The 55,160-nt window shown below is 42.2% G+C and overlaps 4 protein-coding genes across 5 annotated transcripts; 3 read left to right on the top strand and 1 right to left on the bottom strand.

Annotated features, from left to right (window-relative positions):
* The first annotated feature begins 7,440 nt into the window (after window positions 1-7,440).
* Window positions 7,441-25,698, top strand: LOC139641944 (transcription factor 7-like 1-B). Of its 2 annotated transcripts, XM_071516618.1 has the most exons (15): window positions 7,441-8,380; window positions 8,539-8,608; window positions 8,792-8,937; window positions 19,597-19,680; window positions 21,062-21,179; window positions 21,290-21,383; window positions 21,530-21,616; window positions 21,732-21,848; window positions 22,235-22,400; window positions 23,179-23,286; window positions 23,464-23,518; window positions 24,601-24,774; window positions 24,871-24,916; window positions 24,962-25,023; window positions 25,096-25,698. In XM_071516618.1, exons 1-15 carry the CDS (start codon window positions 8,195-8,197, stop codon window positions 25,242-25,244), a joined length of 1,662 nt encoding a protein of 553 aa, XP_071372719.1. In that variant the 5' UTR covers window positions 7,441-8,194; the 3' UTR covers window positions 25,245-25,698. The 2 variants fall into 2 exon arrangements, with proteins under 2 accessions (XP_071372719.1, XP_071372718.1); XM_071516617.1 differs by having other exon boundaries at window positions 24,589-25,698.
* Window positions 25,699-28,521: 2,823 nt separating this feature from the next.
* Window positions 28,522-33,019, bottom strand: casp17 (caspase 17, apoptosis-related cysteine peptidase). Its single transcript, XM_071516625.1, has 4 exons — window positions 32,556-33,019; window positions 30,789-30,952; window positions 29,589-29,733; window positions 28,522-29,488 (listed from the first exon to the last, which is right to left on the bottom strand). Exons 1-4 carry the CDS (start codon window positions 32,770-32,772, stop codon window positions 29,178-29,180), a joined length of 837 nt encoding a protein of 278 aa, XP_071372726.1. The 5' UTR covers window positions 32,773-33,019; the 3' UTR covers window positions 28,522-29,177.
* A 3,125-nt stretch (window positions 33,020-36,144) lies between these two features.
* Window positions 36,145-42,935, top strand: dusp11 (dual specificity phosphatase 11 (RNA/RNP complex 1-interacting)). Its single transcript, XM_071516624.1, has 9 exons — window positions 36,145-36,482; window positions 37,428-37,503; window positions 37,611-37,742; window positions 37,847-37,970; window positions 38,234-38,294; window positions 38,378-38,424; window positions 38,985-39,060; window positions 39,224-39,355; window positions 41,114-42,935. The coding sequence occupies exons 1-9, from the start codon at window positions 36,445-36,447 to the stop codon at window positions 41,541-41,543; spliced, it is 1,116 nt and encodes a 371-aa protein (XP_071372725.1). The 5' UTR covers window positions 36,145-36,444; the 3' UTR covers window positions 41,544-42,935.
* Window positions 42,936-45,228: 2,293 nt separating this feature from the next.
* Window positions 45,229-54,593, top strand: atp6v1b2 (ATPase H+ transporting V1 subunit B2). The gene is made up of 14 exons (XM_071516619.1): window positions 45,229-45,379; window positions 47,346-47,401; window positions 49,348-49,446; window positions 49,959-50,052; window positions 50,284-50,361; window positions 50,467-50,606; window positions 50,997-51,098; window positions 51,340-51,437; window positions 51,582-51,705; window positions 52,551-52,701; window positions 52,790-52,872; window positions 53,977-54,081; window positions 54,172-54,301; window positions 54,457-54,593. Exons 1-14 carry the CDS (start codon window positions 45,229-45,231, stop codon window positions 54,591-54,593), a joined length of 1,548 nt encoding a protein of 515 aa, XP_071372720.1.
* Window positions 54,594-55,160: the final 567 nt, after the last annotated feature.

Raw genomic sequence — 55,160 nt, 5'->3', positions numbered from 1 at the left:
TTTTACTGAATGATATGTGCATAGCGACACATTTCTTTTTATTAAGGAGCATGTTTTTTTGGGCAGACCAGATATTTAGCTCATTGAGCTGATTCTGCATGGAAGACGGGTGCTGCCACTGTCTAGACTCCAGCAAACTGATGTCATCGACGTACTTCCACACTGGGTCGGGGGCACCAAGGGCAGAGTCGTCAATCAGGGCAAGGAAGAGGATGGGTCCAAGGAGAGTTCCTTTGGCCACCCCACATGTGAGGTACTCCCATTCCAATAAGGCACCACGATAGCGTACCCTTTGTCTCCGATTGGAGATAAAGTTACAAATCCAAGGGACTAGTTCAAGTGTCACTCCCATGGGATCTTGGAAGGATCTTGTTGATTATAATGTTATGGTTAACCCGGTCAAAGGCCTTACTAAAATCAGTAGCTACCAGTGAACAGACAGATCCAGGTTTGTCTGTGTTTTTAAACAGACAGTCAACTAGGCTGACAAGGGCATGGGTGTTGATTTTCCCTTCAAACTCCCGAACTGTCTGGGGTCGAATGAGATGTCCTTGAGAACCCAAACAAACTGGGAGGTCAGAAAAATAGGTCTTAACTGCTCTAACAGTGCGGGGGAAGCTTTGAGGATGGGGATAACCACCGCCTCTTTCCACTGTTTAGGGACGCAGCCTTCCTTAAAGGAGGAGTTCAGAACATGACAAAGAGGGACACTGATCTCACGAGCAAACTCCTTCCAGGTGCTTTGCTGACTTTGACAGCCTGGAGGCTTTTGTAGACATCCCATACTGGGATGGTGGGCAGCTGGTGAGGAGAGGTGGAGAAAGGATGGTAGCTGGGTGGTACTGAGTACTGGCAAAGCACATGATGTCTCAGCAAACTGTTTGTTTATAATATCTGCAGTTGTTTCAGTGTCCTCAGTAAGACAACTCCAAACAAACAGATATATTTGCTGAGATATCATGTGCTTATCTGGTGATTATCTCATGTATCTCGCAGCATCTGCACAGCTTTTTTCATCTTCATCTGTTTCAGCTTCAGCGACAATCTTCATATTTTTTTTAGCCATTTTTTTTAAACTTATTTTATTTAGTATCAGAATAATACATTGATCACATACAGTCACATACAATCTTGAACATTCCTTGGCAGCCAAGCTCATCCAACATTTTCAGTTACCAATCAGAGTTTTTAAGAGGGAAAAGACATTGTTTCAAGAGAATATCACAAGTAAAATAAATAAATAAAAAAGAGAAATAGGTATATGAATATACAGTATATTTTGTTAAGTATTCTTCTATTCAGCCATATACAGAATTACAGGTGTCCATCTCCGCACAAAAATATCCTTTTTCATTTGCAATTGTGCAGTCATTTCTTCCATTATGTACACCTGTCTCAGTCTCTTAGTCCATTGTATTGATTTTGCAACCAGGAAATAGTTATCATTTTCCTTGCAATTAACAATAATACCCTTAAGATATACAAATTATCCCCATAGAGTATACTTCTCGGTATACATCCCAGAATACAATACAGTGGATTCAAAGGTAAATCAACATCTAAAATGACTGTTATCTCACTTTTGATATTCTCCCAAAATTTCTGCAGTCTTGGACAATCCCAGATAACATGTGTGTTTATGTGTGTTTTTTTGTCGCCATATTGAGTTTGTTTTTCTCATTCATGAGCAGGGCGAGTGACGGGTCAGCCTGCGGCCTGTGTGTTTGACAGATGTGACTTAGAAACAGGAGCAGCCACCTACTGATACAATAGCAGTAACAGAGATCATCCCCGGGTCAGTGTAATAGCGCCTAGAGGGCTGTCAGTGATAGTTCTGTGTGCGTGTGTGTGTGTATGTGTGTGTGTGTGTGGTTGTGCTCTCCGATAAACAGTTCAGACAGAGGTGCCCCGCCCTACCTCTGGGCTGCATTGTTTGTGTATGAGTGTGTGCTGTGGTGTGTGTGTGTATGAGTGTGTGTGTGTGTGTGTGTGTGTGTGGGCGTGGGTTTGTATATATATGTGAGAAAAACACTCTTCTAGACACTAGTACTACATTGTCCTCTCTATCTTCCATACTCCCCTCATCATAATCCCATTTGCCAGTGCTATGCTATTTTGTTGACATTAATTCAATTACACAGCTTCTCCCATATACAACACACACACACACACACACACACACACACACACACACACACACACACACACATAAACAAGTGTGAGGGGGCTGCTAGATGATCCTGTTAGTAAATGAATGGGTGATTGATGGACTGCAGCTCAAGAGCAAATTGCCCCCCGGGGCTAAGCTCTCTCCCCTCCGTCTCCCCCCCTCCCTCCTCCTTCTCTCCTTCCTCCGTTTCCCTCCGTTTCCCTCCCTGAACCCCCCCCCCCCCAACCCCCACCCGCAACCCGCACCCACCCTCTCTTCTCACCTTCACCTTCTCACTTTACCTCCGCCCCCACTGTCTTTTTTCCCTTATCTGCTCCGGCCGTCATAGGTACCATTAACATTCTCCTTCACACATCTCCCCCTCTTCAGCTTTAGGATTAGATTTGATAGAGGGGTGTGTGTGGATTCCCCCCCCCCCCCGCTACCCCTATACAAACACAGACACCCACACACACCCACTTGTGCTAAATCCATCTCCATTTACACTCCTATAAATCCATACAGCCTGCAACAAAAACAAAACTTTCCATTCTATGCGATAAGCCAATATTTCTATTTTTTTTTTTTATGATGAGCTCCAGGTGCAGAGAGGAACCCCCTAAAAGCAGCTGTCCTGCAGCCATAACCTTTCACTCCAGCTGTCCCACAGAGATGACCTCAGCGCTGAATCATTTCATTAAACATACATTCACGTTTTCTTCTGTTAAATCCATCAGTACCGAGTAAAAGTCACAAAAAGAAATATAACAAAGTACAACGAAGCTCCCGTATCCCAAGACTGACTGGTGCGTTCAAGAAACACGGGAACTTATGAAGCTGATATTTTCTCATTTGCAGGCTAAATGAATTGCAGTTCTCACCGGGGGTGGGGGGGTGGGGGGCTGGAAGAAGCAGGAGGGGGTTACTGCATCTGTAAGTGTGTTTGCGTGAGGGACGGAGTGTGTGTTTTAACGGTGAGAGTTGGCTTTTATAGTGCCTCATTTCCTCTCTGTTGCTGTGGTGTAATGAGCTTTGAGCTGCTGGGGAGAGGGGTGGTAAACACACACACACACACACACACACACACACAGACACACACACACACACACACACGCCACTGATATATATTAGACATAGATGCAGCCTCTGTTGTTCGTTCTCTGAGCGCGGCCCGGAGCTAAATTTCATCACTCTTTCCTGAGCTCTAGCAGCCATTCTACCCGAGCTTGTTTCTGACACATTGGTGGCATTTTATCTACGCGAGTCAACAGCCTGGAGTCATTTCTGCCAATCAAAAGTAACGCAACACTGGTGTTAATGTAGCTGGCTCCACCTATCAGAAGTTAGGTAAAAGCACAAAAAACAATTCTGGTTCAACTGGCTTGGTCACAGTGATTCTCAACCTTTTTTCATATCAAGGACCACAGACCCCCATTTGATGAGATTTTGTCTCTCCGACCCAAATCTGAGAATATTTTAATTGTCAGATATGATTTTGTCCAGAATTCCATCACTATCTGTACTGTAGGTAGAGAGATAACAGAGACACTATGATCAAAGCAGTCATTCCTCTACATTCTCTAATTGTGTTCACTTCTTGTGAATGAAACAACACTGAAGTTTAAGAATAACATCAATTTGCTGGGGACCCCTTGGAACCCCCTCGAGGACCCCTGGTGGTCCCCGGACCGCACGTTGAGAACCACTGTAAAAGCAGTGGAAACTAGTGAACGATGGTCTATTGCTTGATTTTGAGCCATTAAATTCATTGAGATCATGAAACAAAAAACCCAAGTGGGACTCCCTGACACACACACACACACACACACACACACATTACTGCTCACACTCCCAACTCAATTGTGGGTCCCCTATGGTGAGCAACCTGGTGCCAATTAGAATCCCCCTGCCTCCTAACCCGCCCTCCGTCTCCCTGTCTATCTCTCTTTCTCTTTCTCTACAGCTCACTACAGTTGTCAGATTTAGTGGGGGCACACAGTCATCCTTCCTCTTGTACCGTCTTTGGGTTTCCTCCCTTAACACACACACACACACACACGCACGCACACACACACACACACACACACACACGCACACACACACAAAACATACACTTCGCTTCCTTGGAAACAAAAGAGGGATTTCCTCCCCACTGACAGGCTCTCAAACCTAAACACCCACCCACAAACCCACGCACACACACACACACACACACACACTCCTGAACGGCAAACATTAGGGTGCACATCCCGGGGAGCGGGAGTTGGGTGGGGTGGGGGGGTGGGGGCTCCATCCCTCCCTCCCCTACTCCTGCATAGCTGTGGAGGATCTTCACTAACTGGCCCTGTGCCAAAGACTGAACCCCTCTCTGTAATCCCCTCTCACAGATACACACAGCTGCCGGTGTGTGTGTGTGTGTGTGTGTGTGTGTGTGTGTGTGTGTGTGTGTGTGTGTGTGTGTGTGTCAATGCTATAGCTAACAAAAGGCGGTTTCAGCGTCTATATAGCAGAGTTTTGTGTTTTTTCACCATAACCCCCCCCTCCCCCCTCCAGCGGACCAGTCATACTTCAGTCTGCCTGACAGGGTTGAGGAGGCCTGTCATCGCTGTGATGGATTTCGGCTCCAGAGCAGAACATAGGAAACGTTACAGGCCAGACCCGAACCCCCGAGTAACAGAAAATCAGGGCCTGAACACTCGCAGGTTTTCAGGTCCCTCACCCCTTTTTCCTGCGAGTTATGGTGGAAATGAAACCGGAGACCCAAGGCGTATTCCAGACTCCAGATGTGGTAATGCTCTGTCTCTCATACCCAGCCCCCCCTCCACCCCCTCTCCCTCTCTCTCACTCTATTCATCCCTTTTGCTGACTCAAGCACAAACAAAGAACTGTATGCTTTAACAGAGGGAAAGAGCGCTGAAATATCCCGTTCAAGTGCTGTTACGGTGCTGAAAGAAGTAAAATCATCACTCTCATTTCATCAGAGTTTCTCAAATGTGAACAAAAGTAACTCAAAAGTTACTTAAAAAAACCCCACACACACACATTGTTATAGAATATGACTTTGCACATGTTATAGACTATGTTGAGTGTTGTAAAAATAGGATTTTGAGGTTCATGTCATTTGATTTATGATTTTAAAAAAATGGAAAGGACCATCCCCATTATTCAATAACATACCACATACATCTGAAAATATGTTGTAGTTAACTTTTTTTATAGTACAATACTTCTTTCAAAACAAACTGAAGTAACAGCAAAATTACTGATTCCAAAAAAAATACTCAAAAAATACTAACACGCAAAAACGCTACTCAATTACAGTAATGCGAGTAAATGCAATTTGTTACTTCCACACTTGAATACAATGAATAGATCTCTTTGGTGTTGTTGAGGACGACTGTCTGGTTAATCTGTGTAGCCAAATGTGAACTAAAGGGAGCAAATTGCTTCACAGTCCAAGGACAAATTGTTGAGAGGCGCTCTCAACAAAATTTCCATTTTTGTGTCTTTTTGTATCAGTTTTCCTTTTTATGTAATTTTGTTACTTTAAGTTAGTTTTAGTCATTTTGCATATACATGAATACACACACACACAAACACACACACTTCTCAGATACATTTTCTCAGATAAATTGAAGCAACAGGATTAGCTATTACAGAGATTTTAAATTATGTTTTGTGTGATGACTTCATATTTTTGTGTTTGAAATGTTCATTTCTGTCATGCCCTGTTGGTCTTATTTTAAAATGCACTGCAAAAGGTTTACGAATTATTACAGGAGCCAACAAGACTTTTTTTTTTTAACTCCATGGGCTGGTTGCATGGATTAAGCCTAACCCTAGACTAACAACTTTACACCAGTGGAGATCTCCATTGAAAATTAAATATTATTGTACTGGGCTTAATCCATGTCTCAGCAGCCAGCCCCATATGTGATTAAAATCACTAGGTGGCCTTTATAACTCTTCATTATAGCAGCCCTATGTTGAATAATATTCCTAACACAACTATATTTCCTGCCAGTAAGCACAGATTTGGCTGTTGCTTAGCAACAACATTTAGTCCCAGGAAGTAACAACAGGATTACTGGAGGCTTAAAAAGTTTTCTAAACCCCAAAATGCCACAGCTCTTTTAGGCAATCCTCAGTACGCCATGCATAAGTAATATTTATGCCATGAATCGCTGACACATATGTGGAGGGGGAGGGAGAGAGAGAGAGAGAGAGAGAGAGAGAGAGAGAGAGAGAGATCATCAATCTCAGTCAAGGCCACAGCGCTGGACATTAATTTATATATCATCTTTAATCTAAAAACGAATGATGACTAATGATTTCCCTCTCCTCCCTCTCCTCTAATTTTCTCTGTCTTATTGTTTTAACCTATTCTTAACATTGCACATTTAGTCCATTGTTGCATGTTGTCTTTTCTGCAGTCCAGTGGGTTCTGTTTTATGTGTAAAGGCACACAGTCATATTGATGGACATAACACATGTTTTCCCTCCATGGTTATTACAGCTGGTAATGGCTGTGATCTCTGTCTGACCCTTCATTGTGCTCTATGGCCAGAAGATGGCAGCTACATGTGAGCAGCACTCTGACCATCTATAATAATTACACTATCAGTTTAAATATGACTATAAGTTGAATCTAAGTGAGTCCCAAATTTGATCTTGTAGTTTTTATCGTAATGGAGAGCAAATATATCTCAAAAATTACCAGAAATCTAACGAAGCCACATCTAAAAAATGTCAGTGAGCATTCAGGACCAGTCTAATGCTTTGTCACACTGACCAAACAATAACATCTTGTCAGTTATCACTTGTTGCTCTACTGTGTCCTCAGAGATTTAGTGGAGTTTAGTGGTTTTAAATAAGTTTTGGTGACAAATTATATTAAATGCAGGGGGTTTTTACATACCCATGGCTTTGGTGAATTGACTCCCCTGGAAAACACCCTGGCCCTTGCCTTGGGACTTGGGCCTGGACTCTTTTCCTTAGGTCATGAGGTCAGAAAAAAAACAACGAATGAAGCTGTTCCTTTAAGGTCTAAAAAGGGTCGTTTTTCCATCCAAACTCCTCCCTCCCTCCTCCCCCTCTATCTCTCTTTCGCGAAGACGTGGGATCAACTTGTTGTGCCTGGTCGAGAATCAGTTCAGCCGCTGGTTGAATGTGTAAAAAAACCCCTCCGTGTTCGCGCGCTAAACTGATCCTGGGTCGGTGAAGAGCCCCACTCCTCCCCCCAGTGTACTCCGAACGGCCCTGGCTTTTCCTTCCACTCCACTTCAGGAACACCAACCGGCCCTCCGTTTCCCACGCCTCCGCACCGCAAGCAACGAGAAAACTTCTTGAATCAGCAAAGACCTTAATATGCGGAAACGACCACTTTAAAACGCAGTCAATGGATATTATGCATCGTACAAATTGGATTAACGACGGGGGAAATAAGTAAATAAGTAAATAGGGCCTTTACTTTTTGCTCCGGACACATTGCACTAGGGGGGGGGGGACCCAAACTTTTTTCCGTTGGTGGGTGCGAACGGACCTATGGTTTCGCTCGGTTTTATTGTTGTCATTTTCCTTTCAGTTTGATTATATTTCGTGACTGAATTGCTACAGAACAAACAAGACAACAACTACAACGTGTGGATTTTACTGCCTGGATTTGTATTTTTCATGTTCTGTGTTACATCGACCGTTTTCTCCGTGCAGAGCCGCTCCAAGGAGGACTTTCTGCTGCCCGACCTCAGGAATTCAGAGCCACAAAATGAGCCGTCACTGAGCGCTGTGTAACGTTAGTTAGCTAGCTAGCTGGCTAGCTAGTTTAGGCAGTGTTGTTTTGGGTAACATCAACAATTAACGTTAGCTAACGTAGCTAGCTGTGATGCGTTGGACTCTTTCGGTAGACCGCTAGTTAAACATTTTTCCAAGGCTTTACGGTCTTGCTGGATGTGTAGAAAGTGGTAGTCTGCCACTACGTCTTGGTCTAGCTTAACACAACAGTGTAGCTGTTATAGCTAACGTTAGCTAAATTTTGGAAGTCCCAACATGCCGCAGCTGAACGGGGGTGGGGGAGATGACTTGGGAGCAAACGACGAACTCATTTCTTTCAAAGACGAAGGGGAGCAGGAGGAGAAGATTTCGGAAAATGTGTCCGCTGAGCGGGATCTGGACGATGTCAAGTCCTCTCTGGTCAACGAGTCGGAGAACAACAGCAGCTCGTCTGACTCCGAGGTAAGTTAAGTGGACCGCGTATCAACTTTTCTCCACCTGCTAACGCCTCTATAACACGATATCCCCGGTAAAGGTGACACGGCACACTTTTTCCTGTGTGTGTTTTCACTATCTATGGTCTGACTGTTTATGTTTGTGTGTGTGTGGTTTATGTGCAGGCAGACAGACGCCCTCAGCCCAGACCAGATTTGGAGAGCTATGCCAGGCAGAGAGAGCTCTTTGTAGAAGGTAATGATCACTCAACAGTTAATCACTTTGGAACTATTGGGAATCCTAGCCCTGCTTCTCTTTTTCTAATGTAGTCTCTCTCTCAATCACCTCTCATGGTCTTTTACAACAAGTAAATGCAACATTTCCTTTGAGAGTAAAGGGGCACACAGGCAAATGTAATACTTTTTTTCTTTTCCGTAGCGTTGAGGAGACAGCAGGATGGAGGGCTCTTCAAACCCTCTCCATATGCCGGCTATCCCTTCCTCATGATCCCAGACCTTGCTAACCTCAGTAACCTTGGTAACCCCTACCTCGCCAATGGAGCGCTCACACCAAGTGCCAGGACGGTAAGAGACACACACACACACACACACACACAGAGGTTAACTGATGATAGGTCTCAGCCTCAAAGACAAACACCTACAGCTTGTGTTTCTGTGTTAGTGAAGTGTGTGGCCTATTGTGTGCATCCGCGCATTGGGAATGTAACACAGCACCCTCTTTTGTGTCGAGGTTAGCTCCTCACATGTTTGCGCTTCGCTTTCTAGCAGAGCTTTGCAGCGAGCCTCCGATTTCATGTGCAGAGGTGTGGCTGCTTGGCTTCTGGAGCTGTGCTGTGGCTGAGGCAGAAGTTTATGAGACACCGAGGCTGACGTCAAGCACATTCGTTTGTTCACGGTGGCAAACACTGGGCCGGCCCAATAGACAGCAACAGGTTCTAGCTGGCTGCTTTACATTGCGGGGATATTGTTTTGCAAATTGAGACCTGGATGCCACTCACACACACCATTGTCTTGCACACGGTCTGTGTTTTGTGCGCTTTGTGGTGTTGAATTTGATTAGGGGTGTGTGTGCGTGTGCGAATGTGTCTGTGTGTGTGTGTGAGCTGCCAGCAGCCTGTTATGATAAGGCTGTGTGTGATGGTACAGGGCTAGACAGGCCTGGACACAGTCCCCTGTTGAAGCTGCCTGCCTGCAGCAGGAATGTGGCTGACTAGTACCTCTCTCATCATGGCTGGGACTGTGTTACACTGTAACTTAGTGAGCAGCAGATTAGCTGCCTTAGCTGGGAGTTAGACGGTGGGATTGGCAGTGTGTTGCCCAAGTCTACAGTCCTAAAGCCTTGGATTGTAGGGCTGTTGAGTGATGACTTAAAGACATACAATGACATTTATGGCTACTAATTAAAAAAAAATGTTGCTTGTGAGCACAGTAGGGAAGAACCGATCGAGATTATTTAAAGTAAAAAGGTTTTTGCAGCACACACTTGAGAATGCATGAGCATACTACAAGCACAGAGGTGTACTGAGGCTATATAAGCAGTACGCATTCAGGCTTTTTGGAGTGGTCTATACTTGGTAGGCAATTGTCCAACTGGATACTTCCATGGAGTAAAACATAACAGAGAGGCTGAAGGTTTGATCCCTGCAACAGCCAACGTGTGTCTATCTACAGCCACATATCTTGTCAAGGTGGCCATTAGCTTGACATTGAACTGTACTTGCTCACTTACTGTTAGGTGCTCTGAATAAGCTAAATAAGTAAATTGTAATTCAAATGAGGGGTCGTTTTTAACTTTTTGTTTGGTTTGTGAGGGGAAACTATTGTATTCAGTGCCACGGCAAAGATGACTGTGAATGGACTCTGAATAGGTCTTTTGGGGGCAAGAAATGTATTCAGCTCATAGATTAAATGACAATACTCCCAATCTCCATATGGGTGAAAATTAGAATGTGAACATATCAATGCCGCACTTGGCTAATTTTTGGAGTTTTCAGGCCTACTGATTGCCCAGTGACACAGAGATTGGAGATTTCTCTCTGATTTGTTTTGAAAGTCTTTCCATTGTGGACTTAGCCTAGAGACACATGTAGGCTAAACACACACTCACACAAACACCTGCATTCTTCAGCTTTGTAATGCCCTCCCCATGTGTTAATGGGTCATTGTTGTCATTAGGCGGCTCTGAATGGCTCTAATGCATGGCTCCACAGGGGGATCGTTACAGCTCATTATACTAACACACTGCCCACAGCATCCCCAGACATATGCAACACACGCACAGACACACACACACACACACACACACACACACACACACTTACTGGAAGACTTGTAGTCTTCCAGTAAGTATGTGTCTGACTTGTACATATTTTTGTGTTCAGTTTCTGCTGAGCCACTAAAGGGCCAATGCAGTGCTCAGACTGCATACTGTCTGGAGTCAACATAGTGGTTCTTACTCTTCCCTCTCCAGCAGCAGCCCTCTCTACCCTTCCTCCCTCACATTTCTCTTAGCACAATAGGGACTTTGTGTACTTTTCAGCCTCCTCAGTAAGAGTGTTAGGTGTGTGTGTGTGTGTGTGAGAGAGAAAGAGCGAGAGAGTGCAGGAGATGCGCCTGCCAGTCTGAAGGAGAGGTAAACAAACTATCGTTAGCTGGACGCTAGCTGAACCATAACACAGGGTGTTTACTGTACTCATCTACCCAGTGCAGGAAGCAGAAGGCAGGCAGGCCAGACGGCATGTAGAGACAACCTGTCTGGTTCATTTTTAGTGGTGACTTTGTGGAGGTGTTTTGTGGTAATCTGTAAACAAAATAAAAAAATTAAATGAATCCACAAAGTAAACTAAATCTTCAATTCAGTCATGGTACCATCACAGATTGAGTCTTAAAAAGTTGGTTTTCTTTTTTTAGTTTTGGAAGACAATCTTTGATATTGGTAGATTACGTGAACTGTTAAAATCATTGGAATAATTTAGCGGTATTCTGTTTTTTTAGTAGATTTTTTCCTTATGAGGTTCCTTAGAGACAATAATATTTTGGTTCTAGTTGTGCTCATTTAAAACCTCTTTTTATTGGCTTTCTGGTTAACCGATGTGGTGAACCTGCCTTTTTTTCTATGCGCAGTTGGGTCATCAACGCTAAAGGAGAGTGGTGGTCTGGTCGTGAGGCATGTTTAAAGAACAACAAACGTGCCTCAGAAGTCTGCTGACTTTTCACTTTGCTCATGCACACACACACACACACACACACACACACACACATACAGACAGACACACATACCAGTGTCACCCCTGAGCAGCAGTGAATGGCAGGAGGGGAGCTGAGGAGAGATAAGTTATCTGGTATGTGTATGCGCAGTGTTGATCATGCTGGAGATGGTGGGCCTCTCTCTCTTTATTTTCTCTTCCTCTCTTGTTAAAAAGGTTTATGTTGACAAGGCTGACCATCTGTGTGTATGTTCACGCGTGTGTGTCTCTGTGTGTGTGTGTGTAAAGGTGGCCGTGTTTGTTTAAGTTAGCCCCTTTTCAGCAAGGCAGGACAATCCCAGAATTCCTCTGTTTACTCGACATTGTTTCCAAGGTCTTAAAATACCAGGAGAATGACCTGTCAAAAACAACCTTAATACACACTCAGGCACAGACTCTTACTTCACAACAAAGCTTACATTCTGAAAATGAATACACAGGACGCACAGCGAGTTTAGGCTGGGAAATGAAACGCACATGCTGCGTATTCAACAACCTGAGCACACTGGCATAACAGACGAGGAACTCACACTAACCTTGTGTCTGTGGTTGTCCCTATGATAATGCCCTGAGTATCCTCTGTAGGTCTTAGACTCAAAGGTTACATTCAGTCACAACCACTGACGAGCTCTTCTGCTAACTCAGTCATAAGACACCAGCTATTTCCTTGTTATCCTTCGCTAAATTGACATTATTTGGTCTTTGTGGCTTATGCTGAATATTTGCCCTACGACTTCTTGGGTGCATTGAATAGCGTAATCTTGAGTTTTATCTAAACCAAACACCTCCAGAAGTCAAAAAAACAGAGTAGAGGAAGAGTTTATTTCTCAGGATTTCAGGTTTTACAGTCTAAGATCTCAAAAGATGTCTGTTTCCCCTGGTTTTTCCACCTTCTTGCCCTTTTTCTGTATTGCCCCGCTCCCTTCCCCAGCCCTTTGTCTTGGATATGACGTTTATGTGTGCGCTGTGCTGAGTGTTTTGTAAACAGCAGTAGGCCCAATAACTTTTGCCTCTAGTCACACAGTGACTTCATACTTCCCTCAGTAATAAACCCTGATTGTGCAGGGGTGTGTGTGTGTGTGTGTGTGTGTGTGTGTGTGCATTGATTTTTCTGGTATTTCTAACAGCTGGTTTCAGTTAGCACTCACAGCCAGAGCTTCCTAGGGCCTCGGAATGGGGGACGGGTTGAGGGTGGGTTGCGGGGGTTTGCTGTGTGTATGTGTGTGTGTATTTCTGCGAGACGGGATTTTGTGTGCATGTGTGTGGCCTTATGTGCACATACTGGTGTGTTGCATGTGTGTGTGCGTCTGTGTGTGTTTGACTAGGCAGGGGGTAGCATATGTCAAGGAGTTTTATGCAGTGGTAGGGGGAGGTGTGCACATGTGTGTATGCATGCTTGGCTGTAGCAGAGCAGTAAGAGGAGCTGGAGATAGTATAATTTCATGTATAGGACATATAGAGTAACTGGACAGGGTAACAGTATGAGGCTACAAGACTGAATAGACCTCTGATCCTGTAGGTGTGTGTGTATGTGTGTGTGTGTCTCGAGTGTGCAAAAATATTAGAGTAAAGCCAAAAGACAGTAACTCGTGGGTGGAGTTGCAACCGTATCCTTATTAATGCTGTACCGCAGTATGAGGAGGCTGAAAACGGGGTAGGGAAAGTTACTGACACAGCAGCTGTTTTTTTCCCTTTCTTTCTTTTTTTTTCTTCTTTTTCTGTTGGAATGTAGCTGCTAGCATACAGGCTAAATTGTCATTAAAACGGTAATATTGATTAATGATGTTATTACAATGTTGTTACTGCCATGACTGACCCAAACCGGTTTGTTTGTTCAAAGATTACAAAATTTTTTGATGAGGTATGGAACTTCAACATCACTTTGTGTCACTTGTGCAATACTGCCTGCTTGCTGCGGTTGTTAGGTTTAACAGAGAGATAAAGTGGAGGATTGTCAGCATAGCAATGAAAGGAGATGGTAAGCTGACATATTATTTGACTAAGGACTAATGAATTTAAGTTAGGTTTTGGCCTCAGAACTGAACCCTGAGGCACACTACACATAATCACTGAAGCATCAGATCCATAATTACCTAATAGAGACTAAACATTTTCATGGAAGAAGAGAACCAATCCAGGGAAGTCCAAGAGCTAAAAACTCAATCTATCAATTAGAATAGTATTATTATAGAGATGTTATTCATCAGATCATGAGTAACCATTTTTCAGTACTATGTATACAAAAGTTAGGCTGAAATTTAAAAGGACATAAGAAAGTACATAAGAAACATAAAACTATTCACAATAGAGAGCAAGCAAAGACTTATGGCCTCTCTGTGTGTAACAATAGCTATAGGGACTGGAGGATGATGCTGTGTCCCAAAGGTGCTGTGGCGAAATTTGCAAAAAGAAATCCAGACCGGGGCAAGGTAAATCGGCACCAGAAGTAAGAGCCGTGGTGTTAGATCTGTTATCATGTTCCTAACAAAAAAAAGATTAAACTTTTTTACTTGGATATCGGTGATGCTTCTTACTACTAAATCTCAGTTGTGTTGATTAGCATAAAGCCTAAGCAATGTGTTTTTACTGAGATTAATAAGGAGGAGATTTTTAAGCGGGTTGGTCATTAAATTTGCAAGAGTGCACAGTGTACTTAAGCGTCTGCCTTGAAAATTGCATGAAAAATAAACCATTGGAGGTCGGAGACAAAAAGATTCTCCCATTGAGTTTTCGGTTATAGATAGGTACACATAACAGATTAATTACATTATTTCATATTACATAGGAGCATTGAGCTTGTGGTAACATTTAGCTGCAAAACACCGCTTTTATGGTAAGGTGGTGACTTTCCCATCCCTATGATAAGCCTCCAAATATTGCTTTATGTTAATGCTGCAGTCGTCTTATTGTTACTATAGCCTAGTCATTTGGAGGAGATTAGAACAGCATGATTATGAATGGATACACTCATACACACACTTTCACTTGGCAGTCAGTGAGGAGGCGGAGGGCGGGAGCAAGGAGGCATAGGAGAGGAGAGGTGAGGAGACATCGGAGGATACGCCCCTGTCCCTCTCCTCTCCTCTCCTCTCCTCTCCTCTCGCTTGAGGTCAGAGGTGAGAGTTGTGAGTCTGTTGACGTCACTCACAGTTGAGTGAGCACCAAAGGCCTCCTTTTTCTCCGGGCTTTCTAAATGGGGGGCTCTGTGTGTGTGTGTGTGTGTGTGTGTGTGTGTGTGTGTCTGTGTCTGGGAGAGGGTTCCCCATTTCAGACAGCTTGGTCAACAGTGGGACCCCAGTGGTTTGGGGGCTGGTAGGGTGTGTATGCGTGAGGAATGGGGGTTGGGCGTAGGCATACTTTTTGGACTCTGTCCTTTGTCTCTCTCACTCACGACTTAAAGCACGCACGCACACACACACACACACACGCACGCACACACACACACACACGCTGAGCAAGCAAACAGAATCTCTCCGATCTTAATTTGTTCCTGCAGTGCTCGTTATGATTTTCATTTGACCTACTACACAATAGGGCCCTTGTCCATGACTTCTCCTGCTCCTGTGTGTGCATGCTCATGTACTCGTGTAAGTGTCCGCGTGTGTGTGTCTGTGTTGCTGGGAAGTACCCCCCCCCCTCCCGCCCAACCCCCACCCCCTCAAGAGTGTCCTGTTCTTCTTGTTGCGAGACCACTGCCTTTTCAGTCTGAACAACAGCAAGAATGTAAACATGGAGGAAGTGAACAACATTTAACTGGTAGCTTACCTGTTATCTAAGACTGTGATGTCCTGTTTAGGGCTGCAGCAATAACCACACTACCCACACACTGCGGTATTTTCAGGTTAACCACAGGGTTGGGTTCCTGTCATGATTATTGTTCAATGAACCCCACAGAGCACTGTAATTACACTGCATTACATTACATTACAAAGCCACAAGTTGCAGTTTCATGTAATACTAGGCCTATCTTCTAGTAGTCATTGATAATGAATTACTACTGTAAATCAGATCAATTCTTAGGAAATGTTTGCTTTAGTCTTTGTGTCAGTAGTAATAAACCCTCTGCACAAATTCATATATATGTATAAGCAGCATCTGAAAAGTCCTCATGTCAGCCCATGTATGCTAATTGTATAAAATTTAGAAAGTTAAAGATTTAGGTTCTCCAAAGTTATCTTCGAGCTTCGCAACGGTTTTTCCAAAGACCTCACCAATGGGATAAATTGTTTCAAGACATTTCATCCAAAGCTGTGAGAATCAATCGGAGGAAGTAGTCCAGCTGTCAGATTACTTAATAAAACATGGCTTGTCATCACTATTTTTTGGCAAACTGTTTTAAACAACCACCTCTCACACTCGACTGATTTGTCAAAGCAATTTTAAGTTTCAGTGGAAGCTGGCTGTCATGAAACCAAATTCACACAGCGGTGATAACATCTTTAATGAAGAATCTACTGAGAGACTGTGTGTTGAAAATGTTGTGGCAGGCTTTTTATTTCTGTCTCCAGTTCACTTTAGCTCCCTCTCCTTCACTTGCTCTTATCCCCTTTTCTCTTCCCGTCCCTCTCTTTCTCCTTTCCCCTCTCCCCATCTCTAACTGCCATAATACCATGATAGGGTGGCCATTTTTAGCCCTCTTATCTAAACTTCCTTGTATTTGGCACGTTCACATCTGCCAGTGAAGCCCTGCAGACTGGCAAAGCAAGGCTTTAAGCAAGAGTGTGTTTGTGTTTGTGTGTGTGTGTGCGTGTGTGTGTGTCTACATTCACTATATACTACGTGGAAAGCTGCAGAGTCAGCCACTTCCACCCCCTTTTTTCACATGATTACTTTTTTTACTTGACTTTGGAGAAATATGCTTAAAGGAATAGTTCAGCCAAAAATGAAAATTCATTCCTATCTACTCACCCTCAAGCCAGTTGAAACACAGGTGAAGTCTCTTTGCACCATCTAAATGAATGTAAAGGAAACACTGTGCTGTTTCCAACGCCACAAACTAAGGAACTACGATTTGATTCCATTGAAATGTGATGGACGCATATTGTTTGATTTTTTTCTTTAGATAATCAAATGATCTTTATCTTGTGGTAACGTTATCAATTCTTTAACCCCAGACTATCCCCCCCCCGGGTGCTCTCACATCACCTTTAGCCTACTTGAAAATACATACTTGAACCAGTATTTTTCTCAAAATACAAATCTTGACCTGCTCTACATAAAATAAATAGGGAAAGATTCTGTCACAGGTTCAAGTATTAGTTCTGGTTTTGAAGTTTGAGGGACAGTTGTTCATATTCACAGTATTTCCAGACAAGGAATCATGTGAATGTTTACACTGATAGTGATATTGGCAGTGATATCCTCATTACTGGAAACAATATAGTCAGCAACAAAATTTGTGTATATATTTATGACAAAACAATTTCAGCTTTAAAGATGATGCTATCTAACAGTTTATGAGGGATATCTAGATTGTTATGGCCAGTTATGGCCACATTGAATAATTGTGAGTGTTTAAGCTAATTGAACAAAGCCATATAAGCTGTATAACCCATAAATTATTGGCCACTTAATATAGAACCTAAAATAACATGACAAATCAATTGCTGTGTAGCCTGCAATACATTTCTTGACCATGTTTCTACATGTCCCATATAACTGCTATATAGCCCGAGTCCAGACATTTTGTGACACATCATTGGCTGCATGGTATTTTATCGTAAGCCAGTAGATTGTTCTCTGACCCGTTTGTTCCCGCCAAACATTTGGCATTGTTTCTTTAATGCAAGTTCATCAGTCCTTTGAGTGGAGGAGTGGAGGATCCTGTCAGACAGGACCTGGGGGATGATTTGTTCATCCTCCTCATGCAGAGAACTTTTTTTTCTCACACAAATGCGGGCTTTCCAACATGCTCAGCACATGGGGGCCTGAGGGTAAAGCTGTAGTATCGTGTCTGGGCTGAAGGGCTGTACTGTAATTCATTCAGTTTTTACCTGACAGTTAAAATTCAAGCTCAGTAATGTCCTTTCCCCTTACATATTAACCTATCAAATATTGTTTTACATTTTGAAAGTTGTGATTTCGGGCTGGCAGAGAGGCCTACTGGCTGTTATAGCATATGTCTGTGTGAAATGGTACATCTTCAAATTCAACAAGCTTTCATGGCAAATGGGACACACAGGCTTTTATTTATAGTTGGTAAAGAGGTACTATCCACTCCATTGTTGCAGGAAGCAGCGCGCAATAGTGTGCCATGTGTGGCAACTATCACTTGAAATTTGACTAACTGCGGCTACAACTAGAACATCTCAAATGAACTGATAATCCAGGTTTATACACAGGCCAGATCCAAATTTATGAGCAGATCCTGCTTGTGGGCCTTGAGTGTGATTCATGTTTTATGACTTTAATTCAGGTCACATGCAAAGAATTCTGATGCCGGACACTGACACTGACACTGTTGGCTTTATCCTTGTCAGATAAAGCCAACATAATTTCCAGGCAGCATCTCAGATAAGGCTTATCAAAGACAAATTCATATCTAGACCTTTAAACAGTAGAATGAAACATTTCATGGCATAAGCTTCTGGTGATGTCTGGGGTATAAAAGGAATTGCGAAATAGCCTCATGTCTGCTGTTCTGTGTCTTATTTTGTCCTGAGGCACGCTGCTGTAGGCTCATACAACATATTTAATTTACTCCACTATGGGCAAATGATTTTACATTTATTTAATTAAATATTGAATTCATATTCACTCTCTTCCCAAGCAAATATTGTGCTATAGAGCAATTATGTATTAAAAAACCAGCTGTAGTTTGGTCCTGCAGCACTACAAGTTAATTAAGCAAACTTGGCTTCCTCTGTGCACAGGAGGAAGGTCATGTGTCAGTGGAGAGGCAGGGGCGTAGTACAGGAGGACATAGAAAGCAAAGTAACTGAGGCAAACGCATAGAATGAAAGATTCAATTAGTGCTTGCGGGCGGCGAGTAGGTGGCTAACTTCCAGTCTTCTTCCAGTCAAAACCCATGTGAAACTCACACTACAGAAACATTCTGCGTAAATGTTATGACCGTTCCCGTGAGCTGCATCAGGGAGCGCCATTATTTTTCAACACCAAAGAGCGTAATTGCCCTTTTTCAGATTGTTTAGAAAAGACGTAATCTGCCCTAATTAATCGGGCCATGTTATTTTGAGTGTATGGTTGGTTACCCAGAGCGGTGTATGCCTTCGCCTATCTCTGCAGCTGGAGACTTTTCGATACAGTTATGTGTGTGTGTGTGTGTATTCCCCCATGTCAGTGTCTCTTCCACCCTGTTCCTGCATTCATCCCATCAATCAATCCCACCTCCCCCCCCCTGGCTTAGCCTGCGCAGCTCTTCCTCCCAACTGTGTCTCCCCTCTTCCTTCCCTCCCTCTCTCTCCCCATCCAGCTGCGCGTCTTCAACCTGTTGTCCCCGACCATCAGCCCTTCCTCTCCTTCTGCTCGTTCCTTTGCGCTCATCCACTTCCTCGCGGCGGAAAAGTGCCGCGTTCTTAATAAAGGGTCGTGGAATTTCTGATGATGTTTTTTTTTGTTTTTTTTTTGTTTTTTTTTGCGGACGCCAGGAAATGTCAAGGAATTATCCAAATGGGTACAGGGTACAGGAATATAGCAAAATATATTACCAGTTGTTTCACACATTACACACAGCATTAGATGGTGGTTTTCAGGCCAAGTGCAGTGGAAACCAGACTTTTCACCCCTTTAGAAAAACAACATTAACAAACCAGCAAGGAATAAAAACCTGTAGGTCATGGAAGCACTCAGACTTATGGAAAGTCATGGAATTTCACATTAGGGCCACAGTGGGAAACCCTCCTCCGTCTGTGGTCTTATGGTTGTCAGTGGGATACGTGTTGTAATTTGACTAACAGCCCTTCACCCCCTCCCTCCCTCTCTCCCTCCCTCTCCTGCTTCCCTTCCTCCGTCCCCGCAGTACTTGCAGATGCAGTGGCCTCTGCTCGATGTCCCGGGAACAGCGGCCCTCAAAGACCATCGCTCCCCCACTCCTACCCACCTGGTAAGACTCCGGTCAACCACGCACATGCAGACTGAACCGTCTTCATTGTTTAATGGCGGAGGCGGGACAGCGGGCAGTAGGTCTGATAGCCCTTGCAGTGGGAGAGTGGTATGCCTGTCAACACTGGGACCGTCACAGCCGTGCAGGAGATGCATACACACAGTGCTTTCTGCTTTGCCTTGACTCCTTCCTCTCTCCTCCTGACTACTTGCAACCAGAATCAACTGCTCATTCAATATTCATAATTAAATACGAAATCTGCATATTTGGGCAGACTAATGTAATGCAAATAAGTATTCTAAAAATACAGCTAAATATTCTAAAATACATACTAAAATAATGATGAACATGGAATAAGATATGGAATCTTTGAAAGACTGATAATAGGATTTTTCCCTGGTTTCTTACCAGCCAGCCAAATGGTGATTATTTATATTTAAAATTTAAATGTAAAGGAAGACAGTTCTTACCGCTCAGTTTGATTTATTTCAGTTAAAATGAGTAAAAGAAATTAAAAAAAAAGATATATTTCACTTCAGTGACAAACGGGTTCAACCTTTCTTTCTGCAGTGTGAAATATATAATGTACAATGATATGATCTTGAAATCTATATCTGTGGTGCATGGAGGAAACCACCGAGTTCCAGCGACACAAAGTCAGAACCGCCTCCTACAAATTGATCCGCAGATCGTTCAGTCTATACAATCAATACAGTTTTGGGTGAATTATGCAGTGGCGAGGGAGGAATCGAATCGAAAGCATCTGCCCGTGTGGCCGCCCACACCTGACTCGCCGTTTGATTGTAACGAACTCCGGCTTATCTGATCAGCAGTTAAATGCGTGTGTGTGACCTTAACGCTTTTGTCGGCACAAAAGGTCGACAGGGCGCAAACACGAGCGATTGGAGGACTGTTGAGCCTGGTACTAGGTAGCGGGGGGGGGGTTGGAGGTCCCAAACACAGGTTGCCCACCCTAGCTGTAGACATAAACACTACACTCTAGTTACCTGGCCCTCCTAGACCCTACACACACACACACACACACCCCTCCGACTACACATTCCTGACCTCTACCACCCTCAGCAGAGACATTCAGACGCTGGAATGCTCAGGCTGCATAATGTTAATCCCAAATAGATGCACTAGCAACTTTCATGCCTGTGTGTGTGTGTGTTTGTGTGTTTGTGTGTGTCTCATAGAATTCCCCGGTGTGTTTTAACACCACGGTGATTTCACTCCATATATGTCACACCAGGTCAAGCACTGTTGTTATTACACTAAAAGAGAGGGGAATTTCTGACATCTGGTGGACAGATATGACACCGTAGCATCTTATGTAACCACTCTTTCTTTGTCTCTGTGTGTGTGTGTGTGTCCCCAGTCTAATAAGGTACCAGTGGTGCAGCACCCCCACATGTCCCACCTACCCCCGCTGCTTTCCTACAGCCCGGACCCCTTCCCCCCTCAGACGCCTCCTCCCCACTTCTCTCCTGACACAGGTAAGGCCGACTACAGTCTCGCCTCCCCTCTTCTCAAATCCACAAACCGTTAAGGCTTATGCTCCAGCCAAAACACTGTTGCAAATCTGACCCTGTATTCCGTGGGACAGGTATCTCCCGGACCCCCCACCCCGCCGAGCTCTCCCCCTACTACCCCCTCTCTCCCGGAGGCATGGCCCAGATCCCACACCCCCTCGGATGGCTGTGAGTAACACACAGAACACACAGATGCAAGCAAACACAGATGCGTGCACACAACAGGCAGACCTTACTTCATTCAGTTGCATCCCATTTGACTCTCTCTCTCTCTTTCTCTCTCTCTCTCTACCTCTCTCTCTTTACCTCTGTAGGCAGGGCCAGTCCATGTACCCCATCGCAGCGGGGGGGTTCAGACACTCTTACCCTGCCGCTCTCGCCATGAACGCTTCCATGTCGAGGTGAGTGCGCGCTTCACCGGATATCAGTTTTTTTTTTGTTTTTTTTTGTGACCGGGTAACGACGCTCTCCATGATATTAGATTTAACGTTTGACGGATACGTGTTTGATTGGCAGCCTGGTGTCCGGCAGCTTCTCCCCCCACTTGGTGCCGAGCCCCCAGTCATCCATCCCCCACCCCGCCATCGTCTCCACAGCAATCAAGCAAGAGCCCAGAGACGGCGGCCAGCATGGGTAAAAAAAAACAAAAAAAACAACCTCTCATTCTCTCATTTTGTCCCGAATTACTTATTTATAATGCGCCCATTTCATGCAGCTCCTCCATAAATAAGCCATGACCGCAATCTAATTACTATCACCTGGCATTTCATTTCTAGCAGCTGTTGTTTAATTGCAAACATCTGTTGTTTCCCTACCAAGATGGCTTCACTGATATATAATCAAATTCTATAAATGTGTTTTAACATAGCAAGAAATCAGCATAGACAGGGATTGTATGTAAGGCAAGTGAAACAAGGCAGACGCTGTTATCGTTTACCCCACTTTTTCTCACTCCTCTTCTTTCTGTCTCAGATATAATCACACTCTCCTCATGTGTCTCTTTTCCTGTGTTGCTGCAGGAAGAGTGCGTCGCCGGCCCAGAAGGAGAAGGAAGAGGAGAAGAGGCCTCACATCAAGAAGCCGCTGAACGCCTTCATGTTATACATGAAGGAGCAGAGGGCCAAGGTGGTGTCTGAGTGCACGCTGAAAGAGAGCGCTGCCATCAACCAAATACTGGGACGCCGGGTCAGTGTGTTTGCTCGTCTGTGTTTATGCGTTTGTGTGTAACCGGCTACATGTGTTTTTTTTACCATGGCGCCACGGTTTGCAAGAGCCAGATTCAGGTCAGTTAGTCAGGGTGAGACACTTCACTCCTCTATACGTGGATGCTATTAAACTTCCAGCACTTGGGCTAAGCTAACTGTTCCCATTCCTCCAAACTGCATGCAGAGACATAAAAAAAAGACATCCATGAGTTCATCTGGCTCTGGAAAAGTAGGGAAAACAGCTCCAAAAACGGAACAATCACTTCAACAGAAGGAAGTAATTGTTAATCACTGTGAAAATTTTACTTATAAATTTTAACACCTCAGCTGTGATTTTTGCTCTCTTCTCAAAAGCAAATGATTTTCAGTGATGTCACGTGAGGAGAGAATGAACATCAGGGTTCTTCATCTATTAGTTTGCATTGCTGCCATAAAGAGATCGATATAGAACATTTTCATTTATGATCATAAGACAACACATTGTCTGGCATCTTATAATCACATCATCATCAACATCACATTATTGTATAAGCACTACTTCTATGTAACATTACATTGAAGAGATGTTTCTTGAGAGCCAGAGAGCTGAGATCATATTCAAATAAACTGTGATGTATGCACCATGGGACTATACATTACAGAATCTGTACTTGTTTCATCTGGATCTGGATTTATGTATCTGGTTAATATATTTTGTGCTATCCAGCCTGCAGTTGTGTCACTGTGTTAACTGACAGCGTGCTGTGTTCTGTCAACAGTGGCACTCTTTGTCTCGTGAGGAACAAGCCAAATACTACGACCTGGCTCGCAAGGAGAGACAGCTCCACTCCCAGCTCTACCCCGGCTGGTCGGCCAGAGACAACTACGTCAGTACACCCCGCTGACATGTAACACACATATACACATGTTGAATGTTGTAATCACCACACTGGAGCTAATAAAACACGGTCACTCCTAGTACTTTTTGGCTCTGATTCTGAGCAATGTTTTTGTTAGTTGATATCAGATGGAGAGTCTAATGTGTTGTGGTTGTTTTTGTGCAGGGTAAACGGAAGAAGAGAAAGAGGGATATTGCCAAGACTGACTCTGGGCCAGAAGGTAAGATAATATTTCTATGAATCAAAGCAGGAGCATCATTTGTAAATGTTGCGTACACACAAATTGGGGCTTGAAAGATGCGTGCGTACCTCTCCGTAAACGTAAACCCATGTGTACACACATTTTGGACACACTGAGAAATGGCGACTGAAATAAAGTAAAATGTTCTTATGACCTTTCAATCAATTCTTTATGCTCCGTATCAAATTACACAGACTTCTCATGATAATTTCCCAGAGGAACATCCAGGCCTTTTATTTGTTGCTTGAGTCTAAAAGCCTTCTAGTTAACCCAAAAAGCATCTCCACCAAACAATACCTCTGGCCTCGTCTTCCAACAAGCCATTTTCTCACACAAAGAGAATGAAATTATAAGGATATTTATATGCATATCAATATTTATGAAGGGCATTTCATTAACCATTCATGGATAATTGTGGGAGTTAATGGGGTACGAGGTTCACATGCACAAAATTACAGTTCATTCATTTACTGGGGTTTATAAAGGGAAACTTGCGTGGCAGAAAGTGCATACATGGATTTATAAGTTTTACTTTTACTTTTACTTTTTTAGTTATACCTTTTTTCTGGTGAAATATTTGACCAGATTAGATCATACTTGAATAGATTAAAACATAAAAATGTGTTCATAAAGTACTAACAATTATAGCAATAGTTAAACTAATACTTTGGATCAATAATAAACAATATAAAATATTTAGGTTTCTACTTCAATTATTTACTTTTGAGAACAAAAGCAAAAGGCCCTAAAAGATAAAACAAAATAATAATGGTAGTTAGTAAGGCTATGCTTAAAAACTAATATAAAAACCTATATTAAAACATTATATCTAGTTTTATGTACTAGATAATTAAATATTTTCCACATTATTAATGCTGTTTGGGAAACATTTCTGGAAATCTAATATTGGGACGTCACCAGGGGAATAACACTGAAGGAGTTGAGAATGCACAGTAAACTCAAAGAAGCAGCATCTCCTTTTTGAAAGTGCTTTAGAAAGCTCCCAGTGGACTCATCAGTGTGTGTGTTTGTTCCCCCCCCCCCCCCAGTGCCGGCGGAGCACTTCTCGCCGCAGCCCAAGAAGCCCTGCCTGCCATCCGGATCTCAGGAGAAGCCCCACACACACACCCACCTGACACACACGCACCTGTCCCAGGCCAGCCCCGCCTCCTCCCTGGACTCCCCGGCCACGCCGACCACGGCGCTGGCCTCCCCCGCCGCACCGGCCCCGACGCACACCGAGCACACACACTCCCACTCCCACTCCCACACACACACACACTCCCACTCCCACACACACCCCCACTGCCACAGCGAGCACGCCTCACCGTACGCAGAGCAGGTTCAGCCTCTGCCCCTCACCACCAAGCCGCACCGGCCCAACAGGGACGCCCACGCCCACCCTCACTCTCTCATTCGAAGCACCAAAACGTCAGGGCCCCCCACCCCGTCTTCCTCCTCCTCCTCCTCCTCCTCCTCCTCCGACCCCGCCGCCTCTTCCTCCCCCTCCTCCTCCTCCTCCCACCCGCCCTACTCTCCCCACATGGGTTCGTCCAGCAGCAAAACCCCTCCCCTCCTCTCCCGCCCCTTCCCCTTGCCTCCCGCGCTGGCCCCGCCTACCTCCGTTCACCAATCAGTGCTGAGCTCCCATCGTGCCTTAACCCAATCACAGCCACTCTCACTAGTCACTAGAACTAATCACTAAAGCCGCCAGGAGCTCCGTGCTGTAACCACAGTTCCAGGGTCAGCGTTCTTCTTCTCCCCTTAATCCTGACCCGAGCGATGTGAGAGACGAAATAACATTTTCATTAAAGGGTGAACTTCTACCTTCTTCGTTTTTACCTCTTTTTACGGCTGTAAATAAGCTTTTTTTAAAACGTTTTTTTATAGACAATAGACCACATTTTATATTAGTATGAAAAGGAAAAAAAATATTGGTCAATATTTGACTACATCTTTCTAACTTTCTTCATGAAACAATGTATTTTTTGTAAGCCCTCTATTTTGCATAATTGTCACCTTTTCTCATTTCGTTTTCTGAATGATCAACTTACCTACTTTTTAATGGAAAAACAACATGGCGTAAGGATTTGTTTAATATGCTTTTTTGTTGGTAGTAATGAGTGTAGATCTATTTTCATTTTCTGGTTTCATAAAGCCCCTCCCCACTGTGTTAATAAATATTCATTGAGTTCTGACAAATGCTGTGTGTGTTTTGTTTTTTTTGGGAGTCTTGCGGTCAGCACTCATCAACTAAAACGCCCTGCCTCTCTTAGCCTTGCAGGTCTCTCTCTGTGTGTGTGTGTGTGTAAGAGAGAGAGAGAGCGAGGACAGCTTTAGTTAGGCCAGGGATTCTTGCCTGCTCAAGGAGAACCAGCAATTACAGCTCATTAGTCTGGACCACAGAGTCATTGTGTATGTGTGTGTGTCTGCATGCCTACACACACACATGCATGCAGACCATTGACAAAACCCAGAGTTAGACAAGCCTGCATGTATCATAATGTGACCTCAGCAGCGTCTGTGTGTATTTAGAGATGGAGCGATGGTTAGAAAGTTTCACCTCCCTGTCAGAACCACAATAAGATCCGTGTTCACCGCCTCGGCTCTGCCAGCAGACGCCATGATCCTGGGGATGTGTAAACAGCCTGAAACATAGCATTACTGAGCTCACCCCCTCACGCATATACATACACACTGGTCGGCTCAGGTTACACCCTGTGCCCTTATATAATTAACTTCTGCAGAACGGAGACGTACGATATGTGTGTTCATCCCCGAGCCTTTATGGCGTTTCTGAAAAACAGAGTTCCAAAGATTTGCCTAATCCTGGAAGATCTGGCATTGAAGAGATCATGATGTTGTACGCTAAATTATATTATAGTGTGTAATGTGTTGTTTTTTTTTCTGGGAATGCTGTTTTGGGATTTGTCCTGAACTGTGCCTGTAGCAGTGTCGCCCCCTGCTGGTGAGAATCATAAAACACAGCCAGCACTGGAGCAAGGACACGGTGTCAGTAGTGCAGAGAGGAGGGGAGTGAATGATCCTGGTTCATAGGGGTGTTCAGAGATGCTACTATCTGTATTTGTTTACCAACCAAATTATTTGTATCAACCAGAAGTGGGTGTGGTTTAGACTTAAACATTAAAAATCCCCCAATTTCTTAGTTTTGTAACCCTTGTGATTATTCCTAATTCTATTGTTTAGATATTAAAGAGGACGTGTTGACTTTACTTGATGATGTCAGACATTACTATCTCCCGTCAATTAATCAATTTGTAATTTACTCTTTGTTTGCGCTTTTGTCTAAACAGCTAAAATTAAAAAAATGTTGATGAATAATGTTAAATAGCCCTAGGTGTATGTTTTGTAACATTGCAAAGTTTATACGGTGCTAATGGATGTAGAAAATACTCTTCATTCTACTAGAGGTTAACCTGCACTACATCATTGCAATACGTAAAATATGTAAAAAAAAAAAAAAGAAACAGAAGGAGGCACGTTGAAAGCAAATGGTACTTTTAATAAAGCTTAATAAGCCACCACACCACATGTCACCACAGGTTGTACTCTATAGAAGGGGACATCACCTGGCACAAAGACCAGCCAATAGCAGATTAGGGTACAACAGGTGGTGACATCACCTGGCACAAAGGCCAGCCAACAGATTGCCAGTGCAGTACCCTACTTTTCACCATTAGATGTCAGGCTTCACCACGGATTTGGGTGGGGTTCAGTTACTCTTTAAAGCATTAAACTTGTGGTTTTACAATGACTTATCAACAATAATGAAGTATAAAAACAGCAGATGTTATGTATCCATAACCGTAGGCTTTCTTTTTTTTTTATGAGTCATGAACAATTAGAAACAGGAATGAATCTCCATGCTGAACTCACTGCATACTAATAAGTGAGCGAGAGAGCTGCTTCTTTCTTTCTCTCTTTACGGGACCACAAAAAACAAAAAACAGATTACATCTTCTAATCATGTTGAACAATAAATCCCAATGGACATCTAATCATACTGATATGACTGATATGACCCTCTGAATTATACAGCCCTTTGAACAAACAGGTCAACAGCTTGTGCAATATACAGTGCACTTTGTAACATTAAGTGAGCACATCATGTGTGTACGTGTGTGTCTGAGGAGCAGTCATGCCTTTGGCAAATCAACAAATTATAGCCATCTGGTATCAGTTTTGTTCTGAGACAGCTACACTGAAGCCACTTTCACTTTGGTTTATGATAATTGCGTAATTCAAATACTAGTACTATGAATGGTTACATTTTATACAGTAGTTGTGCCTCATTTTGACATGACCAAACCAGCTATGTACAGATGCTCCTCCAACTTATGCTTCAGGTAAAACGCTTAGTTCTGATATGTTAATGCATATTTCCCCATGGGAACAGACATAAGGACAGACAGGTGCAGTGAGCGCATAAAAAAAAGTTTCTGCGGTGCAGGTTTCTATCTGTTCATTGTGTCACATGTTTCATTCCAGGCATAGCTCTCTAAAATTTCCTGATTTTGTATGGGGTTAATGAAGGCTAAGGCTAAAGCTGATGCACCAAAAGCAGAAAATGGTCTTTGTTAAAAAAAAAAGAAAGAAAAAGAAACAAATTGAAAGACACCCAACAAATGGTGATTTGATTTTGTCTTTTTGCTGTGAATGGATCTGCAACATCCCAGAGCGGAGGGATTTATATTCAGATAGAATTTAATAATTAACAGATTCTATTGCTTGGATTATAATCATTCTTGTTCTATCTACCATTCATCAACATGAAAGATAGAATAGTAGTTTCCTTATGCTGCCTGAAAGATTGTTGCATGTTGTCCTGTTCATGTAAAAATGCATAACATCTGTGTTTTTGATGATGAACAGGTTATGAAGTGTTTGGTATGATATGAACAGGAAAGGATGTTCAAAGAATTCAAAGAAGTTCAAATATATTTACATTTTATTGTGATACTTTAGTTACATCATACACACTTTTAAAATAGTATGCTATATCAAATGTACATTTCACATAAACTAGTGAAGAGCAATTTACAATATACACAGTCTGCTTGCAGCTGACATCTATTGTAGGTAGACAGAACAGGTTAACAAAGACATCACCTGGCAAAGACCAGCCAATAGCAGATTCAGGTGGTGACATCACCTGGCACAAAGACCAGCCAACAGATTGCCAGTGCAGTACCCTACTTTTCACCATTAGATGTCAGGCTTCACCACAGATTTGGGTGGGGTTCAGTTACTCTTTAAAGCATTAAACTTGTGGTTTTACAATGACTCATCAACAATAATGTAGTATAAAAACAGCAGATGCTGTGTAACAAAGACAAAAGCAAAATACATACATACAAATTACAAAAACTCCAGTCTGCAATGTCGGATCTAAAATGGAAAATTCCAGAGAAGATATAGGCTAAGACTTCCTTAGAAGGTAGAAGATTTAGGAATGTAAAGAACACTGGATCAACTGGAAAATACGTCGACAACCTCAGGCAACTACCTCTGCATACCTGCTGATAATTACTGTTTTCAGTTGCTCTCTCTCACCCACACACGCACACGCACACACACACACACACACACACACACACACACACGCACACGCACTAGTCTAACTGATTGAAGGAGTGCGCGTTCTGCCGTTTTCTGCGCCAACCAACGACGTGGCTGAGAGCCCGTTGGCCCCGGTGTCCTTCCCCGGCTCAGTGAACGGGAACACCTCTCTGGTCATTCGTGTCAAGAAGCAAGGCATCTCCTTCTTCCCCCCCAGCTCGCGACCCTTGGCCTGGAAGGTATAGGCCACGCGGTGGGACAGCCGGGTCAGCAGGCGGGTCAGCTCCAGGTTGCGGGTGTCCTCCTCTAACAAGGTGCAGAGCGTTTGGAGGAAGACGGCTCCGAAAGGGTTCGTGAACGCGACGTAACCTGCGGGAGGGAAGGAGCGGAGATGCGTTATTATTATGCGGAGAAGCAAAAATGTCTAGATGATCCACTCCAGATCAGTGAACGGTAACTGGGGGTTTACCTGGTGCCGTGGCGTACATGACGGCCGTATCTACAGGAACGGACAGACACGTTGAAAAGCTGTCTTCTGTGGTGTTGTCTTCTGTGGTGTCACCTCCTGCTGAATCCACCTCCACCCCATCGTCCAAATCTCCTCCCCGACAAGCCTAGAAAGACAGCAGTGCAAGAAAGCCTTAAAGCAATATTCCACTTAGTTGTCCCCCACCAAAGGGGGGACTATGGATCTGTCTCCGTCCATTCGTTAGTTCGTTCGTTAGTTAGTCACACTGTAATGTTGATTTTGTGCCGCTAGGGGGCGGCATTGACAATGAATGGGGACTCAGTGGTAAAGCAGGTCATACAGTTCAAGTTATCATAGGTAACATAATAGTCTACACACGCTACACACTTGGAGACATCAGACTGGGTTGATGTGTTGAAGTGAGAGTCAATGGAGAATTTTTGGGCAAACCTCTAACCACAAGACACTGTAGTTATTGTCCAGTTGTTGGACTGTTGTACTGTTGAACTGGACAATTACAGTTACTACATTTCAAGATATAACTTGTAAGCCTACAAATTCACTCATATTTCAAGTACACTCAGCAATCACTAATCACTGGTGGGGGACAACATGTTTACTATTTGCTTGTTTTCATTCAACAACAGATCCTGCTACTCTGATTTTCAACTGACTGTGGGTCCAACGTTTCAGAACATCATTTCGCCAAATAACATTTGATAGAGGAGAACATAGCGGAGGGATACCATTTAGGAGAGAGAGTTCCTGTTTGGGAGACCGGCTCTACTTTTATTTTTAAATACTAATTTTAGTGTAAACCAAGAAGAGAAATGCAAAATGATGAAGGACCCAAGACTGCTTTATTGTCGCAAAAGTAGGATCTGTTGTTGAATCTGTTCACCAAGTTTTCAGTCTATTTTCATGGCCTCAGTGTTAGGGTTAGGGTTAGGGTTTTTACTTCCCATTCAAATGAATGGGAAGTAAAAATCCTAACACTACAAACTCGTCCAGCTGCATCTGATCTTGGTGATTAGTTAATATTCTGGTTTTCATGGCGGTCAAGTGCCGAATAACCCCCATGTTAAAACTAAGTGGAATACTGCTTTAGAGTATCAGAGCCAGAGTTCTGTTCTGTTTCATTGTTGGCTGGTTTCTTTGTGTGATGCTGACGACGAAGACGAGGACGCTCCTGCTGCCTACCTGTATGAAGAACAGCTTGGTCTTTTCCTCCATCAGAGTGTTGTCAAAATAGCTGAAAATATGAGACAGCCGGACGGGTCTCCCATCCGCTCCGAACACGCAGCCCTCCTCTCCGTGAGACGACAACACAGCCAGGAAACAGTCCTTCACCGGCCGCCTGCTCTCTGCAGCACAGACAGAGATGGAGACGTCATGTGGTTATTATTGAAATCAATATCATGATAATCATAAGGACTTTTCTCGGTATCAATATATATCACGATATGGTTCATGTATGCAAAATCGCGTTAAATAATCAAATGAATGTTCGTCTCATTGAACCGAATGGTGATGTTAGGTGTGGTGTCAAACAAAACAGAAATATTCAAATAATATTCCTACCATACCTCATTTTATCAGAGTTTTTAAGTAAAATTTGCTTGTCATCATCAATTCAGACAGCAGAAATGTGTGTCACGATATCAAAATATCTTCATATCATCACAACATGATTCCACTGAAAGACAATAAATGATAATATTTAATTATCGCCCAGCCCTAGGTTATTATCTACTAATTGAAGTGCACACCTTGCTCACTCAGTATTAGTCACTTCTCAGCAGGACCAGGCAAACAAGGGAATGGCAAACTCGCACGCACAAGCACACACACGCTCTTGCACAATATCTATTAAGCAGGAGTGTCTGTCTGCACAGGTAAGAGGACATTCTGTCTCCTCTCTGTATTTGCATTCAAGGGTGTAAACAGGCATGCCATCTGTCATGGTTCTTATCTGTATTTTTCCATTTAAATTAATTTATATAACTATATATTTTATTGTAACATAATGCTGTTCATGGACATTGAAATGTGCCCTGCTTTTATTAGTTTATTTATCCAGCAAAGATAATTGCCTCCCATTGGCACTTGCTTACGAGGCCATAGCCAAAGGTACAACTAGCTTATTATCTATCAGTGATAAGAAGAGTCTATTTGCACTCTCACTTTGTTTGTTATCCAGCTGTGTATTCTGATAAATAGGAGCAACTGCATGAAGTGCCTTTTTCAGTTTGATAGCATATAGAGGTGAACACAGAAAATCAGCGACACAAAAGTGCAAACGGACTCAAAAGCGAACAGCGAGGTGACTGAACTGAGACTTTGCTGTAGACTATAAGGCAATTGCTTTTTTTCCCCCAATGCCTTGCACAATTATTATATTAAAGTCAGAGACAACTCTAAGACAAGATGCAAGGGACGATTTTGAAACTGAGGATATTGCACAGAAACACTGCATTGCTTGTCTGAAACCTTTATAAATGAAGTTAAATTGTAGATGCCCTACATTGTACTCTACAATGACACCCTAAGCAGTAGTTAGTTTCATTCCAGAGTTGTGACCAAATCAACTTTGCACGAGTCCAAAGTCAGTCTCAAGTCTAAATGTAGATCGTCAAGTCAAGTCAGAACAAATCAGGAGTCCAGTATCTCTTAAAGAAAACTAAATATCTAGGACTTTTCAATGGAATATGGTTTTAATAGGATAAAAACTTGGTAAGAGCATCATGAGTTTGTTTCAGTCGTCTGCTGGAACAAATCTCATCACTTTCAATCTAAGTCATTTACACAAACACAAGATCTCAAGTCAAGACTTTAGAAACCTTTTCAAGTCATCAACGTACAAGTCAGAGTCAAGTCCCAAGTCACCAGAACCCAAGTCAACAGGTCAACTACATATATATTTAGAGAGTGTACATCTTGCACAGTGTATGTGTGACTGTGTATTACCTTTCTCAAACAATGCGTAGATCTCGTCACTGCTGAGGTCATTGTGTATGTCCACTTTGAAGCCCAGTTTGCTGAGGATGCGGTGGAGTCTCTTGGTGTCTCTCGCTGCCCCGGACCGGTCCCTCAAGTTCGCCCCATAGTCGAACTGAGCCACAGACACCAGCAGAGCCCTGTTACACTCCACACCGGGATCCCTGGCACCTTTTCGCCTCAGCATGGTTCTTGAATGGGGGTCCAAGTCGAGGAGATGTGAAGTCGTCTTTGTCTCTTTTCTCCTGTGGTTGGATCTTGCGTCTGACACTGTCTAAAATCCTGTAGTCCAATGGTCCAGTAATATGCAGATGGGCAGCAATGAGATATGCTTTACAGAAAACACACCTGAGATATCTAACAGGTAATTTCACTGTAAGTCCATATGTGTCTATGTATCTGGGTCTATGTCCGTTAAGTCTGTCTCAGGCAGGCTTTATGTCTCTGTCTTTGCATCACAGAGCAGTAAAAACGCTACTTACTACTAGTCACACCTTCTGTCATACCTGTGCAACCATATTTGGAGCATTTCCTTTCAAGGCAGTAACAGGAATATGGTCACATGCCTTGATGACACACAACGTTGCATAATGCTGTCTTTCCCACAGTGTTTAACGTAGCTTTTTCCTTATTATTTCCTGTAAATGGTACTGTGCAGCACCTGGTTGGGATGTTCCACTGCTGATGCATTTGTTTCCCACAGCATATTACTTAATTATAATTATATCACTTAGAATAATGAGAGTTAACATCCCTCTACTGACCAAATAAAGGAAAGTATAGAGTCACACCAAGTTTCATCTCAAATACATGAGGCAAGCAGTAAGTTTAAGACCAGCCTGAAAACATACTCAACAAAAAAAACAAAAAACAAGGCAAGGCAAGTATATTTATGTAGCACATTTCATATACATCGGCAATTCAAAGTGCTTTACATAAATAAAATAAAAATAAAAAACATAAGTAACAAAAGATAGAAAAAGTGAAAGTGCATTAAAATCACATTTAAAAAGTGAAAATATATAAAAGCTAAAAAAAAGATAAAGATATAAAAAATAAAATAATATATAAATTATAAATATTCCAAGTAAAAACAAAACAAAAGAAACAAAGCACAGAAAACAAATTAACACCAGTTTGACATTAGTTGATAGACAGAAAATTAATTGATTTAAATTTTTATAACTTGATCATTTTAGTCATTTATCAAATAAAAATACCAAACATTTGCTGAATACAACTTGACAAATGCTAAGATTTGCTGCTTTTCTCTGTTTCATATCATTATAAAATGAATACTTTGGGTTTTTTGGGCTGCTGGTCAGACTAAGTCAGCAATTTGAAGAATCACTTTGGGCTCTGGTGACTTGTGATGGGCATTTGTCATTATCTGTGACATCGATAGACTAAATGATTAATGGATGAATCAAAAAAAGAATCAATAGATCGATTGATAATGAAAATAATCTTGCAGCCCTAGAGCCTAGCACTCCTGCAAAATCAACTGACCCCCCCCCCCCCCACCCCCTTTGTAATGATGTTCAAAAATAAAAGACAGAAAGCAGGCTGTAATAACAAACACAGGCAGTGGAATAAGGAAATCAATTTCCTTAAATTAGATCATCTGAGGTAAGTGTTAGGGGTTGCTGAGTAAATGTAGTCTGGTTTGATTACAGATTACATATGAAAAGTAATCAACTATTGTGCTATTAATCAACTATTCATTTTAAAGTTGTCTCTTACAAAACACTGAGCAGATTGTTAGATTACATCCTGTTCATTAATAGGTTTTTTAGAGTTTGATATTGATATGCTAAGGAATCAAACCAATCTATTGATTTCTTAGTGTAACAGTATTTGTGGCAGTGTTTGAACCTGAGGGCCTGGTTTCTATGAGAGTTGCTGCCTGTTGTCTGCCTGTACCAGTCTATTAAATGTGTGCTGCCTTACTCTGTTTGGATTGAAGCAATACACATCATTTGCCATCAGCCACCTATTTTCCCCCCTCTAACATTATCAAGCAAACGAAAAGTTCATTTTCAGCCTGTTAATGCCTTGATCTGCATTTATAAGTGCCACTGAAGAGTCAGAAATTCAGATAATTCACTGTTTCTTGATTGGAGAGGTATCTATCTTCTGCCAAAACAAGTAGTGCTACTACTACTAACTCTACCAATCAACTAAAATAGGTTGCAGTAGGTAGAATAATAGTAAATAGCAACTTTCCATCGCAAGCCATCAGCTTTACAAGGTTCATGTTCATGTTCAATGCTTTTCCACCTGTGAGTTTCAGCTGTGCCCAAAGACTTGATGAAACAAAATGATTCATTTAAGAGATTCTGTAATTGCATTAAAGAAGTTCATTAATGCACTGACATATAGACTACTTTCAATGTGTTAACCATTGGCAACCAGAGTGCTTAATGGTGATCTGTCTGGACTTAGACCGATTTTAGGGATCTAGCCTCATAAATCAGTGCATGATAAAAGAAGACTAAGCCCTTAATCTCATCTATGATACAGGCAGTGACCTTTGTCATTATCATCATCATACATTTTATTTGTGTAGCCTACAAAGTGGCCTGCAAAAGTGCTTTACAGACAATAACAAATAAAAGTCATTGAGATAAACAATAAAAAAAATGCCACAGTGTTACACAAGAATATGACAAATACAGTGAGAATAAAGCAGGTGTAAACAAACCACAGGTATAAACAAATTGTAAGGTGATTTAAAAAGAAGGCACTGAGTTACCAGCATTAACAGTTTCTGGGTCCTCATTACAAAACAATCACTATAATATTCATATAGGGACTTACAGTGTGTCTGTGGCAGGCTACTCAATAGTGGGTTTATAGTGACCTCATCATAATTTATGGTAGTTTTTATCTCCTGTGGTATTATAATATATAATATTCCTATTGGTACTTTTAATTTTGCTGGAGTTTTGTATAGTATCTTTCTAAAATGTATCATAGGATGACTCTTTTTTTTTTTTTTAATTAAGGCTGATTAAGTTTGATTTATTAGCCAATACGTATTAATTATAAAGTTGGAAAATAGTTTGCAATGTCGGCGCTAAAACATGAAATTCCTAAGAAGATATAAGACTTCCTTAGAAGGTATAAGATTTAGGAATTTAGAAAACGCCAGGGATCAACTGGAAACTACGTCGACAAACTCAGGTAGTCTCTTCTTATCCGTCTGCATACCTGCTGATAATTACTGTTTTCAGCTGCTGTCTCTCACGCGCACACACGCACGCACGCACGCACGCACGCACACACACACACACACACACACACACACACACACACACACACACACACACACACACACACACACAAATTGATCAAATAGTCTCCCATGATTAAAACAGACAAAAAATAATGTCAGATAATTTAACATTTGTACCACCCATAGGCTGAAACAACGGCCAGTAGGTGGCAGTAAAGTGAAGCCTAACTGTAGAACAACATTGGTTACGTCATCAACACGCGACAACAGTCATGTTGGCCATGGATTTTCAGCCAGCTGGGATCTGTGATAGCTCTACTAGAAAACGTCACTGTTTAGCTCATGGGCCAAATTGAAAGCCTGCTTTTTAATATAAAATGGGAAGAGAAATACTAATAAGGTAGTTTTAGAAAAGTATAAAGAGCTAGAGCCCTCTACTTGTCACTACTAGTCAGTTTGTATGAAGTTGTACTTGTTGTAAATACCAAGCAGACTAACTCAGCCTGCATGGGCTCTGGCTACACGTTGGAAGGTTTTCAGATTCGTATGGCTTCGCAGTTTTTGGACAGCTGGAAGTAACGTTAGACAAAGCCGAACAAACTAAGCGGAGGAATACCGAAAATGCCGCTTTGCAACAGGAGAAACGGGATACCGGACAGGTAAGCGAAAGGAACGGTGAGATGTTTTCTCTGTAATGAAAAGGTCGGTAACGTCGAGCTGTTGGTGCTGATAGGTTTCGATTCATATGGCTTCCTGAAAACTGATACCGAAACTGATTTTTTTTCTGTGCCACACAGTGTTCATTAACTTTAGATATCGCGTCTCCTTATTACTGGGACTATTTAATGTCATTTTATCTTTACATTTAAAACATTAATTTCATTTCTTCGTTTCATCTCTGCTCCTCCATCTCTCTCTCTTTCCTTCTATTCTTCTGCCCCTATCTCCTCTCTTTCTCCTCCATCCTCCTCTCTTTTCTCCCCTTCAGGACTTCTCTCTCTGTCTGTCCTCTATTTTTCTCTACTTTTGTACTTATTACAACTTATTTCTGTTTCTTTTCTCTACTCCTTTCTCTTTTTTCTTTCTTTTCTCTAGTCCTTTTTCTTTCTTTCTTTCTTTCTTTTCTCTGCTCCTTTCTTTCTTTCTTTCTTTCTTTCTTTTCTCTCTACTTCTCTTTCTTTCTTTCTTTCTTCCTAATCCCTTGTCTTTCTTTCTTTCTTTCTTTCTTTCTTTCTTTCTTTCTCTTTCTTTCTTGTCTCCACTTCTTTTCTCTACTCCTTTTTCTTTCTTTCTTTCTTCCTACTCATCCCTTCTTTTTCTTTCTTTCTTTCTTTCTTACTTTTCTCTCTACTTCTCCCTTCTCTTTCTTTTTCTTTCTTTCTTTCTTTTTTCTTTCTTTCTTACTTGTCTCTCCACTTCTCCCTTCTCTTTCTTTCTTTCTTTCTTTCTTTCTTTCTTACTTTTTCTCTCCACTTCTCCCTTCTCTTTCTTTCTTCCTTTTGTTTTGAGCTTGACAGTGTGAGACAGAGCCTGAAAGTGTGTGTCCTAATACATGAGCCTTGGCCCTGCTGCAGCTCTCTAACCTGACTGTGTTTTCCCAACAGATGGCTGGACTACCAGGCTGTAGGGAGAAGACTCCCTGGGACCCGCTTCATTGCCTTCAAAGTGCCTTTGAAACAGGTCAGGAGTGTTTGCCTGTGTGTAGCTGATCCTGGTAGAGTGGTTTCTTTAATATTAGTGACTGATTGGAAACAAGCAGATGAAAATGTATCTGTGTTGTTATTCAGTCTTTGAACCGCGGCCTCCCGTCTTCTGACGTCTTCGGTCCCTGGGAGCTGCTGGAAGCTTTGGGCAAAGAAAATCAAGAACTTGGTTTGATCATAGACCTGACCTTCACTACGCGCTACTACACACCGGAGGTACGTACACACACACACACACACACACACACACACACACCTACAGCTCAGTCACTTCAAAGGTGTATGGGACGCAAAGTAAAATCTGTGCTGTGTGTGCGTAGGACGTCCCAGACTCGTTGCTGTGTGTAAAGATCTTCACAGCGGGCAAAGAGATTCCCAGTGACGCTACAATCCTGAGCTTCAAGCAGGCCGTCCACAGGTTTCTACGGGACAACACAGACAACGGTGAGCACAACAACTTAAAGCAGCAGGACTTATGGGAAATGTAGTCTTAATTTTGAGGGACACCAACACCAACAACACCACTGGTGTGAGATTAGATGCTACCAATCGTCTCGATCATGGTCTCATTTGTTTACAATAATAACACATAGGTGTCAGTTAATTTGACAATGATACATTGATTTTTTAAAATACTACACTGTCTCCTTCTCTAAGCAAAATTAATTACAGCAGTAATAATAATAATATAACAATTTTCTTGACAGACAAGCTGATCGGAGTCCATTGTACCCATGGTCTCAATCGCACAGGCTATCTGGTCTGTAGGTATGTATGAACTGTGCAGTGTGATCCAACAGTAATTCAGACAACATGTTGCCCCGAGGCTAACCTCCATGTCTGGCCTGCAGGTATCTGATAGATGTGGATGGGATGGATCCTAAAGAGGCTGTAGAGTGTGAGTACTCATTCAAGCTGTCATTTGTATTACATAAGACCAGAGCTGTGACCAAGTCAACTTTATCGTGTCCCAAATCAGTCTCAAGTGTTGAGGCACAAGTCTCAAGTCAAGTCCCAAGTCTAAATGTAGATTACCAAGTCTAAGTCAAGTCCATGTCATTAATGTCAAGTCTCAAGTCTAAATGTAGCACACCAAGTCAAGTCAGAACAAATCCAGTCCAGTGTGTCATTTTAATAGGATAAAAACTTGGTAAGAACATCATGAGTTTGATTTCTATAAATGAATATAATTATTTCTGCTGGAACAAATCTCATCACTTTCAATCCAAGTCATTTACACAAACACAAGATCTTTTGTCGAGACTTTAGAAACCTTTACAAGTCAAAGTCAAGTCCCAAGTCACCAGAACCCAAGTCAAGTCTCAAGTCTTCTCTTCCTGCATCAAGTCAAGTCTCAAGTGATTAAAACTGTGACTCGAGTCCCCACCTCTGCATAAGACACTATGTAGGATACATTTGGAATGAGATCAATGTATCTTCAATATTCTTTGTTTATAGTGTTCAACTCTTCAAGGGGCCATGACATCGAGAGAGACAACTATCTAGAGGACCTGCAGTCGGGGCCTAAGAGGAGGTGATACCATACACACAGACATTAATATTACATATATTATATACACAACAATTGGCCATATTCATTGACTTGTAAACCGTCTACTGTAGCTGTAGTCATGAATCTCCTCTCTTCTGGTGATGGTATGTGCGTTCATCTATCCCTTTTGTCCTTTTGTGAACAGTAATGAGGGCATTGAAGAGTCCGAACAGGAGCCAAAGAGAGGTCTCGCTGTACGTCGGCCATGTTATCTGCCCTTTGACCATGACTCTAGAGAGGAGAGACGACCGCACGTGAACGACCGCTACTACCGTGGGTAAGGATGAGTATCACCACCAAATATTTCATTCATTCATTCATTCATTCATTCATTCAACCTTTATTTAGATCTCAGAGATCATTGAGGGTATACCCTCATTTGCAATGATGCTGAGAATACAGAGTAAATACACATAAAAAACAACCAACGAGAAAACAGATAAACAACAACAGAACACAGCCATACACTCTTTTTCTCAAAGAGGATGTGCATTTATTTCTGAGTTGTCTAAAAGTCAGCCAATGGGTTGCTTCACCAGTACGCCTAGAGCCCAGGCTTTGTCCCTTGCCTTGAACATCGTTGATAATTCTGTGGAGAACCAGGGGCTTGATCTATCTTTAACCCTAAGCTTTTTAAAAGGTGCATGCTTATCAATGATAGCAAGTAATGAATTTGTAAAATATTCCAAAGCCAAATCTACATCTGGTATTTCAGATGTGTGATGTATATTACGGTCAGCAAGGTCACTGAGGAAAGCCTGTTCATTAAAAGTTTTTAAATTTCTCTTGATAACAATCGTAGAGCTTGATCTTTCCAGTCTGGCGCTTCTTACACAGGCTAGAGGACAGTGGTCACTAAAGCCAAGCGCAAAAACTCCAGAGGCAGTCATTCTGTCCTTCCTATTGGACAGAATCAAATCTATAAGTAGATTTTGAAGGGTTCTTCAAATTAGGTCCGGTCGGCTCATCAATCAGCTGTGACAGATTTGAAATTGTCACACATCTCTTTTAAACTATTTGAAGCGTTCGTCAACCAATTTAGGTTAAAGTCACCTAGAACCAGCATCTCTGAGTTATTGTACTGAGCAAGTAAGTCTGCTAATTTATCAACTGCACTAGAGACAGCTGAGGGTGGTCTGTAAACAGCCACCACATTAATTGAATTATTACTAGATAAGTTAACTTTCAGAGCAATAAATTCAAAGGAATGAGGTACAGTGACAGCATTTAAAACAGTAACAGATAAACATGACTTCACATATATAGCGACACCACCCCCTCTTCTAACTCTGTCTATTCTGTACAAGTTATAGTTACGTAGGGAAACCTCAGAATTATGTATACTCTGTTTAAGCCAGGTTTCTGTCAGAACCAGGATATCGGGGTCAGTCTGTGATACAAGAGTTCTCAGGTGATCTAATTTAAATTGTTTGCATAGACTTCTGATGTTTAAATGCATCAACCCCAGGCCATTTCTGGATTTAAAAGCACGCGGGTTAAATAAAACTTGCTCAGAGTCACAGGAGGGCTTACTCGCAGAAGGTAACCTAGAGCTTGTTTGGGGTTTGGGCGTTATGATTATTACATTTTCAGGGTTATAATAACTGGCGGTGTTTACGAGGGTTATGTCTATTGTTGATTATTACTGGAATAGTGTATGCATGCGTGGGATTTTCATGCTTATGATATGGACTCACTGACCGTCAGTTGGTGAATGCATTGCAGGAGTGCAGAGTGAGTCCAATGTTCATAGATAAAAGACAAGATCCTGCATGATTTGAATGACATCAGAACTACTGAGCACCGAATTTTTTTTTTTTAAATTTCAGTTTTTAGAGAAATAAGTAGATTGGAGGAAGCCAGTTTTTCTTGCTCTTCTCTGAGCCAGTCACTGTCAGTATTGTTGGTAGGTAATGATCTTACTATGAAGGGCCTCTATGGTAGAATACATGTAGGGGAAAACATTGGATCAGACCATCTACTGACTAACCTCCTCTGTCTCGCTCTTTTTATTCCCTTTCCCGCCTTTCCCCAGACATTGCCCTCAAAGAGGAATGAGCCACCCGTCACATCACTGGCTTCCACAAGACGTCCGCTTTCCCGACGGACCCGCACCCCCTACCCGCCCTTTCCCCCCACCCGTGGGCCCCCCTCACTCCCCGTACCGGTGGAGCCGCCCCCCTCCTCCCGACGCCCAGTGGAGGAGGCCCCACCACCCGCAGGAGACCCGGCACCGACACCCTCCCCCAGAGCCCGAGTGGAGCTCGGCCTCCTATCCAGAGCAGGACAGAAGGAGAGGCCGTTACCCCCCTGCGCCTCACTACCCCGTCCAGCCCAGCTACTCTCCCAATGCATGTTGGGAGCCACACGGCCATAACCCACCTGATGAATGGGCAGGTCCCAAGATGACACATCACCACAGATACACACGCAAGAGAGAGGATCCATATAGATATAACTACTAATCTAATATTTTATTGCAATACCGTCGATCAAAACTGGAAGGTTTGTTGTGTAATTCAGAAAAACGCATCAAATCTTGACCAGGTGCTGCACAGAAAAATTCAGTCAGCACACTGAAATATAAGGCCAAGGTTTATGAATGGATAAACACATGTTATGATATCATCGCACAAGAGCAGTGAGCTTGAGACATAACGTGTTAAATAAAAATAGATGGGTGTAGTCTCTTTTATTTAAAGATCCAGTGCAGTGCTTTCAATTCAGCCAGGAAAGGTTTGATGTTGGTTTCTAACACAAGGAGCATTTTCCAGTTTGTGATGGTTAGATGGTACAAAGCTTGTATGGCTGAGTGAGAGACAAATCTGCCCTATGACTGTGCCTCCACTGCAGCCAATATTTCAACACCCAGCAACAATGGAGGCACAGAGATTTTGGGTAGTTTGGCAAGTAGCCGGCTGACTATGCATACAGTCGACCAATCAGAGCATTCATTAAAACCTGGGTGACATCATTTACACCAGCAAGTAGAATTGAAATTCTAAATCTGTTGACAACCAGAGGGAGACTTGTTCAAAGGGCGTTTTAGTCAAATTTCCACAATTTCTTTTTTTTTTTTTTTTACAATAATTTGAGTAACTTTACATTAACAAGTCGTTTGTAAAATCATACCATGAAACTGGGAAATGCAATTCTCATTGCACTGGACCTTTAACATTTTTTTACAACATGTTCACTGCAACTAAATTTGACATTTTTTTATTTAATTTTAAGTCAGGTTTTAATTTGTTTTATCATCATACTTTAGCAGTTATTCATAAAACTCACCGGCAGGGATAGTGGGAAAGACCATGGCTTTACCTCCTCAGTTTTATTGCTTTTCTATTCTTTGGCACCACCACCCACTGATCATTTGCATGTCCCATAGGCAATTCATAAAAGCACAACACATCTTTAAGAAAAGTTTTATTAAAAAATAGTCATCTTAATATACATAGTTCTTAATATACTGAGTTCTGCTGGCGAGAACTTAGGGTTTTTGGCTTTCTGGCACATCTAGTGTGAGATCCGTTGTGCTTGCACATGGGCATGGATGATCAGGGGGGTGATTAATATGCAACACTTCATTTACATATGGATTTTCTTTGGCTTTCACCTGGGTCACCGCAGACAATAACGTGCTGCAGATTTTGTGCTGCGCAATGCTGTTTACACTGAGTTTTATGAATATGGGCCTTTGGGTTTTAATGGAAAATGTTGTGTGTGTGTGTTTGTGTGTGTGTGTATGTTCTCTGTCAGGTGGACATTAAGTGCCTGTGTTTGACTCTGGTCAGGGGGGAATGACCCAGCACAGTTTTGTATATTTTATTGTTTAGATGGAAGCCAATAAACAAAATAAGAGCTGGGATTATGTTGCTCATTTGTTCAGCCTCCCATACAGTTATCACTAACTTAGTATTATTTGTCTGATTTGACACTATGTAAATGTACTGTAGATGTTAGGTTAAATATACAAAGATGTAAATGTAGACCTACATACAGTATTTACAGGTGAACATTACCAGCACCACAGGTACATGTAAGTTGAGGTAGTAAATGTACACATTTCTCAAGGTAAATCTAGTAAAGCTGTATGTATGTATAGATTAATGTAGGGAGAAAACATCACATGATCACTAATTTTCAAGCATGACATTTTTACTTTTGAATCATATTCCTTTTATACTCCCCAAGTTCTCCAGGTGACTTCCACATGAGTTATGATGGAACAAATCGCTTGGTGAGTGAACTAGTTAGTAATTAAGTTGTTGTATATAAGTGTATATATGTAAGTATAAGTATATCAGACATTGTTTCATTCACTTAACTAGAGGGATTATAAAGGATGATTCAGTCACCATAATGCTTGCAACTGGTGGTAATCACTAATGTGCAAATTCTCACAAGTGTTCTGGCTTGCTGGGTAAGTGAATGAATTATCATTTCAGTAGCTGAACTGAATCAGGCTTCATTCACTAGAAGCATACCTATTCAATTGCTTGTGTTTTGAGCCTATAGATATACAGCACATCCCCATTTGAGTGCAGTCCCTTGTTTTGTTTATGAGAAGCTGCTAACCCTAAAATAATTTCATTAGTATGGGTTTAGTGGAGAGTTTTAGTGTCACTTGATGGTCTAAATACCACCGTATTCTGGGGGAAAACACTGAACCCTTGTATTTTTTGTATTTATTTTAGATTTTTGAACAGTAACAGGGGCCTCGCTCTTCTTTCTCACTCTCAGAACATTATTCTCATCCAGGGGTGGATGACAAAGATTCTTCTCTGTCTGTGGGAGTATTTCTCCTTCCTCTTTGTGGTCCTCTCCCCACCGCTGCTCTGTTGATGGGAGGTGAGTCTGCAGTTTCCTGTTCTGTTTGTAGTTCGGCTGCAGACGGGACGTCCAGCCATCCAGTGTTGCTGCTCTGTAGGTCAGAGTGGTAAGGATCCTCTCTGTTTTCCGATGCCTGTTCTAACTTCTTTTCCCTTTCTGCGCTCCTTTTTTCAGTGTGTAATTTGCCTGCAGGTAACGAGGGCTTGATGTTACAGGTGTGAACCCAACCGGCAAGTCTAGAAAAGATAGATTTTGTGTGTTGGGTCACAGGCTTTGCTGTGAACTTGGGTCAGTCAGAGTCTACAATCATGCAATTCTTGCCACTTTAAGGTGGAGTGTGTCTGCCCCACTTTGCACTGTGGCCCCTCTGACTCGCTGTGATGAGTGCTTCAAAATGGGTTGATCTGTGTAGTGGTGGAATTTCACTTTCCCACACACACACCACAAAGAGTTTCTTTTTTTCTATGTGCGTTTAGACTTACTCCCCTGCAGCCATGGTGCCTGAAGCTTTTGCCACAGGGACACATCATCAACACCATGTGAAGAGATTAGGCCAACTGATCGGAGTGGAGCTAACCAAGTTGAATAAAGGTTTACCTAAAAACAAATAAACAAAATTGCAATTGCATTTAGCAACTAGAATTCTTTAATGATCAATAAAATCCTTGTCAATTCATTCATAATTTTCCACTGAAACTTCCAAACCAGTTTATATCAGAAATATATTTCCAGGGACAAAGTGTAGCAATTTCTGATAATATTATTTGGTCAAAGTGATGAATTATTAGACAATTGAGGGAACATTGGACCTGAATGCTTCTCTGAGTGTGATTTTTTTTAATGTCGATTCTAGATAAATTTCTGGTGATTTTTGTAAGATCTTTGCTCTCCATTATGATAAAAACTATAAGATCACATTTGGGCTCATATAGGATAAGTCATGGCAAGTGCCCATATCTTGCCATCCAAAATTGACGCCCATGACTGAATGATAAATATGGATGGAAAAATCTATATTAACTTGAAAAGTGTGGATATTTGCTAGATAAATTACACATTAATTTATCAGCAAGTATGTAAATTTGCCAGTTTCACACATTTTACCTAACATATTTACTGAATTGCAAATGCATTCTAGCAACATTTTTTTTCTTTTTAATAATTACAATAAAAATATTTTTTTTTGTGGTCATTTGCGCGGTGCTCACTCCTGACTCAGCATCTCGGCGTGCTCATTATGCAGCTGGTGTGCGGACGGAGCATGCGCTGACTCACTGTCACGACTCAGATGCTGCTGCGGCTGCTGCTGGTGTAAACATGGCGATGAAGGCGCTCAGAGGGATGATGAACGGAGCCATGAACGAGCTCTCCTCGGCCGTCAGCGGGAACAAACCTGCCGCTGCCACCGCCGCTTCCCGGGAGCATGTGATGGCCGTGAGCCGGGACTATATCTCCCAGCCTCGCCTCAGTGAGTTCCTCTTGTCCGAATGGCATGGGCGTCAGATTGGGTATATGGGCACGATGTGGGCACGATATGAGCGCTCGTCATGCCTCAGCCTTAGTGAGTCCAATTAGATCCTGTAGCTTTTATCATCATGATGGTGAGCACCGATAAGGGAAAAAAATGGAATTGGAAGCTATATCTGAAGAAAAGAAAGAAAAAAAATAATCATGGGAGCAGATAGCAGACAATAATCAATCAGCTGAAATCAAAGATGAAATATTGCATTGATTCAACATCAGTTTTGCACTCTGAAAAATTGTTGATCCAACATCCATGTTCAATGTTGTTTCAGTCAATGTTATTCAGTCATTGATTTAACATGAAATTACATTGAAACAATATATATATTAAAAAAAAATCAGGATTCTGACTTGCCAGTAAAATACCTTGTCGGTCTCAGCTCCTTTCAAGTGGGGCTGCAGGTGACATAACAAGTCACCAACTCAAGAATAGGAAATAAAATTTCAACCGGATATCAGTTTAAATCCAACTTTATTAACAATGCATTTGTACAGTATGTATAAGTGTCAAATCCCTTTTCAGTGTTGGATCAACATTATTTCAGGATGCAAAAACTGATGTATCATTGTTAGTTGCATGTGTTAAAATTCATTCTATGTTGATTCAATGTAGTCTGAGGTCATTACATTGACCATGTAATAATATTTTGTCCCCAGAAATTTTGTCTACATAAGCGGGTCTGGAAGTTTTCCTGGTAAACAATATTAGATGCAGGGGCCAGTCCTTAAGGTTTAGTAAATTGTCTGAATTTCCCTGTAGTTGCATGAATGTCTGCAAGCCACCCGACCAATACAACCAAGATGTGCACTATGCAACTACCCTACTATGCAATGTCCCTGATCTATAGTGACATTTGGTTGTCAGGTCGTGTTTATGTCAGTTTCACAGTGGTAAACAAAAAGGTGATCTTTGCACAACCGTATGCGCCAGGTGCCTCGTAGGAGCAAGACAAAGTGTAAATCAGTAGACTCCCGCACACTGTCTTCACTTAAGAATTTCTTATTTCTTATTTCTTAATATCTGAATAAACAATACAATGGGGCCTGTTCATATAGGGGAACAGGAAATAAGATGGTCCAATCATAGGGCCAAGGTAATCAGGTAACCTCATGGTACAAATCAGTGCCTAGTGAGGTACAAGGGTCCATCCAGGTGGCAAGGTATGGCAATCGAAAGATGAATTAACAATCAGAAAAGTTTTTTTGTAACATCCATAACTAGCATCCAATATCACAACTACAACAAACATATATCAAAGACCACAGAAATGTGGGTTATAAAAAAGAGGAGAGTCAATCACAACTGAATCATACCTAAAGATGTAGCTACATAGGAGTAAAATCCCATTGGAAGATAGGCAGATCCAAGCCATATAGTGGGCTAGGCTAATCTTTGGTCAAGTGGACCATGTGAGGACATTGGTAGATGCTCACATAATAATACAAAGCATACATAATAGCAAGGGGGGTGCCAAGATATTAGAATAGGTATAAGAAAGACCACCCTAATTAAAAAACAAGGGGTACCATAAATTGGCTAGTATAAATAGAAAATGTCAACAAAAGGTAAACATAGTAAATATTTGAAATCTAATTAATATAGAAATATAACCCCATTCTCCAACTAGAGTAAAAAAGGGGAATTAAAGCATGACATTCAGTAATAATTCATCATTTAGGCCTTTTGGAGATAGAGTCTGTAGAGTAAACATGGTCCACTTGAACAGGCCCCATTGTATTGTTTATTCAGATACGTTCTGAAACGTTGTGTCGTTTATTAAATTCTTGTTAAGTGAAGACAGCGTGTGGGAGTCTACTGATTTACAGTTTCACAGTGGTAAAGCGCTGTATTCAGGCTCTGTCAGTTTTTCATTGTTGTCAACATGGTGACTGTTTTTCTCCATCCTCAGCCTATAAAACAGTGTCTGGAGTGAATGGTCCGCTGGTGATTTTGGACCAGGTGAAGGTAAGGCAGATCTCACCCAGATGATGCACCCATGTATAGTATTTACCTTCTCTAAACCATAATCTGTATCTGGACAAATCAATATGAGGATGGCCTTACAAGCTTCCTTCTCGGAGTAAACCTTTTTCAATAGACTGTATAGGGTTCTAAGGCAGAGTATAAGTTCCTTCAGATAGGGTTAGACTGATATATGACTGATATAGACTGATATATGGGGTCAATATTGGCACCTAATTAAAAATCTGTCACCCACCAGTCAATGACGTGCACATGGAGGTTCCTTTCTACACCACTGTTATACACCTCTTTGGCCAATAGAGGGTAGGGCTTGCTGATCATTTTTGCTAGTATTGTGAGGGAGTCAACACATTGAATATCCCATTACATTTTTAAATGGTGACTTACAAAGTTTTTTTTTTTTTTAACAGTTTTTAGTTTTATACTTGTCTATTTCATATGGTGAGAAGCACTGTAATAGTATTGTTTTCATTGGTATGTGTGTAAAATAAATTATTTGTTCAGAAAAGAATTTGCAAAGTACAAGGCCTTTTTTTCTTTTTAGGATTAATTGCAATATGGCTTGAGATAAATTAAAAGATTAGTTAACGCCAATAAGCAAAATAAGTAACTACCAACCTAGCTAAAAAATGCAGCAGTGTGCCTCGGCAAATACCTTAAGCAGAGTATTGATTTTTTTGGCACATTAGCAGCATTTTCAGCATTCAGTGCCACTGCAATGTTGTACGACTCGTTCAGCAATGCACTACTTCCTCAAAGAGAGGGTTTGAAGGTGAGATGTCTTTGTTTGTGAAGGTATACTGCAATAGACTGATTTAGCTTACGCAGTATTAAGCTTGCAAAGCGTACATGCCGATCGTTGATAGTGGCTCTGTGGCTCTGTAGGCCTACTTTCATCATTTACATTTGTCTCAGTGCATTGGCTTGAGAGAGCTAAGCTTGCTCAATGCTGCTTGTGAGTGAGTGAGTGAGTGAGCGGAAAGGCGACTAGCTGAACATTAGAGGAACTGCTGTCAGACTCGTTCAGCGAGGCTTGATGGGGAAACTCCTAGCACTAACTCTGAGTAATGGAGTTTTAGTGTCCCATGTTGATCTAAAGGCTGTTTGAGAGGTTTTTCCACCCTGATAAGAATTAATTTCAAGGGGAAACAGTAAATACTTGATCTTTGGGCTGGGAATTTCTTGGATATTGAACCTGGAATAAGTGATATCAGACCTTATAACTAATCCTAAAACTAATGTGTGCTATGTTGAGTTTGCCTTGAGACATAATGATATAAACCAATATCCACACATCAGCAGCTGTGTTGCTGTTTTCACCTCTTTTCTAAAGCTTGTTGTCAAATTCTGCTCCTGAACGAAGCTCCTCCAGGTCCATTCAGTCACTTTTCATTTATTAAAAACTAGCTTGTCTCCTCCCTCGCTGTTTGAAAGCGGTTCTCTCCACCTCTCATTCCTGAAAAAGATTCTCGTAATGGCAGAATCGATGAAGCGAGCGAGTAAACTTGTTAAACTAGTAAACTTGCTACCTGCTTCTTCACTTGTCATCGTGGGACATGTGACCTTCAGCGGGAGAAAAATCTGGCAAAGCAAGACTGTTAACCAGTGACACTTCTCAGCAGGTACAGTTAGCTTAGCTACTAGCATTTATCCTTCTATTTGTCCTTCGTAGGCCTCCGTAGTGCAGTGGCTTTGCTGTGTGTTATTTACAAATGTGTTGAGGTCTCTGTGGCCCTCTAGTGGTCAGAAAAATCGCTTATCGCAGCTTTAAAATGGTCAAATTTAAAGATATTGCATATCAGTGCAAAGTATCAGCTATCAGCACCTTCAGTCAGACCTGAAGACCTGAATCAGATACTACATGCTAGATGATCAGTCTAGTCTCAGTGAGTTAGAGGCCATATAACTAATGGTTGTGGTCCTGCCAGTTCCCCAGGTACGCCGAGATCGTTCACCTCACCCTGCCTGATGGCACCAAGAGGAGTGGGCAGGTGCTGGAAGTCACTGGCTCCAAGGCTGTGGTGCAGGTACAGTGTGTGTGTGTGAGAGAGAGAGAGAGAGAGAGAGAGAGAATGTATGTTTTGCACCCACATGCATGTGTATTGGTGTTAAATACTGCATATGTGTTTGTGACTGTTAAAGGACAAATCCACCCTAAATTTTAATTTTAATTTAATTTTAATAAACAGCTATTGGCAATGTACTTTGCATTGCTGGGTCCATTATGTTGGTTGGTTATTATTTTTTTCTGCTGATAACTGGCTAAATATAGATGATTGGATGTCACATTGAGATATTTCCAGCACAGCTACAATGGGAAATGTAGGAAGTAGACAAGGCAGGTTGAGGGAAAGTGGGCACAAAATTACTGGAATGCCTTGAACATCACAGATTGATGATATCTATATATATGACAGTATAAGAGGATCTGATGGTGGATTTTTCCTTCAACCTGCTCTGATGATTTGCTTGCACTCAGGATTAACACACAGAATATGAATATGACTCCCTAATCTTTGGCCTTCTCTGTCCTTTTTAGGTATTTGAGGGGACTTCAGGTATTGATGCCAAGAAGACCAGTTGTGAGTTTACAGGCGATATCTTGCGGACACCTGTCTCTGAGGACATGCTGGGTATGACATCCACAGCGGACACACTCCAACACATAAATATGTCAAATTAATTTGGGTATGACATGAAGCTTGCGTATGACTCAGATTTGGCTGTAGCTGTGAAGATCAATTTTGTATACAGAAAACTGAACCTAGATGTCTTAGAGAGTCTACATCTGGATAAATACTGGGGTGTGTTTGTGTGTGTGTGTGTACATGTGTGTGTGTACATGTGTGTGTGTGTGTTTGCAGGCCGTGTGTTCAACGGATCCGGTAAGCCTATTGACCGAGGCCCTGCAGTCCTGGCAGAAGACTTCTTGGACATCATGGGTACACAGACTGAGATATTTGCCCTGCTCTAATCTTGTCAATATGAGTTTATATTGACTTTCATCTGATGTGGACGTGTGTGTGTGTGTGTGTGTGTGTCTTCAGGCCAACCTATAAACCCTCAGTGCCGCATCTATCCAGAGGAGATGATCCAGACTGGCATATCGGCTATTGATGGCATGAACAGCATTGCCAGGGGGCAGAAAATACCCATATTCTCCGCTGCAGGTCTACCACACAATGAGGTACACACACACACACACACACACACACACACACACACACTCACTCACTTCCTAATTGAACAGCTATTTAAAAGGGGAAGGATGTGGCCTGTTAATTTGCTGGACAGATCCAAAAGGCCTAGTCCTAATTAAACTTGATGAATTAGATTGATTCATTAATTGTGTAATTTCTTTTTAATTAGTTCAGTTTGATTAAATTCAAATGAGCCTTTGAGCGCTTTTTCTTCAAGTAAGGGTAAAAAGGAACACAGTGCTAATGTGCAGATGTGCTCAGAGAGTTCATGAATGCTAAAACGCCTCTCCATATCTCGATGACTGCCCTTCCCCTTCTTCTTCTCTTTCTCCTTTCTCTCTCTCTCTCCATTCCCTGTCTCCGGCTCTGCTCGGCAGATCGCGGCTCAGATCTGTCGGCAGGCCGGCTTGGTGAAGAAGTCGAAAGATGTGATGGACTACAGTGAGGACAACTTTGCCATCGTGTTTGCAGCCATGGGGGTGAGAACTTGACATTTCTCTACATCAGTACATTTTGTAATATAGGCATCCTGCAGAGGTAAATATGCAATTTTTGACCTTTTTACCTGCTGTAATTAAGAGATGATATTGTCCACATTATCTAGAAAGTATTTCATGACCCTGGGTACGAGCTAAACAAATCTATCATGTCACATATGCAGTAAAATCAGTTAGTTTTCTCATTAGAGCAAACATGCGGCTGTCTTCCTTCTACCATCAGGTCAACATGGAGACAGCCAGGTTCTTCAAGTCCGACTTCGAGGAGAACGGTTCCATGGACAACGTCTGTTTGTTCCTCAACTTGGCCAATGACCCCACGTATGACCCTTTGACCTTTCTCCTTTAATCTTCTCTTTGTTGTGAAAAGATAGGAGCATTTAGACTTGATTTGGGAAAGCTTGCTTTACTGGATTATTCTAGTATTATTTTTATTTATATGCGACCCCCCTCCTTCCATTGCAGTATTGAGCGCATCATTACGCCTCGTTTAGCTCTGACGTCGGCGGAGTATCTGGCCTATCAGTGTGAGAAGCACGTTCTTGTCATCCTCACTGATATGAGTTCCTATGCAGAGGCTCTTCGAGAGGTGAGGCACATTTTACCACATTTTCGGCGCACGTATCCTGAAATGAGCATGGAAATTTGGAAATAAATTTACATTTTTCCGTTTTCTCACTCACTCACGCACTCACTCACTCACCACTCACTGACTCACTCACTCACCACTCACTCACCACTCACTCACTCACTCACTCACTCACTAACTACTCATTCACTCACTACTCACTCACCACTCACTCACTCACCCACTACTCATTCACTCACTACTCACTCACTACTCACTCACTCACTCACTACTCACTCACCACTCACTCACTCACCACTCACTCACTCACTACTCACTCACTCACTACTCACTCACTACTCACTCACTCACTCACTCACTCACCACTCACTGACTTGCTCACTCACCACTCACTCACTCACTCATTACTCATTCACTCACTACTCACTCACCACTCACTCACCACTCACTCACTCACTCACTCACTACTCATTCACTCACTACTCACTCACCACTCACTCACCACTCACTCACTCACTACTCACTCACTACTCATTCACTCACTCACTCACTACTCACTCACTCACCACTCACTCACTCACTCACCACTCACTCACTCACCACTCACTCACTCACTCACTCACCACTCACTCACCACTCACTCACTCACTCACTCACCACTCACTCACCACTCACTCACTACTCACTCACTCACTCACCACTCACTCACTACTCACTCACTCACCACTCACTCACCACTCACCACTCACTCACTCATTCACTACTCACTCACTCACCACTCACTCACTACTCATTCACTCACTCACTCACTCACTCACTCGCTCACTACTCACTCACACACAAAGGTGTCTGCAGCCAGAGAAGAGGTCCCGGGCCGTCGGGGTTTCCCTGGGTACATGTACACAGATCTGGCCACCATCTATGAGAGAGCTGGCAGAGTGGAAGGACGCAATGGCTCCATCACCCAAATCCCCATCCTTACCATGCCCAATGATGGTACAGACACACACACACACACACACACACACACACAGGATGCTGGTGACTGCAATATGTTTTACTGTGTGTCCTATGTGTCTCTCAGACATCACCCATCCCATCCCTGACCTGACTGGGTACATCACCGAGGGACAGATCTACGTGGACAGACAACTGCACAACAGACAGGTAATGAGTCTGAAGAATAGCCTCACAGTCTTATGTAGACACTGTCTTAAGGCAAGGTCAGACCACACTCACCAAGACTGATATCTGAGAGTGACACTGGCAACAGCCAATGGGAGTTTAGATACAGGGGGGAAGGTAAAGAGAATGAACCAGAAGAGAATTCACATTTAACAACAACAATGCCCACAAAATTCTTGGTGTCCTTGTAATAATGTCACCGCAAAACACATTTGTAATGTAAAAAACTGTAGCTTCTGTGCCATGAAGCAAGAAAGAACAGCTATTTTATAACTGCATGTTCAGTGAACTATTCTGGGCAAATGGGAGAATGTGATTTTTGAATGACAGTGAGGCTCCATCTCTGCTCCATAAGCTACTGTGAAAACCTTCAGGATGGCAAGCATTTACTGAAGACCAGTTGTGTAGTCTGAACTGCCCGCAGTCTGACCTAAGTTTAATTCAACAAGGCATCAGGTGTCCTGCTGACCACCAGTTAATGTGTTGCAATTAGGCTCGGCCGATATCCAAAATGTAATGTTGCGATACTGTCCCGCCAAAATATCGCAATATACGATATTATTGCATCGTATCATATCGTGTTGTGTTGACAGCCTAGAAATTTGATCTTACTATTCACGCATTGGTTGAAACAATGGCCAACAATGGCTGATTGTGGAAAAGGGAACCCACTTGAATTAAAAAGACAAATTTTTCACTTCAAGTATGATTATTATTATTATTTTTTTTTTACTACACTACCTACTAATAGATTATAGGTTTATATGTTTAAAAGCTTGTACAATTGTGACCTAAGCAACACATGGTGCCATGGTCGGTAGGGGTGGAGAAGGTTTTTTTTTTTTTGTGGGGAATATATTCGATATCGCGGGAAATACCGCGTTATTCACGAAATATCGCAATGTTTGGTAATATCGAATATCGGCCCGAGCCTAGTTATGGTCTACTCTGCCAACAAATCCTACTTCATTCCTACTTTTTGCTTTCACATCTCCCTCTCCTTGAATATTAAAATATTAAAGTATATAGTTTTTACACCAACCATCTAACCGATATAAACAAATCCACATCCTCTCCCTCGTTTAGATCTATCCTCCTATCAACGTGTTGCCGTCTCTCTCCCGTCTGATGAAGTCGGCTATTGGAGAGGGCATGACACGCAGAGACCACTCGGACGTGTCCAACCAGCTCGTACGAACACACACACACACACATACGCTTACTATGCAATCTTGCCTTACTAGCTCATCTGACTCTGAAAATGTGTGTGTTTGTGTGCAGTATGCGTGTTACGCTATAGGCAAGGATGTCCAGGCCATGAAAGCGGTGGTGGGAGAGGAGGCTCTGACAGCCGATGACCTGCTCTACCTGGAGTTCCTCACCAAGTTTGAGAAAAACTTCATCTCCCAAGGTGCACTGGGGCAGGGCCGGGTCACCTCATTCAGTGTCACTGAGATTGCACATTGTGTAGTTCCAAAAACCCCATCAGAAACCAGCACTCGGATCAACAGAAATGTAATATATTGATATTTGAAAATATGAATTATGCTTGTTCCTTGTCTCCAGGTGCCTATGAAAACAGGAGCGTGTTCGAAACCCTGGACATCGGATGGCAGCTGATGAGAATCTTCCCCAAAGAGATGCTGAAGAGGATTCCTCAGAGCACGCTGGCTGAGTTTTATCCCAGGGAAGCCAAGCATTAGCGCCTCCCTCGCCCCCTACACACACACACACACACACACACACACACACACACACACACTTTTGCTTTTTGTCTGTGCCGATGTTGCTGTTGTCACTATTTCCAGTAGCTTCAGTGAAATGTAGAGCTCAGTTCTTCCACTCTGTTCAGTGTTTTATTCAGACATGACATTCAGACATGATACATATGTGATGCTGTAACAGTCCTGACGCTCCTGACATTCATATGGCCTTCACAACGTATCCTTCCTGCTCGAAACATATACTACCAGAAAGGGGGGAGTAGTTGTTAGAAAAGATAAATATTGGATAGGTATATATATATGTACACTGCCCGTCAAAAGTTTGGGGACACCAAGCTTTTGAAAATGTTTGATAAATCAGCATGTTTTCTTTGTCCGTTTGCAATAACTAGATTTAGTTTGAGAAAAAAAAAATCATGCATGCTAATATCCGTTTGTCCAGCTGTCCCTCAGAGACGCTCTGCCATGAAATACCAAAGAAGACACTTGAAGACAACATGAAGCTGAGTGTTGAATAAATAGATTCAAAGTATTGTAAATAGGTAT

Source organism: Centroberyx affinis, unplaced genomic scaffold (genome assembly GCF_046629955.1).
Source record: "Centroberyx affinis isolate AG114_WGS23_722 - 3 ecotype Tasmania unplaced genomic scaffold, CSIRO-AGI_Caff_v1 ptg000416l_1, whole genome shotgun sequence".
NCBI lineage: Eukaryota > Metazoa > Chordata > Actinopteri > Beryciformes > Berycidae > Centroberyx > Centroberyx affinis.
This window is presented reverse-complemented; position numbering and strand designations above follow the sequence as displayed.

Excerpts from the sequence above, each read along its gene's own strand:
- LOC139641944 (XM_071516617.1), top strand. The coding sequence starts at position 8,195 with ATGCCGCAGCTGAACGGGGGTGGGGGAGATGACTTGGGAGCAAACGAC. Across the intron at positions 21,180-21,289 it reads CCACTTCTCTCCTGACACAG|GTATCTCCCGGACCCCCCAC; the intron begins GTAAGGCCGACT and ends TCCGTGGGACAG. Across the intron at positions 21,617-21,731 it reads ATGAACGCTTCCATGTCGAG|CCTGGTGTCCGGCAGCTTCT; the intron begins GTGAGTGCGCGC and ends TTTGATTGGCAG.
- dusp11 (XM_071516624.1), top strand. The coding sequence starts at position 36,445 with ATGCCGCTTTGCAACAGGAGAAACGGGATACCGGACAG. Across the intron at positions 37,743-37,846 it reads CGCGCTACTACACACCGGAG|GACGTCCCAGACTCGTTGCT; the intron begins GTACGTACACAC and ends GTGTGTGCGTAG. Across the intron at positions 37,971-38,233 it reads ACGGGACAACACAGACAACG|ACAAGCTGATCGGAGTCCAT; the intron begins GTGAGCACAACA and ends TTTTCTTGACAG.
- atp6v1b2 (XM_071516619.1), top strand. The coding sequence starts at position 45,229 with ATGGCGATGAAGGCGCTCAGAGGGATGATGAACGGAGCCATGAACGAG. Across the intron at positions 50,362-50,466 it reads AGACTTCTTGGACATCATGG|GCCAACCTATAAACCCTCAG; the intron begins GTACACAGACTG and ends GTGTGTCTTCAG. Across the intron at positions 51,706-52,550 it reads ATGCAGAGGCTCTTCGAGAG|GTGTCTGCAGCCAGAGAAGA; the intron begins GTGAGGCACATT and ends TCACACACAAAG.
- casp17 (XM_071516625.1), bottom strand. The coding sequence starts at position 32,772 with ATGCTGAGGCGAAAAGGTGCCAGGGATCCCGGTGTGGAGTGTAACAGG. Across the intron at positions 30,953-32,555 it reads CTACGCATTGTTTGAGAAAG|AGAGCAGGCGGCCGGTGAAG; the intron begins GTAATACACAGT and ends TCTGTGCTGCAG. Across the intron at positions 29,489-29,588 it reads CATGTACGCCACGGCACCAG|GTTACGTCGCGTTCACGAAC; the intron begins GTAAACCCCCAG and ends TCCCTCCCGCAG.